The sequence below is a fragment of the Puccinia triticina genome, chromosome 15A (genome assembly GCF_026914185.1).
Source record: "Puccinia triticina chromosome 15A, complete sequence".
Classification (NCBI taxonomy): Eukaryota; Fungi; Basidiomycota; class Pucciniomycetes; order Pucciniales; family Pucciniaceae; genus Puccinia; species Puccinia triticina.
In genome coordinates this window covers 3,760,589-3,816,460 of record NC_070572.1, presented here as the reverse complement: position 1 = coordinate 3,816,460, position 55,872 = coordinate 3,760,589, and the positions used below count along the sequence as shown (strand labels likewise).

Sequence of the window (55,872 nt, the reverse complement as noted above, 5' to 3'; positions counted from 1 at the left end):
TTGATGGTTTTCTGGGTAGATCAGGATTGGCTTACCACAACAGAGTGAATGGATTCCCTTGGCGGAGGTGTTGTAATGAGAATAAGAGGAATAGGTTCTGGCAATCAGTGTTTGAGAGGCTGAAAAGGGATGCACAAGGTTCAAAAACTATGAAAATGGCAGGATCAGAGTTCAGAGATGCTGAAAGGCATCAGGGACTATGCTCAAAGGCTTGGCCAAACTCAGAAAATTAGGTTCAGGATCACAAAGGATCAAAAAGTGATGCTATCCTCCTTTGATCAGAATGGAAATTGCATGGGGGACTCATCCAAGCTCAGCCGGAACTTGAACTTAAGTCTAAGATGAGTGGTGTGCGCCTGACCCTTGTTTCCAATGCATGTCCGCCGCTATGACAACACTAAAGTGTTAGAAAACACCCAGAACAACCAACACAACAACCAGAATAACAATGGGAAAGGAAAATCATGATGCAGAGATAATCTGTGGAGACAACCAAAGAGGGAAAGGAGGGGTGGAACAAAGATATTTTGTAGAAAGAACTGAAAGAAATGTGGCCAAGGGCCAATAACTGAAGGATGATGAGCTGGAAATATCAAGAGCACAGAATGCTCAGGGACTCAGAACAGCAGAACAGAAGTCACCAATGGAGCAGGTCTGACTACTATGGGCTCAGAACTAAGTGAAGTATGTATTTCATATGGGAACAGAAGAAATACATGTGGGAAAAGGGGGCCTAGCTGACTATGGAACCCTGATGGAAGGAAAAAGAACAAAATAGAAATAGGCCCTCTTCTGGGTGTGGGGCAGAATTCTAACAAGAACTAGCAGAAAGAATGTAATGGAACAGGAAACCTGCACCGCTGGAGGCGGAGGCGCAACCATAACTATCCTGAGCCACTACCTTTAGGGGGGGGGGGGGGTTGTAAGATCTTGAAGATTGTTCTGCTAGCTCCGCTCCATAAATCAAATTTCACTGTGTACTGGTTTGATCACCACACTCGCCAAGCCAGCTGGGGACTCAGTCATGCACATGTCCAAATAGAGAGTAGGCTGGGCCACATAGCCATAGTGGTTCAAAGTTTTGGTTCTGATTGTTGGGTTAAAACTTGTGTTTCTTTTGGTTATTTTTTGTAGTTTTATTTGTTTGAGAGTTTGGTTTGATATTTTTTGAGCTGTGAATCCCTGGCTTTTTTTAAATAAGGGTGAACTGAATGTGAAACATGTAACCAGTATAGTTGGTGTGGCAAAAGGGGTCAATGGGTTTTCTTTTCCAGCTGATATGGAGCTACAACAGCAATTGCCAAGTGATACCCATTTGGCGGTACCCAGCACCCGCAGGTGGGTGCAGGTGGGGGTGTTGGAATTTGATAAAAAAACACCAAGTACACGGGTGCCCGTTGGCAACACCCGCCACCTAGGTGATAAATGTGCCGCAGCACTGATTCCAGATATTGCGCAAATCAATCTCTATGTGTTGCTAGGAGGAAAACAAACAGCAAAATGAATCCTTCACAAACAAAAGAATTGGGGGACTACTTACTTGCGTTGTTGATGATCTCAGGCAGAAGATTGTTGATTTTTTCAATCCCAAGGCCTGACATGATCTAACTGAGACCTTGAGCAGCTCCTTGCTGATTGACACCAGGTACCTTGGTCCTTAGAGTATGGAAGAGGGAAGTAACCAATTTGGGACAGCTTTATTTGCCTCAAAAGCTCAACTAAGCTACCAAGAGCTTTTGCCACAGTGGCTCAGGCCTCCGGAAATAATAATAAACTGTCAGCAAGTCTCCGGCAAGCTGGATGAGAGTTATTAAGAAAATACCTGGATCAAACAAGATTTGTCTACTCAGGGCATTAATTAGGGCAGTTACGCTGGAAGATCCTTAGCCTCTGCAAGAGTTGCCAGGTTACCAACTATCTGTGTAGCTTTTTGTTTAATTTCTGAACTTCTTTCCCAATTCTGTGTGTGGATAGAAACAAAATAGTAACCACAGTACCCGCGGGTGTTGGGTGCCGGTGCCGGTGTCTGTTTTGGGCAAAAAAAAAGGTGGTACCTGCACCTGCCGCACACCAGGGGAGATCTGTTCCCACTCTCCAGGGAGTGCCACACATGAATTGTTTTCTATAACTTTGCTGGCAGCCTTTGGTGAAAATAGTGTTAGGAAACAATGATCAATTCCGGAAATCATTTGGAACTGATCTGGAACTCATCTAACACTCATGTGGAAATTGGTTGGAACTGATCAACTGGAAATCAACTGGAACTCAGTTGGAACTGTAAAGATGCAATTTCTGCAATCAAAGTATAAGTTAATTTCAAATTATTGGCAATTTATATCATTTATTGGGTTTCAGAAAAGTTTAATCTGTTTACAATCTAAGTTTATTAAAACCACAGTTTTGCCAAAACAAATTCAAGGGTTTCCCCTATATACAAGCAATCACAAAAAAAAGACAATTTAAACAAACAAATAATACAAATAATTATAATAGACTAATATACAAAAAAAGCAATTGATTTAACGAACTCCCAGCCTGTGACATGCCACAGGTGAAAAGAGACCGGTGCTAACCCGCTCAGCCTGGCGCAAGTGCGTGGGGCAAAAGTCGGGGCTGTGAGGACATCAACCCGCGCAAGTGCAACGGGGGATGCCCTAAAGGAAAAGAATGATTGCTTTGAGGACACCTTATATAGCCTTTCCAGGTGCGCCTCCACAGGCCTCCACAACGCGACCATGCTTACTGTTGCCAAGCACCCGGTGCATTGCCCTACCAACAAGCCACGTCCATCAACTCAGCTAGCAACCATTAACACCATCCCAACCCTCAACAGATCTCAAGCCACAGACAACTGGTATGTACATACTTTTGAATGCAAAATCTGTTGTGCTCTTCGCCTCTGCGCTGTCATACACACCATCTCCCCTGTGTCAAGCCTGGGCAAAAAGGCGCCTCGTTGGCGTTGCCGTCAAAGAGTGCGAGGTTGTCGATGTTTTTGGCCATGGGCTTGCCGGGCCGGCTGTTTGGCCTCAACCAGCGCTCGCTCGCCAACTCAGTGCCCTTCTTCTATTAGCACTACATCCCCAGCCCCGGCCTTGCAAATCACCCTCCCGTGGGCCTAGAAAGTTTCAGACTTCTCTGAGCTTACGGATCTTGATGGATGCTTGAGAAAGTTGGTACAGGTAGCCAGTCAGTCTCAGTCAGATCATCGACCTGATAAGAACAAAATTTTTGTCAACCATATTCCCTGAGACATTCTCCATTAACCAGAGCATCTGAAGCTCTTCGGCAGCAGGAATTGAGATTATCCTCAGATGTGATTGCCAAGACCAGTCAAACTTGACAAGATCTTGATAGGAACTGTGAATTGACAGAGTTTTCATTGATTGTCCCGTTTTGTTTGATTAGAAAAGCTTCACCTTGAGGGTGAACCAGAATCGGCCCTGAACTTCATTCAAGAACTTGGCGGTACCCATGATGAAGGTGTCCTGCTTGTCGTGGAATCAATCTGTAGAGGCGTACAAAGACCGTCTGAGCGTACTAGGGGGCGCAATAAGGAGAGTATCTCCCATTTCTTGATTTTGCCATTCGCGAACAAGCTCAGAGGAAGCCACGACTTTCTTTGCGGATGGTATGGCGACTGGAAATTCAGCGTAGTACTAGAGTGACTTGGACGGCCCCAATAGGGTCACACTTCAAAGTTACTCTCTCCAACAAACTCACCAAGGAGAAACGGCGGAACCGCGCCTGGGATACGGACAAGCAAGAGCTGCTGGACCAGCTGGATAGCTTAGCGGCGGACACCCGCCATAGGAGAACGGGCACTGGACAAAATGGGAATGCTCATCCTCCCGAGGGCATGCTGGTGAGAGCATTGATGCGCCCAGCGAGTGCAAGCTTTGCGGCCAAACCCACCATTGACAAGTCTGCCTTTAACCACACTCCCTCTTTGAAAACAGGCGCTGATCATGGTGTACGACTATGTGGAGTGATGGAACATTTCAAACACTTTTTGCTGCCCCGGTCAACTGGCTTGCTGACCTGTCAGCTCGCGCTGAGCCAAAAGGTACCAAATTTGCAGCTCGTTGACCTGACCATTGGCTCCTTTCAGACGGGTATATCCCCCTCCCTCCCTACCCTACTGAGAAACTGTGGCCAGAGAACCTGGAAGCGGAGAAACACAGAGACTCATTTGAATGCCCCGTCTGGCTCAGGTCTTGCGCTGACCTTACCAAGATGCTCCTGTTGAATTGCCCCGGGCTTGCCCTGCTCCCCACCTGAACCTCTCCCATTGTCTCTTCTTCTAATGTACCCACTTCCTCATTATTTCTCTCTCTTTCTCGCTTTTCTATCTGCAGCATGTAAATTTATATCTCTCCAGCTTTTTTGTCCTGCTCTCAGCATCCCAGTTGATTTTTTCTCTTTTTTGTTCAAAGAAACAAAAGCAGCACATTTTTCTTCGCCAGTGAGTTCTTATCTTGAATGTGTTTGTGAATCCATCTGGTTGTGTAGATTGTTTTAGTCTTTCTGTTGTTGGTACATGATTGGAAGCGCCGACTTCTCAAGGGTGCTAGACATGGATAAACCATCCAATACAAATGATCCCTTGGATGCTGTTCTCTCATCCCTCCTCCCACAACAAAGTGCATCATTGTTTCTATGTCTCTCCCATTTCTAGAAAACCATCCTCACATTGATGTACTCCCACTCCTGATCTTATTCTTGTATACCACACTTTATTACCCATCTTACAAATATATAACTCTTTTTATTTACCTACTTTCTTTTCTGTCTCTTGGGCTTTCTTTTTATTTCCCTCCCCCTGCCCAATTTTCTTGATTTTTTTTTGGAGTTTTCCTGTCACTGCATACTTGAAAAAATCTACACATGCACTTAAGGTTCTAGAGTTTGTAAGGAGTTGGAGTGGGGTTAGTAAAAATAACTGTTTTCTTTCTTCTTTCTGAGCATATTAAACAAGGGACGGAGGGTTGTTGGTGCTGGTGGCTAGAGGTCTTTGTGTTTTGCCTAGGCTTTCCTTGTGTGAATCAGCTCAGACAAAGATTTTTCAAGTTGATTTTAATGGTGTCTTCATATGATGCTCAAATGAATCTATGTTTTGTCCAATTTGAGGACAGAAATTGTGAAATTTGAAGTGGGGGATGTCTGAATTGGGCTTAGTTCACTGTCACTGTGGGTGTTAGGATGGGAGGGGCTCCTCCAAAAAAATAACCTTGAAAGTGTGGCGGCGTAGCCGCCTTGGACTCTAGTAGAGTATTATATGATACATGATTCCAAAATGACTCTGACATCTTTAAATCAAAATTAAACAAAACTTTTGTTCACTCCTAATTCCAAATTTAATAATTGAAAATAAATTGGCATGGTCTTATAGATACACCCCCATAAAACAATTTGTGCACCCCTCATACCAGCATGCACACCTCATTTTGTCGTGTGCACTCCATGTATTCCTGAGTAGAGGTATTCATGGTTTTGCATCCATTGGTTTGAGGTGTGAATGCCTTTGTGTGCCTTCATTTGAGGAGTGTGACGTTCAGAACCCCTGGTTGACCATATCAGGCATCTGGGATGGGGCTTACATGTTTTTGTCCGCCCCTTCCATCTGTCTAACATAGTCTACAGACACGCAGGCTCAAGGCAACTGTACACTTGAGGATTGGGGTGTACTTATGTGCTAAGTACACCGCCATGGCATTCATCTGAGCTCAGGCTCTCTCTTTCAATCAGACGGTACAGTCTCTCCAGCTGAGAGGATTAAATATGAAGCTTGAGATGGTGCAAGTATATGTAAATGGGTGGGAGTATTCCTACCAAGTGTCAAGACTTAATTTTCTGGATGACTTGGGAATATTTTCTATCATCAAGACTGTGCAGTATCAATGAAAGAGAGGAGTACCTCTGGTCCTCAAGAATTTGCAGCCTTAATTTCCAGAAGGAATACTCCCGGCCCTCAAGAAGGTACATTCTTGATGGCAAAGAGGATTCCTTCCAGAGGTCAAGACTGTATTGTCTGCATGAATGAGAGGAATCCTCTCAGCCATTAAGACTGTGCAGTCTTGAAGGCCAAGAGGAATACCTCCGCTTGTCAAGACTGTGCATCTTGGTCTCCGGAAGGAATCCTCCCAGCTGTTGCTGTATAGTCTCAATGACTGAGAGTATTCCTCTCAGCCATTGGGGCTATGCCGTCTTGATGAACAGAATAAATCCCTCCAGCCATTGAGAAGGTGAGGTTTTGATGGCTGAGAGGATTTGTCTCAGCTGTTTAGACTGTGCATTCTTGGTGAATGAGAGGATTCCTCTCAGTCATTGATACAATAAAGTCTTGACCACCGGGAGGAATCAATCTTCTTGGCCATTGATACTGTACCGTCTCTGGGACCAGGATGAATTCACACTGGAAAAGAAGGAACCACTTAATGATTGAAACTACCAGTTCAATCATTGCCCATACGCTGGGATGTACCTGCCGGCCAGCAGATAGCGGGTACCCGTGACAGGTTTGTAACTTTTTTTTGCCCAGCTCCAGCGAGTATCCATTTGCCAAATCTACGCTGATACTACCATGTACGCGCGTACATCTGGGTGACAAGCAGGTGCAAGTTTGGGTTCTGGGATTCTGGGTAAAATCTAACGGATACCAGGTATTCAAAGTTTGAACCCACACATGCCCACACCTGCCCCCGGATTCCTTCTGGTTGTCAAGTTTGTGCAACTCCAGCCAACCTTGGCGACCAGAAGGGAACCCTTTTGGTTTCAGAGGATGTATAGACTCTGCAAGCTGAAGGTTTTCTTCTGGTCGCCGAGTTTGTATCCCCTCCGCGACCAGAGGGGATTCCTTCTGTTTGCCGCGGTTATATCACCTCTGCGACCAGAAGAGATTCATTCTGGTCCTCCGGGCTGTACAACCTTAGCAACCAGAAGGATGCCCTCTTTTTTGCAGAGGTTAAAAAACCTTGGCCACGAGAAGGAAGCCCTCCAGGTTGTCAAGGACATTTATCCTTCCCGACCAGAAGGAATACCTTCTGGTCAAAGAGGCTGTTATTTACTCTCTGACCAGAAGAAACCCGTCTGGTCAAAGAGATTATAAAGCAGCACCAACCGGAGAAAATTATTTCTGGTTGTTGAGTTGAAGGACAAGACACGGGTATCTGTGCAGTTACCTTCCTAGGCCGCCAGGTACCCGCAAACGGGTGCAGGTGCGGGTGCGGGTGCGAGTGCGGATGTTGGGATTCAGAACTTCAGCCAAAAGAGGTGGCAGGTATAACCTGCACCTGCGCGGGTACACGGGTGCAAATTGGCCAGCTCTAGTACCCAACACCCCTTGGCGGCTACCTAGCAATCAATTGGCTCAAGCCTGAATTGATATATTCTACTTGACTAGAGGCCAAGGCGGCTTTGCCACTGCAAATTCAAGGTAAAATTGCACAACCACCTGCGCAGCATCAAAAATTTAAATCCATTCTGTGTTCAACATTTATCACAAAGGTAGTCTACTCATTATTATGTCACATATTATTCTTTCAGTGCCAATCAGGACCTTTCTTTAATATGTTCTTGCAAGAAAAACTCAAGAGAGAAAAACTCAAGAGACAGACCCTGGTTGACAAGGAGCAATCTCAAGCCATACCTCAAGGGAAAAACTAGTCAAAGCTTGTATTGCGCGCTGAAGTACCATTTTTTTTGTATTAACAGGATATTCAACCCTCTCTGCCCAAATTGTGGGGCTAGGGAGACGGTGTACCACCTGATGAATTTTTGCCCTCACACAAAGATACAACGAGCAACTTTGCGCCGGCGGTTACAGCAATCAAAAATACGCTTCAAGGCGGATTGACTTGATTTAGTTCTCAAAGACCGACAAGCGGAGAAAGCAGTGTCCCAGTTCCTGCTAGAAACCAAACGCTTCCCCAAGCAGTTAATCTGTTAAATTCCCATTGCCCCTTCTTTTTTTCTTTTTTTTCTTTTTTTTTTCTTTCTACACCCATTTTCCCTTATTCTCTCTAAATCAAGTTATCAGACCCTTATCGCCTTGCCCCCCATCTCACAAGCGTCCTCACATAGTTGTGTTAGAGGTGTATGTATATGTATTTATGTCTACCAGCCCGTTGACAGGGCTTTCTCTCTGCGGGCTGGTACACATACACCAGCTTGCTGAGAGGGCTTCTTCTCAGCGGGCTGGTATACATACACCAGCTTGCGGAGAGGTATTCCTATTGGCAGGCTGGTACACATAGACCAGCTCGCCGAGATGGATTCCTTTTGGCAAGCTGGAATAAATACACCAGCTCGCCGAGAGGGATTCCTCTTGGCAAGCTGGAATAAATACACCAGCTCGCCAGAGGGATTCCTCCAGGCGGGCTGGTACACATACATCAGCTCGCCAAGAGGCCAAGAGGGCTTCCCCTTGGCGGGCTGGTATACATACGCCAGCTTGCTGAGAGAGATTCCTCTCGGCGAGGTGGAATACATAACCACTCTCAGCGGGCTGGTTGCGTACGGCGGATGATGGAATTGTTGTGGCTGGCGTGTGAAGGCGACGGTTTGCGGAGGACTATAAATCTGCTGGGGGAGGGTGTTTCTGTTTGTCCCCTTGTCGAGTCAATCAACCAGTGATCTTGTGACCTACTGTGCTTGCATAGGCATGAGTTGCATATTGGCCCCTCTCCCTCCCAGCACTTCCTGGGTGGAGGAAGGTCTACCGGCCCCTTTTTGCCTGTTGCTCACGCACCAGCTGGGGGGTCAACCCAAGGCCCTTCGGGGTTTGGGGGTTAAAATTTTCAGTGGCAAGGAGGCCAGCAGGGTTTTTGAGAAAATTGCAGGCCAAACCCATGAACCTAGTTTATGTGAAACTATGTTTTTAATAAACTTGGATAATATTGGGATGCACACTTTTCTGCATTTCATATCAAAAGCTCTGCAGAGGAAATAAAGTGTGTTTTTAATGTTTTTTTGCTAGTATGTTTGAGCCTGAGGAAAAATATTGGGAAATTGGGGAAATATACACCAGGGATGCTTGGGGGGCATTCCCCAGGGAGTGCCTCACCTTGATTTTTTTTCATAACTCAGCACAATGTCTACTACATCATATGTGTAATCAAACATGAAATGATACACAATTATATATGAAGTATCCATAGCTCAGCTGGAACTCTTCTGTAACTCAGTAGTAACTAAACTGGACCACAGAACACAAATTTTCTGTAACCAAAGTTGAACTAAAGTGCAAAGCACCACTCACACATTGTTTGTACCCAAGGGTGAAGTCAATCTGAATAGTGTTGGAACCATTTCATCATCCTGTACCCATTGCTGTGGCCTCAACAGAATGTGATTGGTGTGTGATTTGTCACCCTATTGTACGCTTGGACAATAGGGTGACAAATCATATCAGGGCAGTTACACTAATTTTTCTTAAATTTTACCCTCATTTACTTGGCAGAAGTCCCCCTCTATTATGAAAAGTGCCTGATTTGTTACCCTATTGTACGCGCGTACAATAGGGTGACAAATCACACACTTTTCATACCAAAGGTGAATTTTTGCCAATTAAATGAGGGTGACAAGGCTTGGAAAACATTTCAGCTGGAAATTTCCCTCTGGTCTGAAAAGTGTGTGATTTGTGTGTGATTTGTCACTCTATTGTACTAGGGTGACAAATCACACACTTTTCAGACCAGAGGGACATTTCCAGCTGAATTGTTTCCAAACCATTTCACCCTGATTTACTGGGCAACAATCTCCCTCTGGTCTGAAAATTTTGTGATTTGTCACCCTATTGTACGCACGTACAATAGGGTAACAAATCAGGCACTTTTCATAATAGAGGGGGACTTCTGCCGAGTAAATGAGGATAAAATTTAAGAAAAATTAGTGTAACTGCCCTGATGGAATATGATTTGTCACCCTATTGTACGTGCGTACAATAGGGTGACAAATCACACACCAATCACACATTTTTTAGAACAGAGGGGAATTTGCAGCTGAGTGATTTATGAACTGTGTCACCCTTGTATACCCAGCCAAAATACAGTTCTACTGCTCTTGTGCAAATATTAAAATGTTTTGCAATTCTGATATTTTCTTTATCCAAATTTAGGCAGTTGCATTTCAGGTGTGATATATATTTAATGAAGGCAGTTCACCCCAATGTGAAGAATTGGATAAGCAAGAGCTACCTGATTTTAAAATTTAGAACTAAGTTAGGATTGATATGAACTTGACTTCAGGATGAATTTGACAGAGTTCAATGATAGTTCACGTCCAATGGTTACATATAACTCCAAATTAGATTGCTCTATAGTTCTTGCCCAGTAATTGAACAATTCAACATCACATTGTAAGGAATTCTGCCCCAGTTCAGTCAAAAACTAACCCCAAATTGAGCTGTGGCACTCCCTGGGGAGTGCCCCCAAAGCTCCCCTGGTGATATTTTGTACAGAAAAATTGAATTTGGAAATTATTAGCCTGTTTTGCTACACTTCAACATAAATTCAACATGATTTATTATTGAGTTTGCATTTAACAAAATCTGATTCCATTGAAAGTTTGGAATAGAGTTACCCTTAAAGCATGAGAAGTTTTTATAAACATTGCAATTTGCATTGACTCCTGAATCAATTTCAACACTATTACCAAAAGCTTTTGATTTGTTTCTGATACACATTCAGAATCATTTCCTAATGCACATCTGACTGACATCCAACCAAAACTCACATAAAATTTGGCTCTGGCACTCTCTGGAGAGTGGGATCATATCTACCCTGGTGGCAGGTACCCAGGTTCACTTGGTGATCCTTATCTCACATCTGAATTGAAATGATGGGAAGCTATTGTCTTTCCTAGAATGTTTGGATTTTTTCCAAAAATTCTGTAACCTAAAATCACAGCTTGCACCAAACTTTATGCAAACCTTGCATTCCAGGTTTTTTAAGCACATGCACACAAAAATCACCACCCAAATTGAAATGAAACTTTGAGATTTAATTCCGCCTGGGATGACAAACCAGCCCTCTTCCAGCCCCTCCCTGGTCCTTATACTGGCAGAGGGCAGTGGCTGATGGCCATGGGCACCAGCTGGTAGGGTAAGGAAGGCACTGTGGTTCAGAATATGAACTCGGTTTTTCTCTAACCCAAATCTTAGACCACCTACTGGAGGATGTTGACTCCAGGGTTTGATTTGGCCTTGGTTCTTATCTAGCATCTGTCAAGATGCAGCATGCGGAGGGATATAAAAAATATGGCATTTGCCTTGGTCAACAAAACCAAAAATTTTGAGAAATTTTCCAAGCTTTACAAAAAAGATAATAGATACATTACAATATCCAGAGATATTTTTGTAATTCAACTTCCCACCTTTACCAGATGCCATGTTAGTGTTGTCTGGTAACAGGAGCCTTTGGACCTCTAGGCAATTTAATATTAGAGGTTGCTTTCTCCTTCACCATTGTCAAAAATAAAGCAGAAAACAATCTGAGGAGAAAACACTTCAAAAAGGGGAAGCCTCTATTTTTATTCATTTATATTATCCCACTTAAACTGCAGGGAATAGCCTAACAAGCTTAATAAATGGATGGAAAATGTGGAAAAAACATAATAGAAGCATTACTTCTGTTATTGTAACAATAACAGCACATTTTCCATTATTTTTTTGTTAAGCTACCATTACTAGCAGCATAAAATCCCATTGTTGTCAAATCTTGGCAGGTTCACAAGTTTTTATCATATTGCCAAATTTAAATTCTTGCACTTGAAACTAAACAACTCATTCCTTTCTAAGAAGATTTTCCCACTGGAGATGTTTGAGAATCATGAAAGAATATCTGATCAGTTAAAATTTCAGCAATTTCTTTTTGAATTCTAATGCTAAGTTTTTCAACAGAACAAAAGAAAATTGTGTTGAAGAAGGACTTTACTGAATGAGAAATTTGCTGATTTTTTATCAAGACACCATGGGTTAAGTCCAGCCTGAAATTACACACCCACACCCATATCATAGTCCAAAAAGCTGGAATTGATTCTTGTGAGCTTGCAATGGCAATTTTTTCCAATATATAGTCCCGCTTCTCCTTCCAATCTTCAACAGTCTTGTGTGGATTGAAGAGGCCTTCCAAGACTTCCATAGCTTCTTGCAACTCCACCCCCATCTTTAACTTTTCTTTTCCTATTTCTGATCTGGGTAAAATGGTTTCGATCATCTCAATGTAAAATAGGAAGGTTATCACTGTCTTCTTGATCTTGAAAGGTTGAATTAGGTTAAAGTTTCCAATGAGATCTTGGGGATTCCAGCCCAGTTTATGGCTCCAATGATAAACCCAAAGCTTTGATTTCTGCATGAGAAGGTTTTGTGCTGAAGTCACTCTTTTTCTTCCATCATTACTTGCAGGATTTCTTGAAATATAGAACTCTTTTGATGCAGAATTCTTGATTTTATCATTCTGATCATCAATTCAAACGTTTTTCCGGGCAAGAAAATTAACATCAGAGTGGTACATACTGAACTGTCTTTTTGTCATGATCAGTTCCCCACAGGCAGGTCCTTGTTCTGAGATTATTCCAATCAGGTTTATAATGTTGGGGTGTAAGTTACGATCAGCTGATTCATAATTGGTGAAGGCCAACCTATCAAAGCTTAGTTTTTTCCCTTCCCAGTTCTTCCCAGTTTGAAGTTCACCAGCAATACAATTCTCAGTTTTCACAATGCTGCTGTATGGAAATTGTACAGTGTGGAGCTTATTGCGCCAAGAGGTCGACCAAGATATCGACGGACCCTTTGAATTACCTGGCTCTTCTTTGATCTCGCTACGCCATATAATTGGCTTTCTATCTTTTGGATCCATGCTACTTGAAGGTGAGAGGATAGGTGGACTTGCACTCAGCATCAAATCTCCTGCGGGTGTTCCGGCTGCATAAGAACTATCTTGAAGCTTGGAAGCAGCAGTTTTGGGCCTTGAACAAGTAGACTTCTTGAGCGATTTCCGCCTGGCTGTCAAAGTTGGGCTTTTACGCGTGCGATCATCACCAACGTTTGGACCGCTCTTTGGTGCAGTGGTTCCCAATGGAACACGGCAACTTGATTTTTCCAGTGGGCTTGCTAATGTCCTTGCCACAGATTTGATATGACAACCTGATACCAATGGACTTTCATCTGCTGGATTACTGCTTGGTGGATTCTCTGCATGCTGCATAGGTGGACACTGGCCTTCATAAATTTGGGGGACTGCCAGGAATTCTGGATTGCGAGATGTAAATTCTGCGTGGTCCTCAGGGGAAACTTGGTTTTCAACGTTGCTGGGGGTGGGATAGAAGTTGGGAGAATGATCAATTTCTGGAAAAAGTGACATGAAATCATCCATGTAACCCGGTGCAGGGACTCCCATTCCAAAGAATGACTGATAATCGTGGGGCAAGTCTTCCATTCCATTAAGCTGACTGCCAATAACAAAGCCGTCAATAAGTGATGAATTCTTACTTGCATCTTGTTTTGGTTGTTTGGACTGGGGATGAGAAAATGGAGCTTATATTTAGAAAGTTTATCTCCACCAAACGTGGAAGCATGTCTGATATTGACTGGCTTGAATCAGATATTCCTCGATCAGAAAAACTGAGAATGTTGACATGTTGTAACTTGTCTTATTGGAAAAGTATACCAATCTGTATGAATCCGGGCATCTGAAGTGTGTATCCAGCACGACATAAGAACCCAGGAAGAGAAATGATGTATGCATTACAGATCATGCTACGGCTGACTTGATAGCAAAAGGAACTCCGCTCTAACTTGACATAATTCTGTTCATGGCGCGTGGTAGCCAGGCTTTATGAATCCGGCATCTTGTTCCAGCCAGCCGTACTAACATTGGAATCATACCTCCAGTACTTACCGAACTCATCATGTTATGGGCCTGATATTACATCCGTTATCTCAGCATCCTATTTGAGCCCCAAAAAATATCAATTTCACGCTGTGCCAGGGTTGGCCACAGATTGAACACATGGCAAGGCCATGAAATGTGTCCTACGGTTTGGTTACGGGTGAAAGGAGTGAGAATGAAACATTTTTAATTACATACGGATAAGCAGAAACTTTATGGAAAGGGTTTACACTTTCTTCTTGCTTTTTTTGTTTTTCTTGCGATTTTCGTCGGGGGTTGGATTCGTCTCAGCTTGAGGTTTGTAGCCTGGGAAGTCGTAGTCGATGCCTAGGTCGGCTAATCGTTTGCGCTTCAGTTCTTCTCGCTCTATCAATCGGTTGGAGATAACGGTTTGCTGAGGTAATGTTTTGACCTTCCAACGCAAGATTGGACATGTCCATGAAAACAATTCAGAGATCAGATAATTGTACAGAGGGATGAATCAGCCAGAAGTAGTAAGGCTGGCTAACCTGATTGCGCTTTTCTCTGTCTAATCTTAATTTGCAATCCTTCATGAACTTCTTCCCGGTACCGACCCACAATTTAGGATGGATTTGATCTTTATCGAGGAGTTGACATTGTAGCAATTTTCCACAGAGAAGATAATTGTGGATAGTCTCGGCGACGATTTGAGCGACTTCGACGTGCTTGAACTCGATAAATGCGTAGTGTTTCGGCTTGCCTGTCCGTTTGCATCGCGATAGTCTCAGCCGAAGTACTTCGCCGAATTGGGTGAAGTAAGCCCTCATTTCGTTTTCATAAAACCCCTGTGGAATCCTGCCAAGGTAAACCACTCCAGTCTGCTCTTGTGCTGACTGGGAAGCAATAAATTAATATCACAGACCTTTGATCAGTGCGACGGTTTATCTTCTTGTCACCGTGGAGGAGAAATGTGACTAACTTTCCGGTCAGATTTACGATTTGGTGTAGACTGATCCGTTGAGCTAGGATGGGCGTTCGACTCGTCGTCGGATGATTGATTGGATTCGTCCTCACTTGAATCATCGTCCTCGTCAGAGCTGTCATCATCCGAATCTTCTTCGCCAAGGCCATTCAGCTGCAAAACATCTTCCTCGCCAGTAGGACTCCTCGCAGGTTCTTCTTCTGATTCTTCCGCTTCTTCTAGTTTCTTACTGTTCGTCTTTTGGGGCACCCCTTTCTTCTTCAGTGCACTCTTCAATGGAACCGCTGGAAGTTGTGAGGAGATTGAAGGCTTGCTTGCTAGTTGTTCTATTTCACTTATAACTACCTTTTTGGTTTTCTTAGTGACTGATTCGCGGGAAAAGAAAAGAAAAGAATAAAATCAACCCGATTGATCAAAATGCAAGTTTAGGAAATCAAGTATTTAAGTCTTACCTGGGCCAGATGGTTTGGTGGAAAACTTGGACATGGCGTAGCTTGCTTGAGTGTTCGAAATAAGTTTTCTTTCTTTGGTTGTTTCGTTGCAAACCTTTCTTGGCTTGGTGTTGGCTGGTGTTGGTTGAAAGTTTCTTGCGACTCGTCTCAACCTCGTGCCCGCGGTGGGTTAGGTCTGCGCGCAACATTACTGCTCCAGAAGCGCAGCGCGCCACTATGTAACTTCAATTCCCCAGTTTTGCCGCGTCGCGGGAGGGGCCGAACTACACTACGGGTGCACCCAGACGGCGATCCGACGTCAGATCTGACGTCGGATACAGCCTGTCCGACCAACCGGGGATCAAGCAGCGATCCGACGTCGGGAGGAAAAGTGACGGACAGGTCGGCCTAACCCTGACGTCAGCATTGAGGGTCGGATCGACCCCGACGTCTTCCCCGGGGTAGGATCGAGCTTAACAAAGCCTCTCCGAGGAGGCGCGGAGCGTCTCCGAAGGAGAGGCTTACCTCTAAAGTCACACCATTGGCCCTACAGACTCGAGAATTTCTGGCAAAAAAACACATATTTTATTTTAAAAATGTTTTTAAAAATGTAGTTTTTATTTAAAAAAAAAAAAATCTGAGTAGACAGACTTGTAGCCTGCAATCTCAGCTTCCATTTTACAGTTTTTTACTTAGCTGACACACATAATTACTAGCCCACTCCACCTACTGTGAAGTGGTTCTGGAGAGGTGATCCAGCGGTTTTTGAGCTCAAAATTTGAAATTCCCTGAGCCCGCGCGGGCTTGAAGGGGGGGATTGGGTACAGAAATCCACCATGTAACAACATTTACAGGACATTTCTTTCAAGGGGGGATGGATACGGGGGAGTTTGAAGTGGGGGAAAATAAGCTAAGAAGCTTGCCATTCCAATGGTGCAAAGGGCGCGGGATGAATCAAGAGGAAACAGGGAGATATTGGGGAAAATGGGGGAGCGTAGGGTCCTCCCTGCCATTTGTCTCAATCCTGTAGGGCAAGACATGCGACTTTAAAGGCAAGTCCCTCCTTCGGAGGTTGCTACGCTCCCCCAAGGAGGGTACGCTTGTGTTAAGTTCAGGGTAGGATTGACCCTGACATCAGGGTTTTTTTCCTCCCCAAGCAGAAGCCGTCGGGGCAGTTGGGCTCATGCTTTGAACCAAAGCCTTACCCCCCAATTGAACTATTGCTGTTAAATATCTGACTCCAATCTACTTAGCCCAAGAAATCCAAGCTGATACCCAAATTCATGAGCCTCGAAAGAGAAGAGGCATGTGAAAGCCAGAAAATCACACCATCTTCAATATCTACAAATAACGGGCCGGCCACAACAGCCTCTTCCATGCAAAAACTCGGAGATTGTGGCAGATCTGCACAATTTTATTATAAATCATACACATTATATGATTTCGGAGATTCCAGCTTTAAATCTCTTTCTCAAATGGTTGATACAAGTTTGATCATTGCAGGTAAATTTGGACTCGGACAGGCAGCTAAGATCGGACAGGCAGATAACAGATAAGATCGGACAGGCAGATAAGATCGGACAGGCAGATAAGATCGGACAGGCAGCTAAGATTGGACAGGCAGCTAAGATTGGACAGGCAGATAACACATAAGATCGGACAGGCAGCTAAGATACACATCTGGTGGATAAGGTAGAGTAAAAATGAACACCGAGGTCAGGCTGAGGCTGGGAAGAGGACTGGATATGTTGACTGTTACATGACATTGGATAAGATAATTTCAGTTTTTTTTACACTATTTGAAGATAAGGGTTGGATTGGGGAGATAGCTTAGAAACTTACCCAGATCGTAGTGAAAACCATATCAGTTTTCTGGGACACAGTACCCACGATGTTTAACAACCTTGTAACAAAACTCTGCGGTCAAGATATCCCCAGTGACTTGACGGATCTCCCATTCGGGTTTGTTAGTACGATTGAGGAGTTGCGAATCTTGCAAACTGTGCTTGATGGAAGCAAACCCAAGCTCGATTGGATTCAGCTCGGGCCAGTAGGGTGGCAGGTACAATAGCCGTACCCCGGCGGCGTCGCATAGCTCCCGCACACGTTTGCCTTGGTGGAAGGTGACGTTGTCCAACACCAAAACGGAGTTGATGTCGGGGTAGGCATTCATGCGAGGTAGCTGGAGTAAGACTCCAGAATCAGTTAGAAGAATCCATGAATGTTAAAGAATGAAAAGTTGAGCTTACCAAGTCATGCTCCAAGAAATGTTCAAATTTTCGCCCGTTGAACGTTTCCGTGGTGGTCGTTAGGGCTGTCAGTCCTTCGATTGAGATAGCAGCAAGAAGACTTAAGCGAAGCGGGTTCTGGTTGAGTATGAACCAAGCGGCAGGGGTCCCTCTTGGTGACCTAGCATACACTCGGAGGAGCTCTCTGTCGCAGAACAAGCTTTTGTCTGGCAGAACAAATCAGTTATGATTTGTCTGGTGGAGAGATAAGGTGAAAACTCACCTGTGAAGACCAAAAACTCGGCAGGATAATACTCCATACGTTCAATATAGGAGTACTTTGCAAGGAGTGATTGTTGAATGTTTCTGGTCTCTGGTTTTTTCAAGGTGATTGACAAACGTCGGACGAGGTTGTGGTGGACTGCTTCAACACTGAGAAGCACGCCGGTCAAGTCGTAGAGATGTTCTCGGATCTCTTCTAAAAAGAGGCCGGGTTCAGATCGGACGAGCTCAATGATAAACTCGCAATCTTCTCTGGTCAGCGTGGCTGGTTGGCTGCGGGCCTTGTAATTTTCCGGATCCTTCACAACGCACCAGGTCTCTTTGAAGAGCTTGAGCCACCGGCAGAAGGATTGAGGTGAAATTGGAGCGCTGATCAGGTTGCGGATCTCCGGCAAGCCCATCCCTTGATGGGCCATCCGAACGACGGCAATCTTCGTGGCGGGGGCGTAGGGACGGAAGACCATAGTATCGGAGCTGGTTATGGATTGGGGCAGGCGGGAGGGAACCGGGATGGGGATTGGACGGATGGTTGGGCAGGTGGGTGGTTGGTGGGATGGAGCGGCCTTGACCACAGCCCCAGGATATCACCATCGATCCACAGCTGGGTCAATGACGTCACCACCCTGGCAAAATCATGCCAAAAACTGCTGCACAGCAGCATAAGGCCATAAATTTAGCAGCCGGAAATTTTCTCGAAGTCCAAGCTTTAATCAAATCACAATACATGACTGGCTGTCATGTATGTAAGGTGAGGTGGACAGGTCTGTGAAACCCTCTGCACAGTCACTGTGCATGTGACATGTTGAAAGTGTGAACTGCACGTCAGGATCCGGACAGCTTGTCATGTACACCTGCCAGGACTTCCATGACCTGACAGGCGTACAGGACCACGTAACCTGTACACCACGGGTGCGACAAAATATTTGGAAAACCAGTTTGATTGGTTTTCAGAATATTTTTTTTAATTGAGTCCGGACATCCTGAAGAACGAGTCGGACTAACCATTTTCAGATATTTTTAAAATATTTCTGGAACCACCTGAGGTGGTTTTAAAACTATTTTGGAAACCAATTTGGTTTGAAAAATATTTCCAGAACCATTTGAAATGGTTTTGGAAACCATTTGGATGCTCCTTCTCTCATAGTACGGTTTTTGGGACCTTTTTGGCAACGGAATTTGTCCACAAACCAGATTCAGACCAATTTGGTTCTGAAAACCACTATCCAATCAATTTGGTTTTGATAACCATGCCAAAATCTTTTGGTGCACCCGTGGTGTATGCTTCTCATGACCCCGATTTGCCCGGGGTGATTGTACTGCTCATCCAGGATTCCATCCGATCATTCTCAACAAACCACGGCCCTTTGACCCAAGTTTGAACTGCCCCAAGAAGGAATACGGGAAACAATCGGCTAGGCAAAAAACTCCTGCTTGTCTCTCGACTCCGTGCTGACCTCCTCCTCCTGCTTGCTTTGTTCACAGACAGTCTGTTGGCCTTCAAGATGTGAAACGAGCTTGGAAAATTCAACAACTCCGACCCCACCAAGCAACCAGCAGAACAAGCTGCACCCAGCCAGTCTGGATTACTTGGCCAATACCCCCCCAGATCCCGCTGTCAGCTTGTCAGCTAACGCCTTGCCGTCTCGGGGCACACTCAGATTTGTAGGCCCGGCCGACTTCAACCAGAAGCATCTGTTCTGGATTGGTGTTGAACTGGACAAACCAGTTGAGTTAAACACACACAGACACCCTCTTGTCGTTCAGCTCTACTGACTCTTCCCCCCTGTGCCCAGAGCAGAAAGAACAACGGCTCGGTCGATGGCCATTGTTACTTCACTTGTCCCTCCCGCAGCATCTTTGTCTAGCCAGATCTGATCCAGATGGGTGATTTCCCTCCGATTGACTTCCTTCAAGACGGTGAGATCTGATCATCCCCCCTCTTCATGTTGTTTTCTTTACCAACATATCATGCAATCGATTATCTACTATTGCTCCGACATATACACCACGGGTGAAGATTCAAAGTTTCCATCCAGAAAATTTACTGGATGGTAGGAAAACCCGAAAACCAATTGGAATCGTTCCGGTGTGGTGCACCATTTGGTACACGCAGGGACAACACTCATTTTGCGGCGCGGCGCGCGGAAGGACATCAAGAACAAATCCTCAAGGTACAAGATCTATGGTGGCGCGGCGGCATCCCCCTCAAGACGTTTCAGGAGTTTCATCTTTGTTTTTTTTTTTTTTTTTTTTTCTTTCCTTTTTTTTTCTTTCTATCTTTGTTTGAGATGTTTTGTTTCTTAGGACCTTGACTTGTTTCCTTTCTCTACTGCGCGCGTTGGATGGTTACAGTGGGGAGGGTTTGGTTTTTTTTTTTTATTCCTTTGATTAGTTGTTTGTTGGCTTGCTGTGTTGTGTGTGTTGTAGCGTGTGCGCGTGCGGGGTGTGATGACGGGTCCGCAGTGCGCGGCGCCTCCTGGAGTCTGAGTTCGCCCACGAACTCAGAGGAAGGGGGGCATGGAACCTAGCTGATCCCAATGAGGAATCCATCAGAATCTTATCGCTCATCATCCGGCGCCCTCCAGAGTGCCATACCAAATCTTATTGATCCTTGAGAACCTTTTTCTGATTCCAGTTTTCTTCTTCCCTCAAAAACAACAAACCGCCGACGCGCGCTCAAACGCCGTCGTAAAATCTTTCCCCCCCCAAACCTCATTGCTCAACAGATCCTCCTTGCTCATCCCGACCATCACCCGGAGGGCACATAAAATCTCTTTTTCCCATTCCCCTCCAACTAACTGCCGCCGGCCTGCACCGGACGGAGTACCACATTTGGTCCCCCGAGCCGGGATCGAACCAGCGACCTCAAGATTTACAGTCTCGCCGATTTTTCACGGTTTCGAGACGCTTGGCGGTTTCAGCAGCGGAGGCACAGGAGACTAGAAGTAAGTCCTCCCAATTTGTGCACCTCCAGGGCTCTACTACGTTTTTTTTTTCGAAGCATTACGTTGCCACAGCCGTGAGCCGCCCTCGATCATCTCTTTTGTCCAGTTAGATTACCATGGACACACCTCAAAACACCGGATCATCGCGCAAGATGGTGAAAATCAAGCCGCAAGATCGATCTCTCAAGTTCACCGGAACGCGGGTCGAAGCTTTCTTACGCCAGTATGAGTTGGCGGCCAATCTGGACGGCGCGTCCGACGAGGACAAGGTCCTCCAGATCCCTTCCTTTCTCGGGAGCGAGGACATCCAGGATGCCGTGTGGGATATGAGCGGCTATGCGATAAAGTCGTGGACCACTCTCCGCGAGCAGATGATCAAGCGTTGGGGTCAGGTTGACTTAGTCCGCTACACCGTCGCAGACCTGCAAGCCCTCAGAGATACGTGGACCGCCAAGGGCGGGATCTCTACTTTGGACGCGTACCGGGCTTTCAAATCAGTTTTTGATGTCATCCTGTCGTATTTGATCCGTTATCAGCACCTGTCTTCCGAGGACTTGGCGGTAGATCATTTCTTCTTTGCGTTTTCTTTGGCTTTTCAACAGCGTATCAAGTCGTATTTGGTCAAGGAAAAGAAGATGGTCAAGACGCTTGATGGACGTTATCGTCTGCCGGTACTCAGCGAACTCAGGGCGGCCGTTAAATCTGAGATGGAAGAAGAGGTGGCGTTCACCTCAGAGCAGATCAAACCCGAGCCTGTTGCCGTTCCGAAATCAGATTTTAAGATGGCCAACGACATCATGCAAAAGATGGAGGACGATCGGCGTCCCAAGGACGCTCCTGTCTCTGATAAAACCCCCGCCACAGTAGACGAAATCTCCAAGATGCTGCAGTCTTTCGAGCAGCGTTTGGAGAAGAAGTTCGTGGTTAAGGGCGCCTCTGCTGCACCGGGTACCCCACGCGATCCTCGCGGCCCCTTGGTCTGTTATTATTGTCATCGCGAAGGACACGGCACAGGGCGTTGTATGGAGTTGGTCAAGGACAAAGAGGCCAACCTCGTGGAGCAGAAGGGCAGCAATTTTTTCCTACCCAATGGAGCCTTGATCCCTTTCGACTCGTCGCGCCCGATTCGGCACGTGGTGGCGTCCTATCAACCTAAATCCTCATCAGCGGCAACATCTCCTGAATTTCGCGCTACTTGTGGCGCACTTGAGCCCTGGTACCCTCCAGCCGTTTCTTCTCAGTCGTTCTCCGGTACCTACAAGGCTGATCCTGCGAGGAAGAAACATGAAGCACCTAAGCCTTACAAGGCTCCGATGGTCCCGCCTACTGCAGCGCGCAAGCCATTGTGAAAGGCTTCGAAGGCGCCTGTTGAATCTGACGACAAGGGCATGGAAGATCAACCCGAGTTGTTCGAGAGAGTTCCGGTGACACCGATCGAAGGAGAAGCGTCTTCCCCAAACGTTGAAGCGTCAGGATCGCAGGCCAAATCCAAAGCACCCGCCCCAAAGGTCCGATTCGAGAGATGGGTCAGCAAGGACCACCCTCAGGCTGCCGAAGGGATGTTGAAGAAGATATTCGACCTTCCGGTTCCGGGCGTAACAGTCTCTGAGCTCTTGGCGGCTTCCCCTTCGTTGGCGGAGGGAATGAAGAAATGGGTCTCCAAGCGGCGCGTGGAGGTTGGCGAGGAGGACTTCAAGGTGTCGTCTGGAACTCTACTGGCGGAAGGTCCCGACCCTGAAGGTCCCGGAGGCGACTCGCGCCTGTATTCCTGCCCGTTGGGCTTCCTTCCCTGCTTGATTGGTGATGAGGAGAGTATTGCTTCCCCTCTCATTGATTCAAGATCACAGCTGAATCTGATCTCAGATGCGATGGCGAATAAATTTAGCATCAGTCCCCGTGTTAATTTCAGCTCGGCTGTGTACGGCATTGGCAATCAATCGTGCGAGCTTGTGGGAGTCGCTGAAGACGTCCAGATTCGAGTGGGGCGTACGATTCTTGGATCCTGTCATTTTTGGATCACCCGTGCGGAAGGGCCAATCATTCTGGGCCGCCCTTTTCTCATTGATTTCGAAGCAACGCTCATTTTCTCTGGCCGCAGCGGGGAGAAGATCCTGCTGCCGGATTCCGACGGCCGACAGATTGAAATCTCCCTTTGTGCGACAGATCAAGGACGCTGGGAGAGGGATTTCCCTGGGAAGGGAAGGAAAGCGGTCTTGTCACGGATGGCTACCATTCGTGACGATCCTGAAGTCAATCATCATTTTTTATGACTCAAGCTAACTCTATCGTCGGTCGAGCTAATGTAGAGCCTCAATCTCGTGCCGAAGGGTTAGCTTTTAAAAGAGAGGTTCAGTTGTCGCGTTCATCATCGTTGTTTCTTTCTCAACAAAATTTGAAACATCAAAAACACCAAGAAAAATCAAAAAAATCCAAAAATATTTCGGTTCCAATCGCTTCTCCCTTTTCGGTTCCTTCTGGTTCAACTCTCTCGGTACAGGCGGTGCCTCTATCCTCTCAAGGTCTAGCGCTTCAGGATTCGGCGATGGAAAAGGAGGTGAATGGGTTTCCGCGGAGGCACTGGAGAACAGAAGTAAGTCCTCTCCAGCTATGCACCTCTGAGGGCTCTGCTACTTCGTCGAAAACATTACATGCCACATATGTGAGCCTCGGACGATCTGCCGCCTCCTCTATTTCAGATCAAGATTCAGCGACGTTTGGTACCCGTCTCCGCAACGAGAATAAACTAGATCCTTCTCAATCCCGTCTCCGCAACGAGAATAAACTAGCCGTTCCTCAAGACCGTCTCCGTGAAGAGAATAAACTAGATACGTCTCTTGACGTCCTCCGCAATGAGGGTAATCTAGCTCAACTCCGCGATGAGCCTAAACTCCCGAGCCTCCGCAACAAGGTAAAACTAAAGATCCTCCGTGAAGAGGTAAAACTATTATTCTCTTTGGAGTGCGAAGGAGGCGAGGTGGAATTTGAGGCGCCGTGGGGGGACTTTGGACACAAAGTAAGTTCTGACCAAAGTGCACCTCCGGAGCGTGATGCTACGCAAATTTGTTGTACCCTACCCCGTGCCACTATCGTGAGCGAAAGACGTCCGCCTGGTTTCACTTTTTCAGATAAGGCGGCGTTTGAGGATCAGCAAGAGCACCGCACCTGGAATTTGATGGAGCATGGCCTACGGATCGCGGATCAATCGGCACTCTCTGAAGCGTGGTCCGAAGGGAGTTACTTGGCGTTCGCGGCCAAGTACAAGCCGGTCGACAGAAAAATCAAGCCGGTCAACTGCCCTATGCCGCAAGGCCTCAACCCCCCTCTCCAGCGTCCTCCCCTTTTGCGTGATCCTTACCGCGGCCTCGCGCGTTCTTTGGTCGGTCCTTTCATGCCTGAAGGTCGGGTGACTGAGAAGCGGCTTTCTGTTGTGAACTTTGGTCCAGACGGTTGGTTGTTCCCGGATGAGCTGAATCTGATAAAAAACGTCCTATCAGAGCGCAATCTGGCCATAGCTTTTACGGAGGCGGAGCGCGGTCTACTCAAGGACTCTTACGGACTTCCTTACATCATCCCAGTCGTGGAGCACGAGCCGTGGCAGAAGAAAAAGATTCCAATCCCCGCGGCGAAGCTAGACGAGTTTATCCGATTGGTTCGTGAGAGGGTTAAGACTGGCCTCTACGAACAGTCTACCTCTAGTTATTCTTCCCCGGTCTTCTGTGTACTCAAGAGCAACGGGAAACTCCGGGTAGTTCACAATCTCCAACCGCTGAACAAGGTCACTATTAAGGATGCCGGCGTTCCTCCAGCAACGGAAGAGTTCGTGGAGTCTTTCGCGGGGCGAGCTTGCTACGGCCTGGGAGACATCATGGGCGGCTACGATGAGTGAGCCTTGGATCCCATTTCTAGACCTCTTACGACGTTCGACACACCGTTGGGAAGGTTCCAGCTCACTCGGCTTCCCCAGGGCGCTACTAACTCCGTAGCTGTTTATCAGGCCCAGATGGTCTGGATCTTACAGGAAGAGATCCCTGAGCACGCTGGGATTTTCATCGACGACGGAGGGATTAAGGGCCCTGTCTCCAACTACGACGGCGAGCGACTGCCGTGGCATCCAGGGATCCGGCGTTTCATATGGGAGTATGCCACTACTTTGGAGCGGATTCTCTTTCGGATCGAGGAGAGTGGACTCACGGTGTCGGCATCTAAGTTGGCGGCTTGCGTCCCTGCGCTGGAAATCGTCGGCCACGTGGTATGCAAGGAGGGGCGGAGGATGGCAAAGACCAAAGTCAATAAGATCCTTTCTTGGCCTACTCCTGTTAACGCTACGGAAATGCGAGGATTTTTGGGTGTAGTAGTCTATGTTCGCATTTTTATTCCTTCCCTTTCCGAGATTTGTCTCCCACTTCGTCGGTTGACACAAAAAGACACTGACTGGGACTGGACGACGGAGTGCGAGGCGGCTTTTCAGAGACTTAAAGTCATAGTGGGCAAGGACATTGTGCTCGTCAAGATCAATTATGGACCCGAAGCTGGGAAACTCAAGCTCGCCGTCGATTCTAGCTTTCACGCAGCGGGCGCGGTGCTCACTCAAGAAGACGTAAATGGACTGGATCGGCCAGCCTTGTACAAGTCGCTCTTGTTTTCCGACGTTGAGTCAAGGTACTCGCAGCCAAAACTCGAACTCTGCGGAGTGGCGCGGATCCTCAAGAAGCTTCAGACCGTCCTGTGGGGACAGCACTTCGAGCTCCGAGTCGACGCGCAGTCACTAATACAGATGATCAATGCTCCCAGTCTGCCAAACGCTCCAATGACACGCTGGGTGTCCTTCATCCAGCTGTTCTCATTCGATATTGTTCACCGACCAGGTAAATCCTTCACCATGCCTGACGGGCTGTCTCGGCGCCCCCTGGAGGAGAACAAGACTATTCCGGAATCCGACTTTGATGAGGAGGAGGCCCTCATTCGCCCCTGCTTTGCTGGCGCCGCGACCTCCTCGGATGAATACATGGGCTACCAAGAGGGTTTCTGGCGACTCTTGGAAAGTTTTTTAGCAACACTCGAGAAGCTCGCTGGGCTGAATGCTAAAGAGTTCCGCGGTTTAAAGCGCAGATCGGCGGATTTTTTCCTGCAGTCCGGCCGTCTCATGAAGCGGGGAAGTCCTCTCCCCAAGATCGTGGTAACCATTCCGTCGAAGCAGGACGCTATTCTCAGTCAGCTTCATGAAGATTTGGGTCACCGTGGGACTACAGAAACTTATCGCCGCGTATCTGAGCGCTTCTGGTGGCCGTCTCTGAAACAGGCGGTGGCTAAATGGTGTCGGAGCTGCGAGGCGTGTCAGAAGAAGGACCTTCGTTGACCTCAGGAAATTCTTTATCCGACCGGCGAGTCTACCGTGTTTGGGAGGGTCTCAATGGATGCAGTTCACTTGAAAGCTAGTGGCACCAAGTATCTTATAGTTGCCCGCGATGACTTCTCTGGGTGGGTGGAGGCCAAGATCATCAACAATCTGACATCAGAAGCAGTGGCCGCCTTTCTGCAAGAGCACTGGACGATGCGCTATGGTCTGGCGCGATCCTATTCGACGGACGGAGGTTCTGAATTTGGCAGCGCCCTAGCCGACATGCTTCGCGCCTTGCCGGGACAACATCGCGTCTCAACTCCTTATTACCCAGAAGGTCAGGGTATGGTCGAACAAGGCCATGGTCCTCTCAAAGCCGCGTTGGTTAAGCTTGCTGGCGAGAGCGGCAAGAATTGTCGTAAGTTTCTGCCCCTGGTGCTTTTTGCCGACCGGATCTCCACCAAGCGCACCACCGGCTATTCCCCCTACGAGCTAGTCTTTGGTCAGCGGGCGGTCCTCCCCCTGGATTTGGAAATCAAGTCCTACCTTGGCGTGGATTGGGAGTCGGTGAAGACCACGACCGACCTCCTGGTGGCACGGTCGCTTCAATTAGAGCGTAGCGAAGAGACTCGCGAGAAGGCGTACAAGAGGATGATGGAATCTAGAGGCAAGGCGGTCTGCTATTGGGAGGAGAAGCACGCGGGACAACAACGTGAACCGCTCCAGATTGGCGATCTAGTTCTGGCCTACAACCGATCACTCAAGATTCAGTGGGGCCAGCTTTTTGTGCACCGCTGGAATGGACCATTTTGAGTCGTTAAGCAGGTTTGGGGCGGGTCCTATGTCTTGGCTGAGCTCAATGGCACCGAACTCAAGCGGCGATTTTCGGCGGACCAGGTGAAGAAGTATTATGCACGCGGAGGCATTGGGGAACAAAAGTAAGTTCCTCCCAATAATGCACCTCCGGGCATGATGCTCTTAAGTTTTGGCAAAACTCTACTTTATGCCACGTTTGTGAGCACTGTGGCGATCCCTTCCTCTTCGGCCCCATTTTTCCCTGTAGGATTCCTTCCCCCTTTTTTTTTTTTTCCTTGGTTTTCCCTCTCTTTCTTCAGATCCTTGGCGGCGAGACGCGAGCAGTCTAGGGACAGACTGCAAGCGTGGTGGAGATGTGGTGCGCCATTTGGTACACGCAGGGACAACACTCATTTTGCGGCGCGGCGCGCGGAAAGACATCAAGAACAAATCCTCAAGGTACAAGATCTATGGTGGCGCGGCGGCATCCCCCTCAAGACGTTTCAGGAGTTTCATCTTTGTTTTTTTTTTTTTTATATTTTCTTTCCTTTTTTTTTCTTTCTATCTTTGTTTGAGATGTTTTGTTTCTTAGGACCTTGACTTGTTTCCTTTCTCTACTGCGCGCGTTGGATGGTTACAGTGGGGAGGGTTTGGTTTTTTTTTTTTATTCCTTTGATTAGTTGTTTGTTGGCTTGCTGTGTTGTGTGTGTTGTAGCGTGTGCGCGTGCGGGGTGTGATGACGGGTCCGCAGTGCGTGGCGCCTCCTGGAGTCTGAGTTTGCCCACGAACTCAGAGGAAGGGGGGCATGGAACCTAGCTGATCCCAATGAGGAATCCATCAGAATCTTATCGCTCATCATCCGGCGCCCTCCAGAGTGCCATACCAAATCTTATTGATCCTTGAGAACCTCTTTCTGATTCCAGTTTTCTTCTTCCCTCAAAAACAACAAACCGCCGACGCGCGCTCAAACGCCGTCGTAAAATCTTTCCCCCCCCCAAACCTCATTGCTCAACAGATCCTCCTTGCTCATCCCGACCATCACCCGGAGGGCACATAAAATCTCTTTTTCCCATTCCCCTCCAACTAACTGCCGCCGGACGGAGTACCACACCGGTATGGTTGAAGGACCAAAAACCAATCGGAATGCTTCCGGTATGGTCAAAGTACCGGAACCATTCCGATCGCAATTCGGGTAGCGTCCAAAATGGAATGAAGTCGAAATTGATTTGACTTCATTCCAGGAAACAGACCATTCCGGTTTTTTTCCTGGATTTTCCCCGGAATATTTCCAAATATGGCTGACCACACCTCACAGAAGCATGGTCCTATATATAAAACAGCGCCCCCATACCACAGTGTGTCTGGGGCAGTTGGCAAGGGGCTCGGTTTGGGTGGATCAGAAGCATGTTGCATGTTCAAGGCTCCCTTTTGTCCACCCACCGTGCTGAAACCTTGTTTTGAGCCTTTTTGAGCCCTCCAAAACCTGTGACGGCCCGTAACCATTCCGAATTGCACACGAAAGCACTTCGGAAGTGCGTTGGGGATCCAAAATAATTTTGGATTGCCTTCCAGTAGGGTTCCTGGAATTTTCCCGTGAAAACGCCGACCGTCTGGCGACGGTCCCCCCTTGCAGGCAGACGAACCGAAATGATATCGGCTGGCAATCGAAATCATTTCGTTGAGCTTCGCCCGTGGTGTAACAGCTCATGAAATAGATGAAGGCATGTAGATCTTTGTTGTTGAGCTTCGTAGTTGACTTGGGCAGGGTGATGACTGTTGTTTTTCCGGAGGGTGGAGTAGGCCATGGGTCTGGTTCATCACTGGCTGGCGGGTGCTCTTTGGAGACATCTGAGGTGGATTTGTTATCGGACATGTTGGGACAGTTGTTGCTGCTTGTTCAGGTCTTGCTTTCATCCATCTCAGTTCCCTACTCACCAGCACAGTGGTGAGCACGGTCCTCAAATAGCTACATCTTAGGTAAGGCGGGGTGATTGAATGAGGGCCTGTGCTCTGGCAAAATGAAAAATCTACAGATCTCCCTTACCGAATTGGTTATCTCTTTGCGAGTATTTTTGCTTGGTTAATTTCTCAGAGTATGTGGCAGTACATACAGATAAAAAAATACAAGTCTCATGAATAGTATCTTGCGCTGACAACCAGCCAAAAAAAATCAGAAATGTTGTTCTATGAAAAGTGAACACTGAAGAAAAGGAAAAAAGACCTGAAAGCCCCATTCTCCGTGCGCCAGAATGGGGAGGTATGGTCTAAGTCCCTCTCAGCCTACCCCCCGGGGGCCCGAAGTCTCGAAGGGACTTTGTTAAGTTCGAGGCCTTGCGCAAGACGAAATGCATTGCGCAGCAACGAGTGCGCAATGCCTGCGCAATGGAATCTATCGGCGGATCTTCCGACGGTGGCCTGCTGTGAGGGTCGACATGAATCACCACCACCTGTGATTTCTTTTTGACATGTTCTTTTTTTGAAAAATGGAACTCCTGTTACCTCCTTCTTACAGCAGAAGATTTATAGGACACTTGATCAAAAAAAGACAATCCGATGATTGCTTGCTCAACCCGGACGGCAAGTCGATTATAATGACCGATGCTCAACGCGGGCCCGACTCGCTGACGGCATTGGCTTGCTCATTTCGACAAGCCGTCGTCAGCAGAAGAGTCCTGCTGGACCAGGGTTTGACCGTTGGTCAAGCCAACATGATCTTGTTGGCATGTCCAACTCAGCAATACCGTTGGCCCGCTCACCAGGGTCAAATTTGGTCAGCTGGGTAGGCCATGACACTCAGCTGACCCGACTGTCATTTTCGGCGGTATTGGCATAACAGTCTGGTCGGATGGATCAGACCAACCTCAATCTGACATATCCCCGGCGTTGACCTGCCTCCGCAGTCAAATTTGCGGCAGGCAGGTCAAACCTGACTGCTTTTTGACCCCGCAGCCGGACCAACGCAAAGCTGAATTCAGATTCAAGCGATTGTGTATCATAGGGCCCCACATAAGGACTGCGGTGGCTGTGGTTTTGGGACCCGCGGGCCCTATTTGGTCGTGTAGGGCCCCGAATAGGGCCCAAGCATTGATGTACTATTATCCTTATTAGCTTGACATGGGTGATGGCCATGGTATCTTTGGTCGAGTCTGGATCTGATCATGAAAGAGAATTCATTTGACAGCGGTATTTACGTCAGTCGGAGCACTAGCCCAAGATGTTTTTTGGAAAGCTGCGTTGAGAGGTAAGCGGATGTTTTACACCCCTTTCACTATCATTCACAAACCTGGTTGTACCATGTTATCAAAGAGGTTGTAGGGCACGCAAAAGATGTTTCGTTGAGGGCTTAATCAAAACAAACAAGCCGCGTCGTCCAACTCAGTCAAGGGTATCTATCCCCTGAAGAACTGAGGTTAACTTGAGTCGAGGGGCCATCGCGCAAACTGCATGTGGAACTATACACAACAACAGCGAGGGCTATAGGGAGGACATGATGCCTTGATCAGCGGACCTGGAAAATGATGATGTCTTGGGTGGAGGCGGATGGTACATACATATCTGGAAGAGGTGACCTTGGCGAAGATCAAAGATGCAGGCGGCTCTGGCATTCGATGATCCCGCGTGCCGAAGGTGCCGAGCCTATTGTGCTGCATGCTGCGTGGCCGAAGGGAGCTTAAGACTGTAGCACCGGCCGCTCGGCCCTTTCGCTCCCCAAATCCTCGAACGGGCATAGAGCGCGCCGAGCCAGGCCGAGCCAAATCTGGCCATCGGAATTAATCTGATGTGATTGGATCAGTTGACATTCTACGAAAGAAACGTGAGTTTTGGCCCGATGAGGCCCGATGGCTCTATCGAGGTAACTCAAATGGAGATCTTAATGAGTTTGATATTTTAAAATCTCGGAGCCGTCTGCAGTGAGATCTCTGAGCGACTCAATTAATGTTGATGGTGATTTGCGCTGATTTGCACGTTCCGCAACTTGATTGGATTGACAGCGAATGGTGATCAAACACGCACCGGATGGTTGGTGAGCTCGTTTTGCGGTTGAGCGAGATAAAAGGGTGGCTATGTATTTATGAAAGACCGGCGCGGTTCACGAACATGTCTGAGGGCCAGGTGGGATGAAGACGGTGTTGCGGATAGTTGGAAAGGGTTTGATTGTACTTTTTTGCGCAAAAAGTAGCCTGCAAGAGACTTCAATGGTCTGTTGATCGAGCTTCGTTAACTTTGCAGCCCCGCGGCCGTTCGTCCGGCGAGTCACCTTCAAACCAACGTCCGTCATCGTCATCTGCAGCCAGCTTGAAATTGAGCCTCAATCAATTCAAATCCCAAACGCAGTCGCTCTTCACATCCCCGTCAAGCCCCACTCCGATTTCTTTGGACTGGTTGACTCTTGAGGCTGGGAATGAGAACCCTCTTGGCGCCGGACATCCAGATATTTCTTCCCGGCGCGAAGTGTTTGATCGGAAGTGCTCCAGCGGCGTGCTCCAGCGGCCAGCCTCACAGTTACCTAAACAAAACAAATCCTTAAAGAATTACATAAAAGGGTATGCACATCCCAGCACTCCATTCAGTGCCCCACAATAAATAGCTGATTGTGAAGAGCACAATTGCATATTTTTTCCCCCCAAAAGACATATTCTCTCCATCTGGTGGACCTGCCCCCCCTCCACCTTCCACATAAGATCAAACGGTTTTGGCTCGCCCATCAAACTTCAATCGCGCGTCCTGCAGTGCGAAATGATGTGCTTTGGGTTGCTATGTTGCAACATAACAAATACGTCAATGTTTACCTCACAAATACGGCGAAAATCTATCTCCATATCGGCCTGCTGCTGCCTGTTGGCGAGTGGTGGAATTTTCTGATCCGTCACTAACACATACACAGTTTTCACTGTCGGCCGACACACAAGCTCACAATGGACCTGCTTCTTAACTTGCTATGGCCTTTAATCTTAATGTTGCAGGCCTTCACTTCCTGGGTTCTTGTATAAATAATTAATCGAGCGGGGACACGCAGGTCGACGCGCTTCGCGCCTTTCGACAATCATTGACAATCGTTCTACAGAAGGGGTGCTTGGTTTGTTGAAGTGGTGGTTGTTGGCAGCGCTTGAACTAGAACGAGTATGATGATCCACAAATTCATCACGATCATCGACACCCTCTCCGTCTTCTGGCCACCAGCAGGAGTTGTCGTTCAAACTTCCGAATCGATTTTCGCACCCCCAAGACTGAACTTGAACTCGTTTGCGATCGACTGCTGCTGCCACCTCCGAGGCTCGAGGAAGATCGCTTCAGCCTCCCATTTATGCACATAGAGACGTTCTCCGCGCTGTATTTATTCATTTATTTAAAATCCATCTTCCTTCTTCCCCCAATCTCCTTTGCCCGAGTTCAAATATCTGTGCATTGTTGTACAACCCAATCCCAAAGGTTTTAACTGTGGTGCGCTGTATATTGAATTTTAATATGAGAGCTGCCTTATCTTTTTCCCTCCAGGAGAATCGAACCCCATTTTGCCCTTGTTCAAATACTTGTTTCTCTGCTCGATCAACCCTTCTTTAAGCGTAAATAGATTGTAAGTAAATAGATATGTATGTATGTATTCGATGTGTTACATAAATACAAGGATTTCATTAAAATTTTATATCCCTCCAGGCTCCAGCCTCTCTGCCCCGAGCTCGCAGGTAAAAATGTGGGTACAAAATGGCCCGCGCCGACGTGTGCTCATTATGAGCTTGTCTCCGCCCTGGGGACCGGACTCTGCCCCCTTCCCCTCCTAGTTAACTTGAGAGACAGTGATGCCATTGTTTTCTCAGATCTCTCTTCTGTTTGTTTGTACATAATTCATCTGACGTCTATCTAAGTATACATAGTATTTGCTTCCCCATAGTTCTTCTCACCTCCAACTGCCCTTGTCATCTCGATCTTCGGGCACAAATATCAGCCACTTTACATATTTACCGTCTTCTGCCTTCATCCCACTGCCAGTCACTCCCAATCCCACAGCTCGTTGAACTTGCATGCCCGCAAAATTCAAATCTGGTGGTGGTCTCCAGGTCCTGATCTCTCTTCCAAAACGTGGTCGTGTTCCAAGCGGAAAAAAAAGAGAAGAAAAACAATCAAGGCGCACGCACACACACACAAACAAACTGCCAGGCTGGAACGCAATATCCTCAGTTCGGGGTTCGTCATTCCTGCTCTCACTGACACAATTTCCAAGTTGAATTTAAGCTCTACCACTGACAAAACGCCCGGTTCTCCTCACAGAGTCTGACTGCATCCATCAATCACACCATAGGCTACTCGTCTGTCTACATTGTCACCCAATCATCATCTGCCATACATATAAATAAATAAATCCATCCATTTAAATATTTATTTACTTTTAATTCTACCAATCCCCCTCAAGATCCAAGTTAGGACCGTTGGACGGTTCTCATCTCGTCAGCGCTTCCAAACCCATCCGACTCACGCAAGCCATCTCAAGGCTTTTTAAGAGCTCTGGGAAACCCGGACGCTCCCTCTTGGCAGGGTCGTGCCTTCATACAAAACGCTACGAATCTCTCATCTCCAACATCTTGTTGTGCTCGCAGTCTAGAACCAGAGATAAACAACAGTTGAGAAGGTTAATTAGGGGCAGCGGTTATCCTTCACGTTGGCTCTCGTCTCAGACCCTCCACTCCCGCTCAATCTCACCTTGTTGTGTTGAAGGTTTTGCTTGTCCACATCTCTCTCTATCCGTTTCACCTTATAACGGATTCTCATCCCACCCCCTCCAGTCAAGCAAGCCCTATCCAGTTCTTATCGGTCTTATCATCTCATCTGGACTCAAAATACTTAAACCAGCCTCTCCTTTCGGCCTTTTTTTTTTGAAACTCCCGAAACAGAGGCCATCGATAATTTATCGATAAACTTCCATAGACTATAGCATTTTCGCAACCCCCAAATAGATACGCCTGGTTTCCCCAAAAAATAAATTCAAAAAAACAGTTGCAGATCTCTCCCCTTCTTTTTTTGCGTTACCCCTAGAAAGATATTTTCATCAGCGGAGATGCGTGATAGTCAGGATGCCTCGTATCACCATTCTTCTGGGAGACATGCCTCCAGTGTTCACCACCAACGAGAGAGCGATCGTTATTACGACCCCGCCCAGACCCGGCCGAGTGGCCAGATTGGTTCGCCAGGAAGTGCAAGAAGACGGTCACTACTCTTGAATTCTCCCCAAGCCGCAATCTCTCAATCGCCGAGCGGCAGCCGTCCGCTGCGGATCCAGCCCGAAGGATCGTCGTATCATCATCGAAGCTATTCCCGACATGATGAGAATCGTGATGCCGAGCTTACTTCCGCTTTTGGCCGTTTCGGATTAACCGAACAAGACGAAGTTTACAACCACCAGGGCCATCCCTTCAACTCCGGGGAAGTGGACGAGTGTGACAAGTTGGGCATCTTCAATCTTCTTCTGACTTCTTTTTAAGCTCTCCTGGATATTGACTGTGTCTCGTTAATTTATTACGTCAATCAATAAAATTTGGTTCTTATCTATCAGATATAACCCATTAGTCTTACATCACGCCAGACGACAATCCATCATTCAACCTCATGCTTTGTCCAGCTGGAACAACGGCCACACGTCACCAAGAATGCCAGACGATCACAGACATGACCAAGGCGCTCATCATCTCAGCGAGCCTCCTCAGCGCAAACAGGGCCTCCGCTACCACCAGGGCTCGTGGCAGATGACAGGTAAATCTGGCGCGGTTATTCCAAAGGGTACCACCAGCCCAGCATCTACGTGAGTGTTTTAATATAATTCTCATAGAAAAAAGGGGTCCAGGGCACGGTTTTGACGGTTCTTCCACCTACTTCGTATAATAAAGCACCACGTCAAAAACATCGGCACATGCGATCATTTCACCAAGTTCATCTCGTTCCTCAAGCTCGAGCACAGTTATTTCACCTCTATCACCGAGATTTTCAAGGGATGGCAGAGGTTTCCATGAGAGTCAGTATGGTGAAGCGCACGAGAGCCAGCAGGGCAGTTCGACCAACGGCCGAAAGTCGTTCCCTGCAGAGTCCTCCTCAACCCATCCAGATTCGGCGTCCCGAAGAAGATCGTGCACTGTGGCCTCAACCCCGACGCTGCTCAACAGCATCTTCCAACGGGTCCGAAGCCCACAGGATTGTCTACCTCTCGGGATGCGCTCGCCATTATCGCTAACGGATGACGACCTCAAGACCTTTGGGATGTCGGACTCTCAGCTGGTCAAGCATCAAACCAAGCAGGATTGGGACCATCGTCGAGCCGATCGACCGACATCCATGGCCTCCATCCCGCTCAGCCATCCGTCCACATCCAGTCTGGGCACGGGCGACAGTGCGCCGAATGGCTACCGCGACGGGCGCCGGGGAAGCCATGGTACGGAGGAGGGCTACCAAGGCCGGGAGAATTTCCGCGGACGGTTTATCCGTCAGGTGACGTTCAGCTTGGACGAGAGTCACAAGAGTGGTCGCCAAGCGATCCTCGTCCTCCGCCAGCTCACCAACGGACTCACCTCGACCGTCCAGAAGCCCGCTACTTCACCCGTCCATCCCTCCCGTGCTTCCCCTCCGAACATCCCTATCCCAAGAATCTCTCATCGTTTCCCCGAACATTCTATCCCTACAACCGTCATCGTCAATGGCCGCCCTCAAACCGTTCTCATCCAGAAAATCATCCCTAGCGTCGTCATCGATTGGTCTGACGGTGTTCGTGATCAATTCGATCCCACCGGTATGAGCTTACAGGAAATCCTCGATCGCTGCCACTTCCATTCTTCGACTTGATCAACTCACCCTTTTTTTCCCAAGTAATCATCCCTACTCTTTCACTTTTTATTCACCATAGAGTTTGAATTCTTCTTTTCCTCGTCACTATTCCAAGTCAGAAAAATGAGAAACTACTTCAAAGTAAATCAAAATAGCAAAACATGAATCATCATGATGATGACTGAGCTGATTGTTCTTTTCATTACCAATGTAATCCCCACTCGTTCTCTGTTAGTATTTCTTTGAGCGCTTGTGCTGATTGTTTTGAATCTGGTTTTTGTTTTTGTACAAGAGATGTTAGAGTATCAGGAGGATTTTTCTTAACAAGGGTTTACTCATTATTGGTCATGTTGTGGAGTAGATTTGCGATATCTCTGTGGTGTTATTTTCTATTAATTCTTCTGTGATCTGGACTCCCCATACACCGTTTTTCTTTCTTCAAACAAGCATACTGTTCTATTGAGAGAATACAGCCCTTTTTTGGAGTTTAGGGTGAACGAGGTACATGAATCTCGCCAAGACTTTTATTCTCAAGTGCTTACTACACATTTCAGAGTCGCTTGAAAGACATAGACAAGCAATGTTGTTTTTTTACTAGCAAGAACAAGAGGGGGAGGTAGTTTTTCCGAGACTCAAAAATGACTAATACAATTAATCTGAGCCTCAATCTTCTTTTTTGGGTACCTTAACGACGGTGCACTTGAGTACTTTGCCTGGACGGTCATTTGCGGGGGAAGGGAGGCACAATGCCAAGTCAGATCAACTGTCCAAGAGCGATGGACAATGGGGATTGAGATGAATTACCTTCAGAGTCCAGCTCGTAAATGATTGGGACGGCAGTGTCCAGCTCCTTCTTGACGATCTCGTCGCCGGTGAGGCCCTCTAGCTGCATGATGATCGAGCTATTGGTGAAGAAGTATATATATATATATGTACACGAGGTATCGATCAGCCCTAGTTAGCCTGTGGAGAGAATTATATGTATGGAGAATCTTGTGACTTACCGAAGAGAGTTTCCGTGAGCAGCCACTAAGACCGTCTTTCCCTCTAGAACTTTAGGCTTGATGTGAGCATTGTAGTAGGGTAAGGTTCGTTTCGCGGTCATTTCCAAACTCTCGCCATTGGGTGGAGGGACATCGTAGCTACGTCTCCAGATGTGGACCTGGTCTCCACCCCACTTAGCACGAGCATCATCCTTGTTCAAGCCGCTCAGATCGCCGTAGTCGCGCTCGTTAAGGGCCATATCCTTCTCGATCGGGATGCTCTTTTGGTCTACCACCCCGAGAATGAGGTCGAGGGTCGCTTGAGCACGTTGTAAGGCGGAGGTGTATGCACAATCAAAGACGAATCCAAGTTCCTTTAGTTTCATGGCAGCCCGCTTGGCCTCATCCTCTCCATCAGGAGTCAACGGGGGGTTTTTGAAGCCAGTGAACAGGTTTTGCTCTGGAATGGTAACAAGTGTTATTGTAAGCCCTACTTGAAGTGAGGGTGGGGACGGTGTTTCTGAAGAAGCTTAAGGGTGAGATTTTGACCTACTATTCCATTCACTTTGACCATGTCGGATAAGCACGAGCTGTGAAGAATTGGACAAACCAAAGCCCTAAGTCAGTCAGTGCCGAAGGGGATGGTCTAGTAAAGCTGAAGATGTTTGACGAACAACGTTGTTGGAGCTTGACATTGTGGCGAACAAATCTAAGGAAGACTGGTCAAGTTAGTGACGGCAGACTGGGCGAAAGATCGAAGTAAGTATGTATGAAGTGGCGACGAACTTGTGTATGTAGCTGGAATCGAATGGTGGTGCGATCGGAGTTGTGGGAGATGTCGGAACTGGAAGCAACTGGTTTGATCTGCGGTCGCAGTTTACGTACACCCGGGGGGGCCCGGTGGAAACTCCGACGGATCTTCCATCCTTTGGGGCGTGCCGCGTGGTGGCTAAGGTGGGCCGGGCTTGAGCGGGCACTCACCATCTTGACCCGCCGCGCCGCGCGCAGAAAGAAGCAATTGCCCTTCGTTGGACTGGTGATGCAGTCGTCGATTGCTATGACGTCGATTTCTCACTGGGTTGTTGGGCATTACGTAATCAGCTGCCCCTTCCACGGCCACCTCACAAATTCACAACCACTTCACCACTCACACATCCCAGCCAGTCCAACAGCAGCAGCCGCAGGTAAGCAGCATGTTTCTCTGATAAATACATGTGGACTTGACTTCGAGTGAGCTGACCAGGTTGACTATCCAACGAAATCCAGGCCCAACCGCAACATTCCATCACAGGGGTGCCACCACAACTGGTCGACCCAGACCGAGGACAACTTACTACTCCACACACTATACTCACAGAGGAACTCTTGATGATGGATAAAATAGCCCTGTCTGGACAAGCCGACCCAGGAACCCTGGACCAGGACAACCAAGTCGACTCCAGTCACGTCATCGCCTATAATCCTCAAGTGGTCTTGATCTCAGGTGCAGTCGGCTTACTGCTATTGTTCATCAGAATCGGTCCATTCTCATTCGTCCTCGTCATCATCGTATCCTTGTAAGTAATCCTCTCCAAGAATTCCAATCATTAGCAAGCCTGCCTGCGCGCCATTGACTCCTCCTGCGCCCGTCCTAATCCAACCACAGTACCCTCTCTGCATTACCCGACTTCAGAAGTATCGTCGACAGCACCCTGGGTACCACCTTATCTCCCGAACGTCGTCTTGAAGAGACCTTCTCAGTCCTTGGCGTTCAATTGAAGTCAACTCACATGGCCAATCTTGAATCTAGCACAACAAATTACCATCAGCAGTTAAACCAGAATCTCATCAAGCTCGATCAACTACCCGAGCAGTTACAATCGGCATTCGGTTCTCTGTTCGATTTGATCATCCGTGATTATGTCGAAAGCTGGTATCTCCTACCCACCGTCTCGACCGGCGACAGGGCTTTCTTGAATCAACTCCGAAATGCTCTCAACCACATCCTCCTCAAAGCGCATGCCAAGTTGACCACCAAGTCTAGCAAAGAAACGATGATCTATCTCATCGGCTGTCTGTCTATGAACCTCGTCCGTGAACTCAATGACCGTGCCAACTCTCAATCCCAAACTTCTCCTCAGGATCGAATCGCTCAACGTCTGACTCAGACCCGTAGGATCTCCGAAGAAATCCTCTTAACCCTGGGTTCCTCCTCAATCACTTCGTCCCCTCTGACCCTCAACCTAGTCTCCGAAGTCTTGACTGTTCAATTGATATCCATCACCAGCTCTTACAACCACGACTGGTTTAATCAGACCCTGATCGACTCTCTAGGCACTGGTGCCCCCACTCAAGTCTCATTGGCATCATCAGCATCGACAAAAGCTACCGATACCGGAATAACAGCTGTGGTTGTCGACCAAATCAAAGAAAGCACTAAGCAGAATGACTCTCATCGACCGCTGTTCCAAAGCCCTAGCCCTGCTCGATCTCATTCTACCAGTGAAACTCCTTCAACCATCGCGGCTACTCCAGATGATATTCAGTCTGTTACTGGGAACGATGTGTTGATGGCCTATCTCAAATCCCCTGGTAACTTCAATCTTTCACCCAGTACGAAGCCAAACAGCAACATTCACCTGCAAGATTTATTTCAGCATACCGCGAAATGGGCTCCCCAGAGTGCGATCACTGATTCGGAACGATCCAATCTATTGTCTTCTTCATCTGATGATTCCGTTGAAGTTGAATGTTTCGTCAAGCTTTTCAACCATTTCGACTCATTCCAAAAGACCTGTCAGACCGCCAATCTCAAAGCAGACGTAGTCAAGGTTGACGCGATCTCTGTCCTAAGTGCATTAGCCCCGCTTATGGATTATGCGGTAGATCAGCACATTGCAAGCCAGCCCGACCAGAGCTCCAAGGTGCGTATCTCCAGCACTTGGAAATCGGCGATCATTGAAACTTTGAGACGTCTTGAAATTGCATCAAGTTCTGGTTCGCCCGTCTTTGGCAACCTCCAGCAATGGATCCTCGATCGTTTACGCTCCATCAAATCCAACCCATCAAATCAGGCATCTGTAGCTTCTAAACTCGAACCAAGTTCAGATATCGATTATCAGCCGTGGGCGACTCCTGCAACTGAGACAACTCGGGGGGATAAGATACACTACATGACCTTACCCAACATTCCACCAGCCGGCTCAAGCGGTTATACTGTTGATAGCCCTCCTATGCAGTCTCAAGACCTGGCAAGCTCAAGAGATGAGCATACATGGGATAAGGCTAAAAACAGTACTACTGAGGCCATCCTCAGCAGACATCGTGCGCCGTCTTTCAGCCGTACTGCTACCTCACCTCCATCCAGATATGGAGCCTCACCGCAGAGAGACAGTGTACATGAAAGCTTTGGATCTCCTGTCGCCGCGTTGCAATCCTCCCCCTTTTCGGCTCGCGTTCCTGAAGAGGGTGACATGACAGAAGGCTACTCGCTCGATGAAACAAGTGAAAACGAAGATTCGGATCCCAACCAGTCCCATCAGTCAATCAATCCACATTATAGTTCGACTGCCTCCAATTCTACCCTCCGGTTTGACGACACAATTACATTGTCTTCCCCTATTTCACGATCCAACTCGATGAACACACCGCCTGCTTCTCAAGCTGCTTCCTTCTCAGTCTCAGTTACGGATATGTCGCCCCCTTCCGCCATCGACCCCAAGACTGGGCTTATCAAGCAGAAAAAGGACATCTCTCTATTGATTGCTGTCGAGGCCCCATCCGTCCCCGGATTCATCGTCACTCGTGGATGGCCCGAGCTTGAGCGAATGGATCTGGCAATCAACAAGAAGAAACTCGTCGGCGTGGGTACGAAAGCCTTTCCTAGAGCATTATTACCGACCAACTTGAACTTCAAGACTATTGATCATGTTCGAAGGGAATTGGAAGCCTACCTGGAATGTCTCTTAAAAGATGAGAGGTATTCAAAATCAGAGCCAGTTTTGAAATTCTTCGCAAAAGAAAGATCTGGGATGAGCGGCCGTGGTGGGGCGATCAACAACATCTTCAACTCGACCTCTTCGACTTTGGATTCGATCGGTAAAGGGGTCGCCAGCGTTGGAAAAGAAGTGGTCAGTAAGCCGGTCGATTTTGCTGCGTCGGGGTTAAATAGACTCTCCAAAGGCGTTTTCTCAGGGTTACCCTTCGGAAATTCACCGGTCGCAACACATGAAGAGTCTACATCTTCGGAAATAGGGAGCCATAGGGACTCATTGCAGTTCGCCAATTCACCGAGTTCCAACTTGGTCGCCTCGGAACCCACTGATCAAACAACCAAGGCAGCTGAAGGCTTGGTGAATACCAGAAGTGCAATCGACGCTCACCAAAGTAGTCGAAACGGAGATCAAGGATTGATTGATGACATTCGGAAAGAACCAAAGGAGGAAAAAAGCGAAGAGCAGTCGGTTATTGCCCAGCCAAATCTAGAATCATCATCCGGCTCGCGACCAACATCAACTGCTGGTCCTCTATCTGCCGGTCCTCAAACAGAAGAGAAACCGTCTTTGAACGCTTCCCTTCAAGATGACGAAACGACCGCCCGTCCTCAACGGACTGGGAGTGTAGGTGGGACAGCCACGAAGAACCAAGAATCATTGGTCGCAAGCAACTTGGCTGAGACCATCAAGCCTACGACGACACCAGGGAACAGCACCAAATCAACCGCACCTCTCAACGAGACGGCCAGCTCATTACCAGCATCATCAGTGACAGTGGCGACGACGACGCTGAACGGCAAAGAATTTGATACGGTGATCATCGGAATCATTTCGATCCTCGAGGCGGCCTATGGGCTCGATCAAAAGCAGGGCGGCTCGGGGAACAACACGCCCTGGTCGATGAAGCGAGGGGTTTTGAGGGTTCTGGAGACCGTCCTGCGGACGACGAGCTTTAGCCACTTCATTCGACTGACGCTTTCGCAGCTCATCGACAAATTCGAAAAGGTCGAGACCTATGTCGATCTCATCAACTCTGCCCTTCTCAGCCTCTCTTCCTCATCTGCCCCGTCCAAGGACCATCCTGGTCCTGATGAACAGCAAAGCTTAAAGAACAAGCGCAAACATCATCGCAAACAACACTCGATTAATAGTCTGGCCTCTGAGGACGATAGTCTCGATGATTTCGGGCTTGATGTCTCCTCCTCGCCGTCCGATTCTTCGACTTTACCCCAGCAGTATCAATACCAATCTTTGGTCGATGACGACGACCTGAAGAAGTCAAATAACCTGAAACAGGCTAAGGTCGATCAGACCGCAGAGGCCAAAGCCCGGCGCAAAGATGCTGCCCGGAAGTTGTTTGTCGACTCGTGGTCGAGTCTAAAGATCGGACTAGGATCAAATGGTGAGCAATCCTTCTTCATCGGTCATCTTCTTTGTACGATCATATCACGCCAGGATCTCATCCCTTTTCTTTTGGGAATCTGTGTTGTAGCAACCGATTTGGCAGCTACTAAAGTCTTCGATCTGTTCCAAGAATTCGACAGCTATAATGGACCCGATGGACTACAGCACGATGGGAAGAAGAACGCAGATCATGACGGCCAGCGTCTCCCCAGTGGGATTGAGTTCATCGTCCATAATCTCCTCTTGGATCTTATTCGGATCATTTTATTGTTGTAACATCTCTTTCCTCCTCCTTCTATGTTTGTAGATACATGCATTACACTCTTCACCACTGTCATTTTTTATCATCTTTCTCCTTGCTGTTTAGTTTGCTATTTCATCCTCTCAATACTTGCTTATTTTTATTTATGTTTGTTTTGCTTTCTATCTAAAAAATAGCATGATCAGTCATCCTACATGTATCATTTAACAACTTGAAATCTGCGCCCATTCAACCCCTTGCGTAGGTGAGGGGAGTCGAAGAGTCTGTTGTGTGTACGCCAATCGTAGGATGGTCTTTTGTCAAGATTGACAAAAGATCAGTGACAATGGACCCAGTTGCAAACAACTTCCTCTGCCAAGCTAATGTAGGACTCAACAGGAACGCAAATGTTTCTCAAGGGCCTCTACCCTTGCTGTTTTTGGTTGAGAATCTGAGCAGAGCCATCCCCCTCCAGCCAGATGCTGCACCACAGCTCACCGGGGAATAGCAGTCCTGCAGAAACAACTTAAGATCACTAGAATTCAAAAAGAATTCGATCTCACTGTATAACAAAGCACCCCCCCCCCCCCCGCCAAAAATATGCTGGATTTTCAAAAGGATGTGCATTGAGGGCATGTTTTGCTTGGTTTTCCTTTCGTCGGCAGCTGCGCTTTCATCGGCCTTTCTGATCTTATTCGTCGGCAGCTGCGCTCTCGGTGACCTTTCTGATCTTAGATGCCAATAATACTACATTGTATGTATGAGAAAAATATTTTAACAATTAACTTTAAACCCAGATTTTTTCTGGCGCAAAGGAACTACGTATACATCACAATTGTCAATGCTTCCAGCTGCTTAAAAAGAGAAAACAATATCTTAAAGTTCAGAAGGCGCCATACAAGGATGATGGAATGAGGTTTACATCTAAGTGTTCGACTGTATAAGAGTCAGTCTATCTATGAGAGTTGTAAAGACTTCCGAGAGGAAGAAGATAATTCAATTCGGGTTCTTAAGTTATTGATACATTGTCCTCTCTCGGACCCAGCGATGGGGATCTGGGATTACAAAATGAATCGCTCGGCCCAATGCGAGACTATGCGTTTGCCACGTCGATCGCTTAAGCCATCCACGCGATAAATTATTGCGCCTTTTGGGTTAAATGAACATGATAAACATAAGATCAATGGGGAAAGCTACATAGCTTCAGGAGAGTCGATAGATTGTAAAACACGATGTGAAGGGGAGCTCACCATGAGAATTGGGGATGCCATCTAAGAAGCTGAAGAATTTGGTCAAGTTCGGTAGTTGATTCAGACGATCTAACATGTCGATCTGGAGAGGCGACAGGCCGAGATCATGGGTTACTGATTTGATGGTGTCGGAGGATAGAGAAGTGAGGTATTGGGTGCCCTCGAGCCGATGGGTTTGATGATCAACTGAGCTGAGTTGGTCGGGAGGGTGGAGAGCACTCGTTGGAGTCTCGACATGGATTAGCTGCTCGGTTTCGGAGCGTTCCGGGTGCGCATATTGGCCGGAGCTTTGGGTGCTGGAAGGGACCGCTTGGTCGGTGACAGGATCGGCTTCCTGGCTAGGCTCGTTTCCTATCCCCGCGAGATCCTCGATGAGGTCTTGGCGGAGCTCTTGGAGCAGGCCGACCCGGCTCAGCCGGGAGAAATGGTTCTCGAGCTCGCCGACGTTGTACTTCTTGATCCGCTGGCGGGACTGGAATGATTGGTAACAGAACGAACACAGGATGTAGGTAAGGAACATCGGCGCAATCACCGGCGATAGGCCCGCCGCTACATAGTTCAGCGGCGCTCGATAGGGATACGTCGACGGTTTGAGGAAGAACGGGAGCTTGGGTAACTTCTTTTTCCAGTTTCCGTTTCTCGTCTTGGGCCCCTCCTTCGGCTCTGATTTCTTGAGTTTCTCGGGCTGAGATTCAACTTGTACCAGTTGAACTTTCTCAATCAGTGAGGCACATTCCCGATTGAATGTTCTGCAGAAACAAAACCGACCAAATTAACCCGACGAGTCAAAAAATATGCAAATGAAAAGTGAAAGTGAAAGAAAGGATGGGGATCTGACAGTTCTAGACCCCCGATTTCTAAGGCTTCTAATTCCGTTAAATCCTGATCAATTTTAGATCTTTTTGAGATCTGGTGTGCGATTTGAAAGAGATCAAATTTCTCGATTGCGCCAGTGACAAATGGTACAGTACGATCGTTGATTGCGTTAGCATAGATTCTAACGACTTTGAAATTCACCAAGGCCTTATAAAAGTTGGTCTCTGGGTGGGCCAAAAGGCTCAAGAGTGGAAACTTCTTCTTGCACTCTTTGTCTGTAAGTTTGGTAGATGTGATTGATGGTAATTGGTGATATTTGTCGGTCAGATAGAGCTGGTTGCCCGTCCGGCTCAACAGTCTCGAGCCGAAGAAGTGGATCGTCGAGCTGAGGATTCCCTTGTACTTGGGCATGCCTATCCACGGGGAAGCAAATGTGTTGAAGTTCATCGGTTCCACTTCTTCAAAAAAGGACGGCTGTCTCGAATGCAACAGTCCGACCAGAAATCTAGAAATGAGGCCACCCAGTGAATACTACAAAAACAAGCACGTTTCCAAAAGAAAGGGGTTAAGAGGGAAGATATTTTTTAATGAGAGACGGATCCATGGATATCATGCTCACTCCGATACAGCTGAATTTAGTCAGCACCTTTCCATCCATCTCTAGTTGTGACCTTCTCTGATCGATCTCCTGGGCGACATGTTCGGCGCAATAGTCGATTCCGTCGTACGTGTTTGTCCATTGAATTGAGTTGGGAATGAGGATGTCGAGCGTGGCGCTGTCGGAGGATTGGGCAGAGATCTTTCGGAGGGTGCTAGCCAGATGACTGACGTGCTCCGGCGAGCCCCAGAGGCCATGGATGATGACGACTAGATGGACCTCCGATGGACGGGCTGTGCGAGCTGCTGACATCGATAATCGTGTGAGAAAAAGCCGTGTTTGCTATCTTTTCAAGCTTCAAGGGGTGGCTCGTCTGATGGTAAGCCGCATTCCATTCCGGTTTTATTGATCAGCGGTAGACCGCTGCGCTGTGCTAAAAGTGCCGCTGATGTCAGCGCAGCGCAGCGGTTTCACCGTTGATTGAATGCTAGTATAAAATAACATGAAAGAGCGTTACCTTGGTAGCAGATATGACCCAAACCCAGCACCCCCTCAAAATTAATTTTGGTTAGTGGAGTACTGCCCAGAAGCTGAACAATCTGATAGGGTTCATTGAACTCTGTGCTGTGAAATTTTGGGGCATTTTTTAGCACTGTAGCTAAGGTTTAGCTAAGGTTCTGGCGGATATCCTGAGTAGGAAATCCAGATAAGTACCCATTTACTGAGGTGGGCTGATGCTGTGCAGCTCATCATGTGCTCCTAAGAGCAACTCATGACTGCTGTAAAATTTTGGCGGGCTTTGGGTGCCTCTGTGAAGAGTTATAAATTTTTGCAATGCGTACCTTAGGCCCCGTTTGGCAGGGCCCAGCATCATATGTGGGAATAAACCGCAGCGTAATAATCCAAATAAGCTTTACTAAACCTTATTTGTATGATTACTGGGCTTACGCAATTATAGAGGGCCGTTTGGGACGGCCATCGTAATATAGCGACAGCAGTCCTGTCTGTTTGGTGCGCCACTCAAAAACAAGTCCGGCCTGCGCTTCTCTCCTCCTCAAATCCAATGCCACGATGCCCCCACCGGGCTCCGCAATCCTCGACAACATCCGCCTCTCGCCTCGCTTCCAAGACGAACGCCAGCAGAAAATCATCAAGCTGGTCATCTTGATGGTGATTGTAGCCTCGCTTCGTTTGGGTCAGGAAGCGGAGGCGGGATTGAAGCCTCGGTTGATTGGGGGGGAGGTTTCAAGGATGGAGGTCTCTTGCGTTGGGGTGCCATTGAGTCGCACGGATTTGAGGCCGAAGGGAGCGATTATGACCGCAAATTTTGGGGTCAGGGTGAAATATCCCAAATGGCGGGGGGAATAATGGAGCGTGAACTCCTGTTGTCAACTTTATGACGCTTGGTGGGCTGCCAAACAGGGACAGGGGATAGCGTAATATCCCCTGTCCCCCTGAAAATAATCTGCAAGGTTTTTTATTACGCTCCCACATTTTTGTGGACAGCCAAACGGAGCCTTAGTAGGAGATATGAGCAAAAGCCCCCAGCCCCTCAAAAATATTTTCTGTTAGTGGTGTACTTCCCAGAAGCTAACCAATCGCAGAGGGGTCATTTACCTCTGTGTTGTAAAAATTTGGGGCATTTGGGGGCATGGTAGCTGTGGTTTTGGCAGATTTCCTACTGAGGAAATCTGCCAAATTGGAGTCACAGTAGCATACCCATTTAGTGAGGTGTGCTAATGCCGTGCAGCTGTCCATGTGCTCAGGAGACCACTTTCTGACTGCTGTAAAGTTTTGGGGGGATTTGGGCGCCCCAGTCATGAGATATAATTTTTTCTTCATTTTTATCTTTTTTTGTATAATTGGGTACCTGACTCCCAAACTTGTCAAAAAAATTAGAGGTCCAACTCCCAAAAATTGCCCAGGTCAATTTTTGGTCCCCAGGACCTGGGCCTGACATCAATTTTTGGTCCTTGCAATGTAAACAACTTTTGGGTTGGAACTCAAATTTTTGGGAGTCAATTAATCAACCCCCTATCTTTAGCATTAGTACATACATCCTTCATTGTTATCATAGCTACATATGACTGCAGAGTTTACATAGCTTCATTACACATTCTTCCCCTCATATGATATCAGCAGTACATTCCTTCATAGTTCTTGGAGCAATTACTAAATTCTCATCTTCATTATGAACACTTCTTGGACCTTATACCTGCTACTTCTGCTCATCATTATTTCATATTCTACATAGTTAAATTTCATATACACTCTTTGGTCATTATACCTTCTTCATTACTGATCATCTTCAGATATTTTTACTATGTGCTCATCATGTATCCCTTGTTGTACTTCCCACATATATAAACACTCCTTTAGATATTTTATCCCCATCATGCACTTTCACCCACTACAACTTGTATGCACCTTTCCCCCCACATACACTTCTTTTCTGAGTGAATCCATTGCTGATCAGTGATCCCCACGGACTAGAGATTGACAGCCCAGCGGTATTGAGAGTAGATTGTCTGCTCAGTTGCAGTGTACCACAACGCCAATGTTAAATGCACTTAGTTTGCAACCTCTTGCATATTATGTGTGTCATCACCTCAAACTCATTTCCATGCAATGTGTATGCTCAATGGTTAGAGCATCAATCATGAATGCTGAGTATGTGAGTTTGAATCTTGCAGTACACAAGGTTGCGGGTTCAATACACACTTTACTCGGACCATACTTTTCACAAGTTCAATACAACTGAGCAAACAATCTACTCTCAATAAGCAGCACCACACAATTTGTGTAGCCTGGGAGCGCCAGGCACAGGATTTTACATGGCTACACGCGGGTCTGTAATTGGGTAGACGGGTCGACCCAACAGCCAAAATGGCTGCCCAAACCCAACCCAAAAATCTAGCGGGTCTGTGGCGGGTTGGGTCAAAAACTGGTTTTTGAGGCAAAGGCCAAGCCAAACCCGGCCCCAGACCCAACACAGGTTGGGTACCCTCCGGGTAGACCCAACACACTTTCATCCCTAGCCTGTACCCACCATTGGAATGGCAGCTGGGAGTTATCCAGAGCTGCTGCTCCTTGAACTTTCTTTTCAAGGGGCTGTGTACCCAACCGCTTAAGTTTTGGCAGGTGAAAATTCCCCGGGGTGGGTTATTGAGGCAGCAGGAGCTTATTTCTTGGATTAATATTATAATTTTTTTTACATGATGGGGGACACCTCCGAAAATCCACTATTTTTTCAAGGGCCAAGTAAGACTCTTTTAATCCAGGAAAACTCCCTCCTTTTGGGGGAAGCCGCTGTCACTGTGCGTGAAGTATTTTTTGGCTTGCGCACACAGTGCTTGACCCCCAGTAGTAGTTTCTTTGTCATTTTTCACAATATTGGGGGTCTAACTCCCTATGTTTTTTTATAGGAATTTACTTCTGACTCCCAAGGAATCCCTGGGCCAACTTGCGGTCCTAGGGAGCAGATTGACATCAAACCCTGGTCTTCCCAACCTCTGCTACTTTTGGGGGTTGGAATTTTAATCTTTGGAAGGCAATTACTCAAGCCCCTTTAAGAATGATGAGATGGGTATTTACAGCAAGGCAAGATGGGGGCATAGATAACTAGATAGGAGATGCAGGCGGATGAGAACAGCGCAACGGCCCAAAATCAATAAGAATATTGAGCGGTTCTAGAGTAATTGTTGGCGGCCATCTGCCCAGGTTGACGTCCTGAGAATGCTGGTAGAATCCTTCAAGTTGATAAATGAATTTTATTGAGATGTGAGGCTTGGTACGCAATCTCCAAACGCCGCTTAGTGTTGTGTAGGGCCCATTTTTGGATTTGGCTCCTGAGAGTGTAAAATTCATGTCTGGAAGGGAATTGGGAAATGTGTTGCAATGCCTGCATGTAATCAGGAAGTTGCACAAACTGAAGTTCGTAACCGGCTCGGTCCTTGGGCGCTAATCAATTCCGAGCTTAACAAAGCCTCTCTGCCACTGGAGGAGGGCCCCGCAGGGTCTCTGTCTCACAGAGAGGCTTGCCCCCAAGCGGCGAGGTTTGGCGTGAATCCTGACGGGCCCAAGGCTCGGCCAACCCCCAAATTTCATTAAATCCTTTATTACACATCAACCACTGCCAGGATAGGCCCATGAGTGGTGTGGCCTTGAAGCCTAGCTTCTTGCGCAGGCAGCCAGCCATCCACCATCCATCAAGCCCCTTGTAGAGCTGCTGGACATGCTTTCAAAAACCATGCCAAGCTTGTCCCAGCGAGCAGAGCGTGTTTTTTTCAACTCCTGTAAACATTTTATGTGTGGCCTGCATACCGAATGTAGTTCATTGTTCAATTCAAACAATTATGGTGTTCAAAATTGCATAAGATGTGTTTACATAACAGCATAACATGTGATTTTGGCTGGGAGATGTCAGCATACATAAAACTTAAAGTGACATCTCCCAGCCAAAATTGCAGCTTATGCTGTTATGTAAAAAAATCTTATGCAATTTTGAACACCATAAATAAACATACTTCATGTACTTATTAGAAGTAATTGAAACTTTCATGTACTTATCCAATAGTATGGTGTAAGATCAATCCTGGAATCATGATTCCATGACTTTACATCCTTGTAGCTTTAAGGCCATTCAAGGCATCAACATGTGGCCTATGTAGTCTTGAAGGCCAGATGCAGACCTTCAATTTGGCACCTGGGAGGCCTATTTGGCCACCAGGATGCTATAGAAAAGTGGTGCCAAACTTTCACACCAGCCAAATGGGTGAAAGCTGTACTCAGGACTCACGCCAAATTTCGCCGCTTAGTCCCAAGTCCCTCCTTTGGAGGCTCGCGCTTCGCGCGAGGGGCCCCTGCCCACCCCTCAGAAGAGGGACTGACTAAGTTCGAATTGATTCGCAGGCAGGCACATAGAAGACACAAGAGCAATCAGTTCTAGGCACGACAATTGATTTTATTAGACTGCATAGCAGGTGCCTTACACTCGAGTTCAATTTGAAAAGCTTTTTAATCCTCCAATCGGATAATCTCTGTCAAAAATCTTTGGAAGGTAGGCCGGCTTTCAAAAATCACATCCTGTTTTTTTCCCAAAATCTTTATCGCGGTGACTGCGTCGCGGGGGACTCGCGAACGGTCTTGAATGTCTTTGGGCAGGCACAAGTATTTGGCCAGCTTGGTGAGTTGCGGCTGGAGTTCTACGAGGTCGGTGACAAACTTGCGTGGGCAAAACCTGTGGGGGAGGGTTCCGCCGTAGGCTTCAACCATGAAAAGCCTCCTGCTTAATTGGGTTTTGAGGACATTTTGGGGGCCCAAAAATCCACACAAATCAGCCAAAGAGTTTACAAGCGGATCACTGTATGAGCGGATAGCTGCCAGTTGGGTTATTCAAGTTTGATTAGTGTGATGGATTGTTTTTGTGGATCCAAAGGTTTGGGTGGGCTCTTACCTTTGCAAGAAGTTTGCAGGTCACCCTTGTTGAAATTAGCCAATTGATTGGCCAGAATGGCAAGATGATCTATGCCGTTCCCAATGGGCGTCGTAAGAGAGGTTACCATGTCGTTGATCCAAACACTGAAGACCTCGATATCTTCCTCCTGTTTAGGCACGTCTTGAGTAATAAACTTCTGGATGTCGCTCAAATTGTCAACCGTTATTGGCCCGAGATGGGTGTGGGACATGTCACTCCGAAGCTGGTCAACGTAAGAGAAGACCCAGGGAGCAGACAGCGGCGAGGGGGGGAGCCAGGAGCTGCCGGAGCTCCATTGATCTACCATCGGAGTAGGTTGGGGAGCATCTACTGGAGCCTGGATGGACCCCGCGGGAGCCTACACTGCTGCCATGCGAGACAATCGCAGCGAGGCAGGGAGCCTCATTGGCGTTCTCACTCTCCATACGCTTATGCAGGGTGTTGTCACGGGCAAGTGAGGCAGGCAAATGAGCAAGGCATAAGACCATCCGCACCGGGCGCTAAGTTAGCCCGGATTAGGGCACTTAGTTTGACCCCGCAACCGCATTGGGTTGGATCAACCGGGGATCAACTTGACCCGGAGCTTGGTTTGGAGCTAGTGGGGTATAAATCTAGCCCCCACTAGTCCTCGGACTAACCTCAAAATGAATATTCATCATGCTTTTCAGCATGAACTTTATGTGTTTAGGTGCCAAACACATAACATATAGGCACCTAAACACATAACCTCCGACGGCCTCGGATCCGCTAATCCCCACCCATGCGGATGGCCGATCGGATTAGCGTATTCTGATCGTAATCCAAGCTAGTTAGCCCAGGCTAATCTAGCCACGGATGCGGATGCCCTTAGTCCAGACTAACTTAGCAACGGATGCAGATGCTCTAAGAAAAGGAACGCGAAGCAAGGCTGAAACGCTGCGCTGCGCTACAAAAAAGCGGTCTTTTAGCGCAGCGCAGCGGGGAACCGCTGCACGGTAAGCCCAAAAAGCGGTAGCGCAGCGCCAGCCCCGCTGCGCTACCGCTGCAAATAGCGGGGCCTCGCTTTTTCCCCGACCCAAAAAGCGGTAGCGCAGCGGGCGGGGCCGCTCCTTTCAGCGCTGCGCAGCGGCCACCAAAAAAGCTGCGCTTTGCGCTGCGCTGCGCTTTTTTGGCTGGCAGCGGGGGAGCGCTACGTGGCCAGCTCAAAAAGCGGTAGCGCAGCGATGGTTCTGCTGCGCTACCGCTGAAAGTAGCGGGTCTCCGCTTCTTTCCAGACCCAAAAAGCGGTAGCGCAGGGCCGCTACTTTCAGCGCAGCGCAGCGGCCACCAAAGCCGCTGCGCTTCACGCTGCGCTGCGCTTTTTGAAGCGCAGCGATTTCACCCTTGCGCGAAGGGTAACGGGATCATCGCGGGCAAGAACAGGCGCAGGTGGTGGTGAACTCGGATGATAAACGAGCGAGTGTTGATATGGCTGGAGGGGTCTCTCTAGGTGCGAGGAGGGATTGGTTTGAGGAGTGAGGACGAATGGCCCTCCGACGAAATCCGGCTGTTACTAGATCCCTGAGTTCTTATGGAGAGGGGGAAGGAAGCACGCGTCCGCATTTATCGGCGGGCCACTCGGTTTCCATTTATTCCGACGTTACACCATCCTTCTTGCAAGTTTGACATAACAGGATATGACCATTTGGGAACTGTTACTATTGCATTGGAGGACACCCTAACTTAACTAAGTCCCTCTATTGGAGGGGGGACGCCGTCCCGCAGGGACCCTCCGAAGGAGGGGAGGTCGCTTCGCTCCCCCGAGGAGGAGGGAATTAGCTAAGTTAGGAGGACACCAGATTGTCGCCTCTTGCAGCTGGACCATTCGTCCTCGACACACCTCAAAGTAATACATACTACCTCGTCTCACCGAGATCCCTTCAGCCATATCAACACTGCTAGACGACGACCACCTGTTATTCTTAGTCTTACCTACGATGATCCCATTGCCGTTTGCCTTCCTTTTTTTATGCGTCGCTCAGCGTATGGAAGGTCAGAGGATTCCTGAGGCTGACGCCGCTGCAGAATTTTCCCCACGAGGAGGATCAGAGCCTACACTCAATAACCACCCTGAAATCCGATATTATTTGCACGAAGATCACTCTAGCAGGGCCTATCCACCCCTGGATCTCCGTCAGGCTCCCCAACCTTCTGCGAGGGTAGATCCATCGAGATTCGCTGGCAACGAGCTCCCCCCGCCTTCACGATCGCATGGGAATACATATTTACCTTCCCGCGATCGTCCGCTCCCCGGATATTCTCCTACGCTTCCGAGCTTCGCGCCGGCTTTCAGGAGCTTTCAGGACGTGCCGTTCCCCATTTCCAATGGAAGTGGGATCAAAACCAGGGTTACACATTGGCTCCAAGACCTTATCAGGCGGAAAATGTTCAGGTCACACCTAAGACACGATATTGACGCTGTAAAGGACTATATCGTGATACAAGCGGCCGAGTCTTTGGTCGAGATCCGCGAGTTAATTCACGGAGACATGCTTAAGTACGACCGAGATATTCAGATAAACAGTCAAGAGATCGCCGATATACTCCGATACAATCTTACGAAGCCCAGCGTCAACCGCCTAACTCCTATTGCCGATCTGGCCAATCGATTGGCTGACTTGAACATGAAAGAGTTCACAGAACTAAGAGGTTTTATTTCGTAATCAGATAAGGTCAATCTGGCATATCCAGAGACAGAAAGAGAAATAAAACAAAGTGAGCACAATGTACCTAAGAGCGGATCACGGCCTGCTCTTGTTTAGTTGATAAGAGAAGAAAAGGACTGCGGTGCAGCTACGGTCACGTGTGCGTGACTTGAACGGAAACGTCTGTTGCGGGCGGCTACTCAGATAGTCAGTGCTAGATCTTCTCTTTTGTGAGAGTCTGAGAGAGCATCAGCCTCTTACTTAGGATCGAATGGCTTTACGCTTAACGCTGGCCGATTCGACTCGCGAGACTTGCGGAGCGGGTGTTATCTGTGACACCGTTGAGCTCTTGGTCAGTCTTCAGCGTGGAACTAGATGGCTCTGCAGCAAGGTACTCACCACCTGAGGTGGGGTTGGTTATCCTATTGCTGAGGCTGGAGGAACCGGTTCGGTCTGGATTGGCGTCGGTAACAAGAGTGCTGTAAGGAAGATTAGATCCGGTCAGCACTTCTTGCCCTAGCTGAGACGATTAAGCAATCTTCATACCTTGAGAGAGGCAGAGTTTGCTTGTATCGCTTTGGCTCTTCGTCTTGTGATGACGTGGCTAGAAAGGAGCGGAGGATTAGCGTTAGCATAATCCAACCGCCTGGGAGCGACATGCATATGCATGCGCCTGAGGGTCGCGCGGACTCACCTGTCCCCCTTGCGGGGTTAGGGTTCAGTTCCTTGCGCTTCCTTGACTCTGGGCCTGGACCTGAGTCTTGACAGCCCACCGTGCTTCGAGCCGGTAGGGTTGAAGCAATCCGTGAAGCGGGTTTGATCCCAATGGCTTCAAGAGCCCTGCGAATTGTGGCTCGTCCAACTGGTTTGGTGAGAAAGTCCGCGGCATTTGAGTCCGTTCGGATGTAGTTGAGTTGAATGAGTTTGCGAACGACCAGTTCCCGGACGAAGTGAAGTCGGATGGACATGTGTTTAGTCCGAAAACTATTTTGCGAAGTTTCGCTCTTCGCTAGATCAATTGCTCCCCGATTGTCGACCATGACCAGGATGTTCCGCGGTTCCTCTCGCGTCTTAACTTCTGAGATGAGGTTTGACAGCCACGCTAGCTCTCGACCTAGATCCGATAACGCTTTATACTCAGCTTCCGTTGTCGACAAGGAAACAGTAGCTTGTTTGGAAGATTTCCAAGCTAGCAGGTGAGTACCAGACATGACGGCGAAGCCAGTAGAAGATCGACGAGTATCTGGGCAGTTACCCCAGTCCGCGTCAACGAAGGCTTTCAGAGTGTTTTTAGCGTTTTTCAGGTAGGTGAGACCAAGCGTTCTGGTGCCCGAAAGGTAGCGGTAGACTTGAACTGCGGCTTGATAATGAAGAATACCAGGATTTTCTAGGTATTGAGACAGAGAACTGACTGCATAGGCGATGTCCGGCCTAGTTAGCACGCTTAGGTAATTGAGGGAGCCTATGAGAGCTCGATAGTTGATGCCCGTCTTCCTGAACTCGCCTACTTCCTTCTGCGTAGCTTTCCTCAAGTAAGCCTTTGGATTGAGTGGGCATGACGCGGGGTGCAGCTTATCAAAACCGAATTCTTCAAGTTTTCGTTCGATAAATTGAGCTTGATTGATGTGTAGTCCCGCCGTTGTACGTTCGATGTTCATTCCCAACAGGAATTTCGCTTCTCCCATATATTTAATTTTAAATTCAGCTTCCATTTCTTCCTTGAAGATGAGTGGCTTCTTGCTGATGAAGACTAGATCGTCGACATGTGCGTAGACTAGAGTGTCTTCCTTTCCCGTTACACCGCACCGATAGAAGACACAGGGGTCCGCGACTGAGATCAAGAAATCAATCGCCTTGAGATAAGTTGAGAGACGATTGTACCAAACCAATGGGGCTTGACGAAGCCCGTAAATGGCTTTCTTCAATTCGAGAACAGTGTTGGGCGGAAGATCGAGTCCTGGCGGCGGTAGCAAGGTCACCTCGTCATCCAGCGGGCACGTCAGAAAGGCGCTCCGGACATCCAGTTGATGGATTTCAAGGTCGTTGTCAACCGCAAAGGAGAGAAGCATCCGCAGCGAGCAAGGTCGGCCCGTGGGGGCATACCTTGCCTCAAAGTTGATTCCGTAGGTCTGCCGGAAGCCCTGCGCGCAGATACGCGCCTTAAACTCAGTGACTTCATTGCCGGGACCTAGCTTCTTGCGGAAGGCCCAGGTGGCAGGTATCGGTGAGTCAGTAGACTTTCGGGGTCGTTGAAGCCAGACTTCGTGCTGCTTCATGTTGGCGACCTCTTTCAGCTCGGCCTCCTTCCAGTGAAGGGATTCAGGAGATTGCATGGCTTGCCAATGGTTCTTCGGCTCCGTCGAGATTGTTGTATGAAACAGCTGTCGTCTGCTGTAGTTTTGAATATTGGCAGGATCAATTTCGCTGGTAATGAGCGTCGGATGTTGAGGCCCGATGACTTTTAACCTGAGCGAGGACTGGGTCGGTGGAGGTTGTGGGTGATTGGCACGCACTTGGTCTTGCGTTGCATCGACCTCTTGCTCATGGTCACTCTCGTCTATTCGGGGGCCCGGAAATTGTTCTTCCAGAATCCGGTTGATGTCTTCCTCTTCTTCCCGGGCTTCTTCCTCATCCAGGCGCTGCTGTTCACACTCATCCTCCTCAGAGAACGGTAAAGGATCGACTTCGGTAAAGGCGGGCAGCTTGTCCAGGCCGTAGACGTTGTGACTTCTGTTTGAGGCAGGGCAGCTAGGAAAGTTCGCCTCGTCAAAATGGACATGCTTAGAAGTGACAAAGGTTTTGTCTTCCGGC

General features: G+C 47.9%; 6 protein-coding genes across 6 annotated transcripts; 2 read left to right on the top strand and 4 right to left on the bottom strand.

Moving 5' to 3' along the window:
* Positions 1 to 14,115: 14,115 nt before the first annotated feature.
* Positions 14,116 to 15,318, bottom strand: PtA15_15A377 (uncharacterized protein; the record flags this gene model as incomplete). The annotated part of the gene is made up of 4 exons (XM_053163577.1): positions 14,116 to 14,301; positions 14,399 to 14,743; positions 14,830 to 15,197; positions 15,285 to 15,318. 4 exons carry the CDS (start codon positions 15,316 to 15,318, stop codon positions 14,116 to 14,118), a joined length of 933 nt encoding a protein of 310 aa, XP_053027539.1.
* Positions 15,319 to 33,902: 18,584 nt separating this feature from the next.
* On the top strand, positions 33,903 to 35,674 carry PtA15_15A376 (uncharacterized protein; the record flags this gene model as incomplete). Its single annotated transcript, XM_053163576.1, has 3 exons — positions 33,903 to 34,288; positions 34,398 to 34,643; positions 34,729 to 35,674. The coding sequence occupies 3 exons, from the start codon at positions 33,903 to 33,905 to the stop codon at positions 35,672 to 35,674; spliced, it is 1,578 nt and encodes a 525-aa protein (XP_053027538.1).
* Positions 35,675 to 36,319: 645 nt separating this feature from the next.
* On the bottom strand, positions 36,320 to 37,334 carry PtA15_15A375 (uncharacterized protein; the record flags this gene model as incomplete). Its single annotated transcript, XM_053163575.1, has 5 exons — positions 36,320 to 36,369; positions 36,461 to 36,558; positions 36,661 to 37,099; positions 37,193 to 37,229; positions 37,314 to 37,334. The coding sequence occupies 5 exons, from the start codon at positions 37,332 to 37,334 to the stop codon at positions 36,320 to 36,322; spliced, it is 645 nt and encodes a 214-aa protein (XP_053027537.1).
* A 70-nt stretch (positions 37,335 to 37,404) lies between these two features.
* PtA15_15A374 (uncharacterized protein) lies at positions 37,405 to 42,293 on the top strand (the record flags this gene model as incomplete). Its single annotated transcript, XM_053163574.1, has 5 exons — positions 37,405 to 37,429; positions 37,741 to 37,823; positions 37,906 to 38,195; positions 38,285 to 42,015; positions 42,106 to 42,293. 5 exons carry the CDS (start codon positions 37,405 to 37,407, stop codon positions 42,291 to 42,293), a joined length of 4,317 nt encoding a protein of 1,438 aa, XP_053027536.1.
* Positions 42,294 to 43,319: 1,026 nt separating this feature from the next.
* PtA15_15A373 (uncharacterized protein) lies at positions 43,320 to 45,234 on the bottom strand (the record flags this gene model as incomplete). The annotated part of the gene is made up of 4 exons (XM_053163573.1): positions 43,320 to 43,405; positions 43,509 to 44,257; positions 44,347 to 44,855; positions 44,944 to 45,234. The coding sequence occupies 4 exons, from the start codon at positions 45,232 to 45,234 to the stop codon at positions 43,320 to 43,322; spliced, it is 1,635 nt and encodes a 544-aa protein (XP_053027535.1).
* A 4,704-nt stretch (positions 45,235 to 49,938) lies between these two features.
* On the bottom strand, positions 49,939 to 50,609 carry PtA15_15A372 (uncharacterized protein; the record flags this gene model as incomplete). Its single annotated transcript, XM_053163572.1, has 2 exons — positions 49,939 to 50,300; positions 50,378 to 50,609. The coding sequence occupies 2 exons, from the start codon at positions 50,607 to 50,609 to the stop codon at positions 49,939 to 49,941; spliced, it is 594 nt and encodes a 197-aa protein (XP_053027534.1).
* Between the last annotated feature and the right edge of the window lie 5,263 nt (positions 50,610 to 55,872).